This window comes from Vicia villosa, linkage group LG1 (assembly GCF_029867415.1).
Source record: "Vicia villosa cultivar HV-30 ecotype Madison, WI linkage group LG1, Vvil1.0, whole genome shotgun sequence".
NCBI classification, from domain to species: Eukaryota; Viridiplantae; Streptophyta; class Magnoliopsida; order Fabales; family Fabaceae; genus Vicia; species Vicia villosa.
Window position 1 is genome coordinate 61,247,751 of NC_081180.1, and position 72,089 is coordinate 61,319,839.

At 36.0% G+C, this 72,089-nt stretch overlaps 4 protein-coding genes and 1 long non-coding RNA gene across 7 annotated transcripts; 3 read left to right on the top strand and 2 right to left on the bottom strand.

Moving 5' to 3' along the window:
• Nucleotides 1-4,454: 4,454 nt before the first annotated feature.
• On the top strand, nucleotides 4,455-6,386 carry LOC131639286 (probable WRKY transcription factor 15). Of its 2 annotated transcripts, none has more exons than XM_058909796.1 (3): nucleotides 4,455-5,268; nucleotides 5,410-5,535; nucleotides 6,037-6,386. In XM_058909796.1, the coding sequence occupies exons 1-3, from the start codon at nucleotides 4,568-4,570 to the stop codon at nucleotides 6,194-6,196; spliced, it is 987 nt and encodes a 328-aa protein (XP_058765779.1). In that variant the 5' UTR covers nucleotides 4,455-4,567; the 3' UTR covers nucleotides 6,197-6,386. The 2 variants fall into 2 exon arrangements, with proteins under 2 accessions (XP_058765779.1, XP_058765773.1); XM_058909790.1 differs by having other exon boundaries at nucleotides 4,459-5,268; nucleotides 5,407-5,535.
• Nucleotides 6,387-15,224: 8,838 nt separating this feature from the next.
• LOC131607472 (uncharacterized) lies at nucleotides 15,225-17,521 on the bottom strand. The gene is made up of 4 exons (XR_009285316.1): nucleotides 17,045-17,521; nucleotides 16,497-16,532; nucleotides 16,264-16,338; nucleotides 15,225-16,032 (listed from the first exon to the last, which is right to left on the bottom strand). It is a non-coding gene; the product is annotated as an uncharacterized LOC131607472 (long non-coding RNA).
• A 1,672-nt stretch (nucleotides 17,522-19,193) lies between these two features.
• Nucleotides 19,194-22,118, top strand: LOC131639300 (uncharacterized). The gene is made up of 3 exons (XM_058909804.1): nucleotides 19,194-19,681; nucleotides 19,766-19,872; nucleotides 21,055-22,118. Exons 1-3 carry the CDS (start codon nucleotides 19,319-19,321, stop codon nucleotides 21,788-21,790), a joined length of 1,206 nt encoding a protein of 401 aa, XP_058765787.1. The 5' UTR covers nucleotides 19,194-19,318; the 3' UTR covers nucleotides 21,791-22,118.
• A 251-nt stretch (nucleotides 22,119-22,369) lies between these two features.
• Nucleotides 22,370-25,046, bottom strand: LOC131639305 (probable 2-oxoglutarate-dependent dioxygenase At3g50210). Of its 2 annotated transcripts, XM_058909815.1 has the most exons (12): nucleotides 24,815-25,044; nucleotides 24,605-24,720; nucleotides 24,126-24,244; nucleotides 23,953-24,016; nucleotides 23,797-23,864; nucleotides 23,657-23,715; nucleotides 23,416-23,560; nucleotides 23,251-23,270; nucleotides 23,114-23,160; nucleotides 22,859-22,939; nucleotides 22,695-22,784; nucleotides 22,370-22,616 (listed from the first exon to the last, which is right to left on the bottom strand). In XM_058909815.1, exons 1-12 carry the CDS (start codon nucleotides 24,846-24,848, stop codon nucleotides 22,485-22,487), a joined length of 975 nt encoding a protein of 324 aa, XP_058765798.1. In that variant the 5' UTR covers nucleotides 24,849-25,044; the 3' UTR covers nucleotides 22,370-22,484. The 2 variants fall into 2 exon arrangements, with proteins under 2 accessions (XP_058765798.1, XP_058765792.1); XM_058909809.1 differs by having other exon boundaries at nucleotides 23,416-23,715; nucleotides 24,815-25,046.
• A 34,857-nt stretch (nucleotides 25,047-59,903) lies between these two features.
• Nucleotides 59,904-60,209, top strand: LOC131643896 (uncharacterized). Its single transcript, XM_058914254.1, has one exon. It carries the CDS (start codon nucleotides 59,904-59,906, stop codon nucleotides 60,207-60,209), a length of 306 nt encoding a protein of 101 aa, XP_058770237.1.
• The last annotated feature ends 11,880 nt before the right edge of the window (nucleotides 60,210-72,089 follow it).

Sequence of the window (72,089 nt, forward strand, 5' to 3'; positions counted from 1 at the left end):
ATATGATTTATTTATTTCTCTTCATCTCTTCGTCTTTCTTTCCTTCTTTTATTTCACTGCTCAAACCATTTTTAATAATAAAATTATTCCAATTTTTTTATAAATCGAATTTTTATAATTAGACTGTATTTTTTTATCAACACAATTCACTCTTTCTCGTGTTTGAGTCACTTGGTTAATAGACCTTTCTAATTCTTACGAATAAAGTGATCTGAGATCAAATTTGAAGATCATAAGTGAGAGGTTTTAGGGTTAGGAAAACGTGTACCTGAATGTGAGGTTTTCTCCAGCCTTTTATAATAGGGCTATAGAGTTTTTAGGGACCTAGATCCTCATGCTTTGGACAAGTGTATGAGAGAACATATGTTTGAAGATCCTTTAGGGTACAATTTAATGATTTTGCGTATTCTAACATCTCTGATTAGACGCCATTCTAGATAAGATCCATCTTAGGTTTCACGATTATAAAATCTTCTTTGTAAGTAATAGATATAAAAAGTGATATCATTGGCCTTACGTCTATATGATGACATCAATATTCCTTTATTGTTTGGCCTGCGACCTTTTTTGTTGCCTTTATCCATTTTCTCTTATATGTTGTTAGGGCGAGGTCCTTCTATTTTCCTCTGTCCTTCTAAATCGTTTAGAGTATATATCTTTTTAAGGGATCTTTAGGGGTGTACTTGGGTTGAGTTTGACCGGATTCGGCCTAACTTGTTATCCAACCCGTTTAACTTCAATGAGTTGGATTCGTCATCTAACCCGCAATTTCATTATCAAAACTGACCCGTTCATTTATGGGTTGGGTTCGTGGGTTGTGTTTTAAATTTAAAAAAAAATATTTTTTTAATTTAAAAATATTGTAGCACAATTCAATACATTTATACTCACTTCTAACACATAAAATGGATGAAGCACATCATATAACACTGGATAATATTATAAAATTCCACAAGACACATTATTTTTATAAAATATGTAAGTTGGAAATGATACAAAAGAAAATAGAAAATGACATTTAGTAGAATTACGTAAATTTATTGATCTAGTAGTATTAATGGTGGTGAATAAAGCTTATTTAGAAAAATTATGGTTAGTACTGAGATGACAAATTTATATTTCTATTTAAAATAATAATAATAATAAAATAAGAAATTACTAATGTCACATCAATGTGTTGGGTCAACGGGTCCGCGGGTTGCAAAACTTAAACCCGATACTTAAACCAAAACTATATGGGTTGTTGCTGGTTAAGTTGGATATACCCGTAAATGAACGAATTCGAGTATTTTATGTGTTGGTTCGATTTGAGTTACCGGGTTCGTGAATCGACCCGCACCCATGAACACCACTAGGGATCTTACACGATCCGTAAGATGAATTCGACTATCTATAAACTATCTTAGCCTACCAAATTGAAGTGGATTAAGCCTTGACCCAAATCGAATCACTTCTATTTATCGATCATCCATTAACTACTCATTTATGAGAAAAATAAAAAATAAATAATAGAGGAGTCTTATTAATTTAACATGAAAATTAAATATGACTAAATTAATTTCAAACAAAAAAATCTTATAAAAAACACAATTTTAAAAGGATTTTCCTAACGAGTATCTTAAAGAATTTCAAAATTTCAAAAAATAAAATTATTCTTAAATAAAATTAAACATTTTAATTTCCAATACAATAAAAAAAACCATTCCCATAAAATAAAACCTAGTTTTATTTAAATATTTTAATTTCACGAGCCTTTTATAATAGGCTATAGAATATTTAGGGACCTAGATCCTCTCAAGCTTTGGACAAGTGTATGAGAAAACATATGTTTGAGGATCCTTTAGGATTCGATTTAACGATTTTGCACATTCTAACATCTTTGACTAGACGTCATTCTAGATAAGATCCATCTTAGATTTCACCATACTAAAATCTTCTTTGTAGGTAACAGATATAAAAAAGTGATGTCATTTGTAACATCCCGAAAATTCTTATTTAATTAATTTAATCAAGTTTTAAATTAATTATGGGAAATTAACATTTTGTTGAATTATGGGGAAAAATAATGAAATGTTAAGTCATTGGGCCATGCGGTGGAATTAGTAAAGTGGGGGTGTAATTGTGTAAGAGCCCATTTCTAATTTTATGTTTTTCATAAAATAAAGGAAAACAAGAAGAGAAGGAAAAATTAGAACGTGGAAACCAGAAGCTGTGAGAAGAGGAACTGAAGAGCGTGAATGAGAGCCAAAGAGGAAGAGGAACCAATTCAAGAATTTGGCTAAGGTAAGGGGGGATTCTTCTCATTAACCTCTATTATGGGTTGTATGAATGATTTGATGGAATTTGTATGTTAGGATTTCGAATTGGATTATATGTCGGGTTTGGGGTTTTGGGGTTTATAGAACCTTGATTCAATTTAGGTTGTGAATGATGATTGGTGATGAATAATGATGTTAAACATGATTAGAAGTATGTGTAAACGTGCAATTTATGTCGTATGTGTGGTTTATTTTTCTGAAATTCGTACTGGTATGATTTGAGAGTATTTGGGAGGTATAGAATGCTGTTTTCTGCAGGTTGGGGTTTCTGAAATCACCGGTTCGCGCCGCGTGCACAGGGTGGCGCCACGAACAGGTGGGCTGAATGTCAGGATGTTTTGATACGCACAGGTCGCGCCGCGTACCTGTGTTGGCGCCCGAAGGCGTAACTTTTTCCTCGCTTCGCGCCGCGTGTAGGTGTTGGCGCCGCGAAGGCGTAACTTTTTCCTCGCTTCGCGCCGCGTGTGGATGTTGGCGCCGCGTGCTGTGCTGTTTGGGATTTTTGTTAAAGTTTAACGATGTATAACTTTTTAACTGTTAGTCTGTTTGATGTGCCGTTTCGAACATAGTGAGGCTAATTCAGTGATATATGCAATAAAATAGTGTTTGAGTTGTGACTCGAATTTAATTTAAACACTTGATTTAATTGGTTGTGGTGGTTTATATTGTTATTGCATTGGTTGATGATTATGATTGTTCAGTTGTTTGGTGTTGATGATTAGCATGCGGTATGTGATGCATGCATTTCATAATCATGTTGTGGGCTGTATCCCTTATGGTGGTGGGACAGCGGTAGCTAATTCCCATTGTGTGGAATTGGTGAGAGAAGTAGCCGAATCTTTATGGTGGTGGATCGGTGAGATGGGTTATCCCATGTTTGGTACCACATGCATTTAGTTGCATTGCATTAGGTTGTTGTGTATAATTGTAACATGAATGGAAGTTGTCCAATGTTATAATTTGTGTGTATTTTGGTATGAATGTTGCTATATTATCTGAATATAATTGATTTGGGTGAATAATGTATGGATGAAGTTGTATTGTTTATATACCTATAACATTTGTTAATGCGAATGAAACTCACCCTTATTGTTGTTATTTTTCAGATTGAGGAGTAGCTTGTGTACTTGGTGAGGATTAGCTCGTCAAGTAGTTCGTTAGAGTCAGTTGGGTCTGTGTCATGCTCTGGTCGTGTAACACCGGGAACGTTATTTTAGAATTGGTTGATAAACTTCTGTTTTGTTTATGGTTTATGGTTGAATTATGAGTCTTCGACTCCAGATGTTTGATTATTCAGTTGTTAAGAATATTCCGCTGTGTTAACATGCTACCTGAATAATTTTTGGTTTATCGTTCCTTTATGGCATGACATGAATATTGTTTATTTTGTTGGCGTTGTAATACTCTTCTTCATGTTTTACTCTGATTTTAATGTTAATTTCCGCGGGGTTTAGAAGGGTGTTACATCATTGGCCTTACGTCTGTATAATGACATCAATATTCATTGATTGTTCGGCATGCGACCTTTTTTGTTGCCTTTATCATTTTTTCTCTTATATGTTTCTAGGACGAGGTCCTTCTAAGGTCCTATCTCCTTCTAAATCGTTTAGAGTATATATCTTCTTAACGAATCTTCCACAACCTATAAGACGAACTCGACGATTTATAAACAATGGTTTAAATGACTATCTTAGTCTACCATATCCAAATGGATTAAGACTTAGTTAAAATCAAATCACTTTTATTTATCGATCTCTATCAACTATTCATTTATGAAAAAAAATTAAAAATAAATGATAGACAGGTCTTACTAATTTAACATTAAATGACAAAAATAATTTCAAAAAAATAATCTTATAAAAAACACAAATAATTTTAAAAACAATATATAATTAAAAAAAGATTTTCCTACTGATTTCTTAAAGACTTTTTTTAAAAATTTCAAATATAAAAGTTATTCTTAAATAAAATTAAACATTTTAATTTCCAATACAATAAAAAAATAATTCTTTCCCATAAACCTAGTTTTATTTATCCCTTAAAATATACTCAACATCTAGATATCATTTTTCAAGCAGTACTAATAGTCAAAATCTAATTAATTTTTTAAGGAAAAAAAACATTTCCATGACACAAAGTCATAAACATAACTCCTTTTCTTTTCTTTGTCAACACACTCTCTCCCCTCTTTATTCTCACCCTTTCCTTCTCTCTCCCCCCTTTTCTTTGATGGTTTTGTTGCTCCAGCTATGGCAGTAGAACTCATGACAGGTTACAACACAACCAAAACCTTCACTTCCATAGCCGAACAAAATGCTGTCCAAGAAGCAGCCTCCGGCTTAGAAAGCGTCGAAAAACTCATCCAATTACTCTCCCAAGCACGCCACAAATACCACACCCCTTCATCTTCCTCTTCCTTTTCACCTTCAAACCCCAACACCACCACCACCACCAACGCTTCCATGGAGATTGAAAGAGACTGCAAAGCCGTCGCTGACATCGCTGTCTCCAAATTCAAACGCGTTATTTCACTTCTCGAAAAAACCAGAACCGGTCACGCTCGTTTCAGAAAAGCCCCGTTACCACAACCTTCTGATCAACCAATCTTCAACGCTACCCCTCTTCAACAGATTCCACCGGCGCTACCATCATCAACGACCCTTCACCGTCCTATAATCAAGAGAAACGATTCCTCCAAAACCCTTAATTTTTCGTACTCCTCCGCTGCTAATTCCTTCATTTCTTCACTCACCGGCGAGACAGACATCAAGCAGCAACCGTCGTCTTCTTCGCCGGCCGGGGGTTTTCAGATCACGAATCTGTCTCATGTTTCGTCTGTTGGTAAGCCTCCACTGTCCTCTTCTTCGATGAAAAGAAAGTGTAGCTCTGAAACTTTGGGGTCTGGAAAGTGCGGTAGTTCTTCTAGCCGCTGTCATTGTTCCAAAAAAAGGTGTGTGAATGAAATCTTCAAACTTTCTTCAAATGAATCAAAACCCATATTTTATTTTCTGTGTTGTAAACAAAAAACTATTCTTTTAGATGTTTGTTCTTATATCCTGAATTGGGCTGTTTCTTGTTATTGTTACAGTAGGAAATTAAGATTGAAGAGGGTTGTTAGGGTTCCTGCAATCAGCTTGAAGATGGCTGATATTCCACCAGATGATTATTCCTGGAGAAAATATGGTCAGAAACCTATCAAGGGTTCACCTCATCCAAGGTACTTCAAATTAATTTTGTATCATAAATTTTGATACATTTTTATGAATGGTTGTTACAAAGTTTTAAACGGTCGGCTTCGGCTTTCGCTATTTCAGTTGGTATATATGTTGCGACACTAATTACTGTCATGGTCACGTAAAGACTTTCACGATTTTGGTCTGTACGTACATATGTTGCAACACTAATTACTATCGTGGTGTGGTCATTTAAAAGCTTTCGCGATTTCAGTCAGATACATATGCTGCTACACTAATTAAGGTCGTCGTAGTGTAAATTAACAATAAATTGTTGTTTAAACTAAAAACAATGAATCACTATAATGAATAACGATATCAGTATAAGCATATTCTATTAGAATAGGCATGTGCTGATATTATTTTGTCACGGCTGTTTTTGTGGTGTTGGTTCTTTGTTTAAAACATTGGTTATTAGATTTATTTTTGAATCTAAGAAGTGGTTGATTGATGTTGAATTTTGTTTATGTGCTGAAAATGAACAGAGGATACTACAAGTGCAGTAGTGTGAGAGGATGTCCAGCAAGAAAACATGTAGAGAGAGCACTAGATGATGCATCCATGTTGGTGGTAACCTATGAAGGAGAGCACAACCACTCACTTTCTGCAGCAGATGCAACTAATCTGATTCTAGAGTCATCTTAATGAAAATTGAATGTTGTTACAGCATTTTCAAAATGGAAAATTGATGGTTATGGTTTGTAGAATTAATGCAGATTTAGTGGTTGTTTAATTTCCCCGTACAAAAGAGTCAAAGATGGTGGTGGATTTGGTAAACGGATTTGAAATTGAATCTCAAAGTTAAACAAAAGAAAGTGGGAGTTATTTCTTGTTATGATTTTTGTTTTGCTTTATTTAGTCACTTTATTTATCTTTGGATTCTCATCTACTAGTAGAGTACTTTTCAATAATGCTATCACAACGGGTTTTTATTTTCTTACTTTGAAATTGGAAAAAGAGTAAAGTGAAAAAACAAAAGCAATGAAAAGGACTTAGTCAAAGAATTGAACAGAAGAGGAGGGACATGTCGTGTACTGAACGGTTGACTAAAAAAGATTGAAAGAGAGAGAAAGAGAGGTTGGAAGTTGCTATTTGGGACGGCTAAACGTGTGAATCAAATCATTCAATCAAAGTGGGTGGTGAGTTGAGAAAATCAAAGAGAGGGTTATTATTATTATTAGCTTTTTTTTTCTTTCTAAATGTTGACTCAATTCACACTCTAGATATTAGTTAGATTGGACGTGATTATTGAGGTACTGTATTTAAATTAAGAGCAGTAAACTCTTCATGTAAAACTGACGAACATAATTGAAGGCGCGAGCTTAAAACTGTCATGTAAAACAGACCTGATCTACTAAATATGTTAGTAGATCAAACCTGAAAAGATGAGTATCTGGTCTACTAAATACGGCCAGTAGATCGAATCTAAAACATTGGATATCTGGTCCACTAAACATGTCTAGTAGATCAGATCTAAAACGGTAAATATATTAAATGGTGCAGACTTTAAATTTTAGTTTTTCACTACAAAAATATAGATAAAATAGATATATTTAATAGATAGATCTGTTTTATCACTCGTAATTCAACCCTAAATTTTATTGGTGTGCTACAAATTTATAATAGTTATTAACATTTCGTCTTCATGTTTTATTGAACTCTGGCAACATTCAATAATATGAAGAGTTTACACATTCTATTAATTTGACCAGGCTATATAAATAATTGTTGAATGCAAAAAATTTAAAATAATTTTTGTAATGAAAACAGATTTGGTTGTAGCCTTTGGATTTTAGGAAAAGGGTTGGGTATAGGAAATGAGGTGCATTGAAGAGAGGTTGGAAGGTGTTGAATGACTCTAGTGGGAAAACCAATGAGAAAGTCAAAATGGGTGGGTGTGAAATTGATAAGTTTTATCACTGAAAAAATGGGCCCTACATTTGTTTGCAAATTTGTTCTTTTGCTTGCTTTGCCTTTGCCTTAACGTCAACTTTGTTCTACACATAGGTCCCTCTTTCTTGATTCATCATTATCTATTTCATTTCATTATTTACACGCATGTGGTATACCCTCAATCATGCATATAAAATATATCAATCTTCTCTCTTGTTTTTTCTTCACGTTGCTTCTAGCAAACCAATCTAATTATATTATTGCTTCCAAATCTATGCGATTTGATTTAAGTATGAACACAAATACATTTGTAGCAATCATTTGAACAAGTTCAGTGTTCGTGTTTCTAATAGTACGAAATAGTAAGAAGTTAATATAGCGGCGTTTACACTCTGAAGTGTTTTGTTGCTTATTGGTTGAAAAGCTTTAAAGTTGTGCAACTCTTTTGAATTGTAGCAAAACTACATGTTATGCTTTCTAATTGGGCATTGGCAAAAATGTCAATCCAATAATTGGAATTATGAATAGAGTAATAGAAGTAGCCTTTTGAAGCAATCAAGAGTTCTTGGCGTTATCTTGACAGGAAATAATATTACAAATTTAACATAGATGTAAATTAAATTGTATCTCTTTCTTTTGAGTTTGGGTAGGATAGACAATTAAAAATAATTAAAGAACACACTTAATGAGATAATAAAAGATTTTTTTCGGTTTCATTAAAAAATTTGGGTTTAACTTAACTTGATTATTTTTTTAAGGTCAGTTTTGCCGTTGATTATGATCTTTTTTATTTTGAGGATTAATCTTTACAGTTGCATGCAAATGATATTCGATTTTTACAATAAAAAGAAAAGAAAGTTAATGTATTTGGCTCAAAATTATGATCAATTACATCTACTTGAGACTAAGTATACTTTAAGTATGAGTCAATCTGATTAATCTTACGACCCAACTCAGAGTGTTGGTTCCATTTTCTTAGTTTGAGTTTGATAGATAATATGCAGTGATATGTTTTATCATATATTGTTTTTGAAATTTTAATCAGGCGGGTGTCAAGAAAACGGGAATTGTTTTTTTTGTCTCACTCTCTCTCTCTCTCTCTCTCTCTCTCTCCCCTAAAATGATCACCTCCACTTAAGATAAGTGAGACATAAATGAGTTAACATATTTGGCTCTTTCTCTAATAGGAATGGAGTCCAGACTCAACAAATCTCCCCCTCACAACTATGTGGAGGAAATCACAAAGTCGGCGATATCACAACAAGCTTCAAACTTTCTAATTGATAACACTTTATTCATCATATAAGAACCATTATCATAAGTATAAACTTTAGCTAAATCCAACAAATTAGCATCCAAAACGTCATGTATACAATGATACCTCACATTAATGTGTTTGAACCTATTATAAAAAGTCAAATTCTTACCGAGATGAATAACACTTTGAACATTAAGAAATAACATATATTTATCTTGAACAAACCCAAACTCATGCGAAAAAAAATTCAACTATAACAACTATTTGCATGCTTCAGTAATAGAAATGAACTATGCCTCCGTCGTAGACAATGCTACACACTTTTGCAATATAAACTATCAAGCCACATCTCCCCCACTGCAAATTTAATAATGTAGCCTGAAGTGAACTTCTTTGAATCAATGTCTCTAGCCATATTTGAGCTATAATACCCCTATAGAGTATACTTATTTCCTCCAAAATAAAGATTCATACAAGTAGTACTACGAAGATACCTTAAAGCTTAATTTACAACATTCTAATACTCTTTACCTGGATTTTACAAAAATCTACCGACTATACCAACAACATGGATTATATATGGTTCCATATACATCATTGCATACATCAAAGTACCCATAACAGACATATAAGGACACGACTCATATCAAATATTTCATCTTCACTTGAATTTGATTAGAACTCAACTTAAAATGAGTATTAAGAGGAATGCCTACCGCCTTAGAACTTTCCAAATGAAATCTCTACGACACTCGTTTGATATAATTTTCTTATAGCGTGCAAAAAAAAATTCTCCTTTATGTCACACAAGATTCTAATACTAAGAATATGTTTGGCTACTCCCATATCATTCATGGCTAATGACTCATCCAGCTGTTTCTTTAACTTATCAATGTTATAAATATGTTTCCCTATGTAGTGATATATTTGTAAGGACCCATAAGGGATGACAGGATGATAGTCATCACCTGCGACACGTACCATTTTTCTAAAGTAGGAAAATGTGGGAGGTGATGTGTCATTGTCATAGGTGGTGCGAGGAAGGAGTTAGAGGAGTGACTCACATCTCGCTAGGAAATATGGATTTAACGACCCACTCTCAATATTAGGGCGGGTGGTTGCTATTTCTAAGAAACATTAAATTCAGGCCCATATAAATACCCCAGGCCCATTAAATTCAATCTCATATTCACAGAAAACACCCCTTAAATAGAGCTTTTCACCATGGTGAACTTGCTCTAACCCCACAAAAATAATAAAGCCTTTGGCAATTCTTACTAGCTAAAGATTGTAATGCATATGTATTTTTTTTAGCAAGTGCAATGGCTCCCAATGTAGAGCCCCAATAAAACTAACCTGAACCACACCTTCCATTATTACCATCACTTTCACAACTTAAAAATGTCCAAGAAGGATCCAAGCGTCACAATTAACACCATTGCTAGTTGTCGATAGGGGAAATTCCAACTCCTCATAGAGAAAATATGTCAGGAAGGTGTTGGCTACAAACATAACACCCCATGACCTCTCTAAAGCCACGCTGAGACGTCAGACAGGTGTTGGCTACAAACATAATATCCCATGACCTCTCAAAAGCCACGGAAGGTCCAAAATCCTTTTCTCTAGTAGATACGCCATCGACATCTATGCTAACGATAACTATCCCATGGTCATCACGGTGTAATACGATAATTGAGAAATAAAACGAGTCTTGATAGATTTTGGAAGTTCGGTAAACATCTTATTCGGGAGCACCTTCCAAAAGCTCCAACTCGATCATGGCAGCATTAAGTCATTCTAGGGCTCACTGATGGGCTTGTCAAGTGAGCATGTACAAGTAAGTGGTTACAAAACCCTTGAAATAACCTGTGATACAAAAGAAGACTCCAAAGCAATTAAAGTAAATTACCTCATGGTGGACGCCTTATCGCCTTATAACACCATCCTTGTCAGGTTAGTCACCAATTTTTAGAGGGTGATTATATCCATCAAGTACTTGATCCTAAAATACCTGTTACCTAACAGGAGAGTCGGAGCGGTCCAAGGAGACCGAGAGAGCAACCATGAATGTTATCAAAGTAACCTAACGATAAGGAAGAGGAATATCGCCTATGAGGCTACACCCCTTTTAGAGATGCATGAGACAAATACCATGCATTGGGATCCTAGACTGTGTATGGAGAATGAGAGACTCACACCCACATATAGAGACTACACCTCCATCAAGATCTGAAGGAGGTTCATATAGAGCCTTTGGGTCACCAAGTAACAAATATAAGCACCTTTATTTTGGAAGAAGAAGAGTGTGAACTAGTCGACCATATCAAAAGGAATGTCGACTTATTCGCTTGGGCCCCTTTCAACATGCCAGACATAGATACCAGAGTGGTGTGCCATCACCTCACAGTCGACCCCACTGTGAGATCCGTGTCTCAAAGAAAATAAAATTTTGGAAAGGATAATCGAGCCTACATCGACAAAGAAGTAAATAAGTTAGAAAGCGTCGAATTCATCAGAGAAGTAAAATACCCAACCTGGTTAGTCAATATTGTCCTGGTGAAGAAAGCATCAAACAAGTGGCGTAGGACTCTCCAACTCAATGCAACATGTCCCAAGGACTATTATCCCCTTCCAGATATTGTTCGACTAATCAATAGGTACTCAGGCTACATGACTCTGAGTTTCATGGATGCATACTTTAGTGTACAACCAGATTAAGATGGATCCCCTATATGTGTCCAAGACAACATTCATGTCAAACCATGACAACTACTATTATAACTTCATGCCCTTTGGCCTAAAGAATGAAGGTGCCACTTATCAACAACTCATGGATTTAGTGTTCTCTTAACAAATACGGTGAAACTTGAAAGTCTATGTTGACGACATGATATCGTAAGGGCAGAGTCATGCAACGGACTTAGAGGACATCATAGGATTAGTCAGGTAAGTTTCTTGGCTTCATATCAACCATCATTGGGGTGCATATAGGAAATTTTATTGGCTTCATATTAACCAAGAGAGGCATTGAAGCAAACACAGATAAGTGACAAGAATAAAAACCTCCATCACATCACCGCTTATCCTCACTCGCCCAAGAGTTGGGTCGCTATTGCTTCTCTACCTTTCACTCATAGATCAGGCGACGAGTTCAGTACTCGTCCAAGAGGCAAAAAAGAATAACCTATATATTTTGTAAGTAAAGTATTTAAAGGCGACAAGGCCCTTTATCATAAGATTGAGAATATAACTTTGACAATGATAACTACGGTAAAGAAGCTTTGACCCTATTTACAAGGCCATAAAGTAATCTTAAAAACCAACTACCATGTCTTCATAAGTCTTTTTAGCAAACAATCGCGTGTTTAGTTCACTTGTGATATTAACTCAAAAAATATTGAAAGCAATCTGTTCAAAATAAATAATATAAGAAAAAGTGTTCGCAATTTGATTGTAGATGTTTATATAAAGACAAAGTAGACATAAACTTTAATAACTGAAATGATTAAATAAAAGTAATGAACAAAAAGTGCAATAAATGAATTTAAAGAGAAAATGCAGTAAATGACATTAAAGCAAACTGATTCAATTAAGGAAACAAAAAGATAATGAAAGAAAAGGGCACAGACTCATACATCTTCCTCACAAATTGTTTCGCTCTCTGACTCAGGTACTCCAGTTCTATAGAAAATATATGAATTTTGCAACCTTGATTATAATGCATGAGTATGCTATTTATACTAATCTGAAGATATCCATTTCCGACAGTTTATTCCTAGAAAATGGACATGTATTATGAGATGTACTTCAGTTCTTTGAAGCGCCTTCACGTTGTTAGAGTTGCAAACTGCTGAAAAACCATTATCCCATATTCGTAATTGCTCCAAGCAGATAACTACATCCTTATCGAAGGTGTTTTGTGAAAATATCTAGTGTTGAGACAACTTCTTGCAAGTCTTTGGATCCCAAAATATCCTAAGTCCCTGGCGTGTGCCAGACATGCTGACTTCGACATCATATCGAAGGTTTGCCTTATGTATCCCTTTTCGAGATTTTGGACATGATTTAACGAGAGAATAATCTTAATCTTGTGGATCTGCTCTTGAGATTCCAAACCATGTTTTCCCCATTAGTCGAACTACTTTAGCTGACGAGGTTAGTCTGTCGAAGCTTTTCTGTCAAAATTCTTTGACACTTAGCATTTCCCAAGTAGCTATTAGCATTCTTCATTGACCTTAATCCAACTAGAATTTCTAGGCTAACAGATGTCCCCAAAAAATGCCACTTTCGATCATATGTGTCAAATGAAAGAAATGTGGCGTTTTTTGTAACCCTTTAACACTACTTAAATATCCTGTACATGTCACATCAATTATCCATTTTTGTCATCGTGATTACTTTATACCAAATCGTCACGTCATAGACGTACGTACGACTGATCATCATCATCATCTCCAATTTCCTAGGAGATTAATGAGCCACTAACTTAAATGAAATTAAAACGAAATCATTTAATTTAAATATTTATCTTTTGCCATAACTCTTAATGTCATATGTTGACTCGAACGTGCAACTTGTCCAATTTTTGGAGGGAAAACTGAAACATTACCTTTCCCTTTTTGGCTATTTAAACGCTTCTTCCTTAACTCTCTTCTCTTTCACCATTTCCTTCCCTGAAAAAATCAACTAATAATATAGTATTTCAAAATATTATTTTAATTTTATAAATAAATATTAGAAACATAACTAATACATTTTGCCCGTGTTTGGATTCATACATTATTTAAAATATATTTGCTTTTATTTTTTTAATTGTACAAAAAATGTAATATTCCATGGATTTGCATGGATTCTGGTATGAATACTTGTGCGTTCATGCGGGTACTGGTGCGTTACGCGCATATGTTTCTAAAATATAATAAGAATAAAAAACAGAAAGACAATATTATTTAACCAAGAAAGTTTATTATTTATAAAAGAAAAACATATTTTTAATAATATTTGGAAGCATAAATATAGTTTAATTTTTCCATATATACAAATATTTGGATTAACCGTATTTTTATCCGTATGTAAATATTAAATTTATTTTGACATTATTTATAAAAATATCTATGCAATCATTTAGTTTTATAAATATCAACTAAAAACTTAGTATTTTAAAATATTATTTTAATTATATAAATAAATATTAGTAACATAAAGAAATACATTTTCCATTATTTAAAATATATTTACTTTTTTTTATTGTATAAAAAATGTAATAATCATTAGGTTCGCATGGATTCTGGTATGGATACATGTGCGTTCGTATTAGTACCGCTGTATTATCCGCATTTGTTTTTAAAATATAATAAAAATAAAATATATTTTCAATCTCTCTAAAATATTATAATTTTTATTTTTAATCTACCTAAACTTATAAAAATTATAAACTAAACCTGTAATAAATCTTTATTAATGATATATCATAAAAAAGTCATTAAAAATATTTAACATAAAATTTTATAAAAAGTTTGAGATTAAATTAATAGCAGAAGAATTTAAAAAAAAATAAAGTTTGAATTTTTTCAAAATAAAAAAATATTCTAAAAAAGAAAAATGTATTAACAAATATAAACTAAAATATAAATTTTAGCAAAAATATTTTCTTTATACCATATTAATTATATATTATTAATTTTTAAAATAAATAAAAGAATTAAATTTTAAATTAATTGAGTTTGATTTAAAATTTGTTATAAAATTTATTATTCAATCTAAATAATCCATTCAATGTTATTATTAGACTGCAAAGATAAAAAGCACAGCTGTCAAAAAATGTAATCATATAATTTGGGGATGTAATTATGGTAAAAAAGATTTTATTTTTATTAAAAATAAATTGTAATATTGATAAAAAAATAAATTACCTTATGTAAAAACCTATAAAATGAGACGATATATTAATTAAAATTACTATAAATAAAAATAGAATAAATAATTTCTTTAATTCTCATAAATAATTAAAATTGTATAAAAATACTATAAAGTGTAATTATTTAATGAATAATTTTTTATTTGCAATATAAAAATAATAATTATAAATATGCAATATCCAATGTTTGAATTGCTCAATAAATGTTTGCACTATCCAATGTCTAATGCTTGAACTATTCAAGATGATATTGTATTAGGTAAATTGATTTTTGGAAGGTTTTACTATAATTATACCAATAATATCAATAATAATTATAATAACAGAAATGATAAGATTACATTTATATTGACATCAACACCGTATAATACTTTCTATTATTTTAACAATTTGTGCTGTCTTGATTTGTGTGCAATAACATATGACTTTGTTAATATTTACGGTGTACATACCGGATGTAGAAAAAGGGGTGTAAGCATAGCAAGGCTCTTATAATAACAATGATAAAATACATTAAATTAAAATAAACAATAGAATATTTTTCTTAAAAAACACAACATTACATCTCATTGTATTCTTTCTCTCTAAATATTTCTCCTCGCAATCTCAATGTTTATAAACATTAGAAAAATAGTTACACTTCTTCATAATTATAAAACTTCAAAAAAGTATATAACAAATTCTGAAATCACTATATATCAACAAATCCACCTTTCTTAAAATCACTAATCCACCTTTACTAAATCAACTTAACTATAAACTTTAAGCATCAACAATATCCTCTAATTCAACAAAAACCAAAATAAGTTGTAGTTCTACTCTACCAGATTCACATGTTCTATTAATTGCATTATTATTCCCCAAAGCCTTTAATGCCAAATGTGCAGTTTTCGGTCCAGATATCATCATTGCCCCCAAATGTTGGACCATGCAAAAATCACCAACAAAATCCTCACCACATCTAACACAAAGCTAAGTGATTGGATTTGTAGATCTTATATTCATCTATCCAAGCTTCATTCATAGATCTGTAGCATATATTCGTTCAACTGTGTATGGATCACCCAGTTACATTCAAAGGAAATTGTTGACAACCAAATATGCAAAGCAGACAAATTACATTTTATCTAAACTTTTCATGAACTCAAATAAAGAGGTATTAACTATAACACGGTCGACACATTATCTAGTTTTCCCTGTCGGCATAGTCTTAAAAAGGCAAAGAGGCTGTATTTAATCTAAATATTTTTTACATATTTGAGGAGCTCACAATATAAGTGGCTTATTCTTAAAAAGAGGGAGAAACTCACAACATAAATTGATTATTATTAAAAAGAGGGACCCTTGGCACCATTTCTTAGTGATGAATACAAAAAACTGTAGTACCATGAATTTTACTTTCTTGAGATATTTCTGCAGCAACAACATAAGAAATTGTGGCAATAACTTAATCAGAAGAAAAACATCAATTCAAAGTCCACAATAGTCAAAATCTTGCAAAATGCATTAATAAAATCCTTGTAGTTTATATCAAAACATCCATAAGAATCACATCAATGTTTAACAAAGGTAATTAACAAATTATATATAATATAAATCTATTAATCATTCAAATTATATTCAAATAAACATGTTTGTACTTACAAAATCGTCAATTTATCTGTTAGTGAAAACTTCCAATTGCTCATCCAACGGAAAACACATAAATGTCATTTTCACCTGCATGATTAAAAGAAAACAAACATGAAATCTTAAAAAAAAAAAGATAAAACCAAACCTTATAAGTAGTGCCTATCACAATTTTTGTTGTATTCACCTGAAACTCAAAGCAATATTAAAATATGATATATTATACATACACACAAAAATTAATTCACCTTTTAATATCTCTCCCAACCTCCAAAAGCATTGCTCTGATGAAAAAAAAAAGGATCAAAATTAAAAAATTAAAATGAAATTACATAAACACAACAAATATCTTTTATTGCATTTTTTTTTATTCTCGAGTTAAGAATGATTGGTGTAAGAAATATAAACTTTGCATTTTTAGTTGGTTGAAGGAACAAAAACTGAAACATATACAACTTCTTTAAAGGCACATCGCAAATCTTGCCAACATTTTGGTTAGGTTTCATCACCTGCTCACATGTATTAACCAAATCTTGCCAACATTTAGTAATCAATTAAAAGTTGAAACCCTCAAATGTTGTTGTGATATAAAATAATTCATCAGAAAATATGTTCCAAAGATGAATAACATATCTGGTTGTTAGTAATGCGATCTTCTTAGCGTTCTTGAGTTACACAACCAGAGGAAACCATTTTAAATTTAAAACTAAACAAAAACATTTTAAAGTAGGTCTACCACAAAAAATCAAAATTAAGTGGCATGAAAAAACAAATATCTAAAAGAACAATGCCATACCATCATCACCAACATTGGTATATCTTAAATCACCAGGACGTCTATGTATACCAGGTCATGTCTTCTTCTTAATCTATGAAAATAAAGCTTTCCTGCATAACAATGAAAGAAAACATAATATTTCCAGATCCAATAAAATTGAAAGAAAGTGCCTTTCGAATCCCGACCATCTCAGGAATCCATCACCGCCGATGGAGCACGATTTCGTCATCTGCTATCCTGTTCGCGCCCACGCCACCATCGCCGGCGATTTTTCAGTAGTTGAGATATGAATTTTAGTTTACTTGAAAAATGAAAAGACAATCAATTTATGTTTTTTCAGAGGAGGTTTTGCATAGAGGGAGAGGAAGAGAAAAGAAAGAATAAGATGACAAAAGTGAGAGAAGAGGGAAGTGAAAAGTGAAATGTGAGAAGTTAGAGAAAAGAGAAAAAAGAACAAAAATTTAAAATCGATTTGACATTGGGAAAAGAAGAAGGAAGAAGGGACATGGTTTTTGAACCTCACACATAGCATTGATTAGCCATACAACAAATTTATTTAGTTGTCCAACATTTTAGTGGACATGATTTATTCCTAAAAAATTGTGATTGACCATTCAGAATTAAGAAAAAATGACATTGTTGTCTTAACCAAAACCTATTTCTTTCTTGTGGAGTGCTAGCAACACTCTCTTTTCAACACTCTCTCTAACACTCACTTTCTTATTGGTTGAAACATGTGCGGGTCCCTCACTTTGGAAATAGATCCCACATAAAGTGGTAGGACCCACACATGTTTCAACCAATAAGAAAGTGAGTGTTAGAGAGAGTGTTGAAAAGAGAGTGTTGCTAGCATTTCTCTTCTTTCTTATATAATAGATTTTCTTATATAATAGATTTTCGTTGTACTAATCTTATTATTATTATTATTATTATTATTATTATATATTTTTTTTGACAGAAACTAATCTTATTTTACTATCTATATAATTATTACTCGCCTTAAAAAAAGTTTGAGCTTCAAAATAATCTAACCAAATTGATTCTTTAGTTTAAGAGTGAAGGTCCATTTTAGTCCCTCATAAAAACTGCAGAGATCAGATTAGTCCCTAAGAAAAAAAAATCCGTATTAAATCCCTTACAAAATTTAACCGAGTCATGTTAGTCCCTCTACTAATATTTTTTTCAAATCGGTTTTTTTCTTCTTTTGAACCGTGACTGGACTGCCAATGAAGACCCATTTTAGTCCCTCACAAAAAAAAAAAGTCCAAATTAGTCTATAAAAAAAGTCTCTATTTAATCCCCTACATAATTTAACCTAGTCATGTTAGTCTCTCTTTTAATACTTTTTCAAATGATTTTTTTCCAATTTTTAAATCGTGACTGGACTAGACAAGGTAGACCTGCTTTCAAAAATCGAGTACGGGTCAAAGGTTAAGTTCCTTTGCACATGATCTTCAGAGTCTGAGTTTTCACCAGAAGCTGGGTTACCTAGTATACATAATTGTTCATTAAATACTTTGTTATCATCAAAACCTAAGGAATATAGTATAAACCAATTTTTTTCCAACATATCATGTGTATTATTTTCGCCACAAATATTATTTACAAAAGTAAGAAATTAGCCTAAATTAGCCTAAAAGATCATTAACAACAGAAACAATAACAACACCTAATACACAAGAATACATAACAAGAGAAATTGTAGTCACCCACCCATAAGCCTGATAATAAACCCAACAAAAAAAAGAACATGGTGGTATTGCGATGATTTATCTACAATCCCTTCACAAATAATTTCAAATCAATAGTCGTAAAATAGGAATCCAGTCACAGTTTAACATGACTCAGTTAAATTTTGTAATGAATTAAATAGAGACTTTTTTTCTCAGGGACTAATTTGGACTCTCTTTTTTGTGAGGGACTAAAATGAGTCTTTGCTGACAGTCCAATCACGGTTCAAAAGTAAGAAAAAAACCGATTTGAAAAAAAAAATTAGTAGAGAGACTAATATGACTCGCTTAAATTTAGTAAGAGGTTTAGCAGAGATTTTTTTTCTCAGGAATTAATCTGACCTCTGCTATTTTTGCGATGGACTAAAATAGACCTTCGAGTTTAAAAAACCCCTCTTAAAAAATCACTTTCTTTACTAGCACAAAACGACGCGTTTCCAAAACTACAACAACACAAGTAAATATCCCAACATCAAATCCCACGACTTGTGTGGTTTCTGAGTTAACGTTATTATCATCTGGCGGCGATGGGTAACCAACCAAAACCCATCGTTGTTCGCTCATGAAACAACCAAAACCCTTCTCCTCTTTCCTCTCTCACTCTCGTACCAGATATTTTATCACTCAACCATATCCACTTCTCATGGCCCAAACCCGAACTTCCCCGGATTCAATCCAACCCGAAGAACACCCTGCCCGTAACCTAACCCTCACCGGAGACACACACGTTGAACGCGCGTGGGCTCATTGGACCAACTTAGGTCGACCGAAGTTGATAGTTGCTCCGATGGTGGATAATTCGGAGCTTCCGTTCCGGTTGTTGTGTAAGAAGTATGGTGCTCAGGCTGCGTATACTCCAATGTTGCATTCTCGGATATTCTCCGAAACTGAAAAGTATAGAAAAGAAGAATTCACCACTTGCAAGGTTGGTACTTAACGTTTCTATAACTATGACTATTATTATTGTTATTGTAGTATTATTGTATTGTGACTTTGGGATATTTTTTAGGAGGATCGACCCCTTTTTGTTCAATTTTGTGCTAATGATCCTGATGTGTTGTTGGAAGCTGCACGTAGAGTGGAGCCTTATTGTGATTATGTTGATATTAATCTTGGGTAATTTTTTGTTTGCATTTTGCATTGTCTTTTACTATTTGACTTTTTGATTATAACTAAATTTGTTTCAATTTGTGGTTTCTGTTGCATTGAGTAGTGGTTAAAATGCAATTCAAAACATATGTGAATACATGATTTTGGAGTATTGGATGTCTTTGTTTGATACACTAGTTGGTATTTGTATCAATGAAGCAATCTTACATACATTTGGCACGACTTTGACAGTAACATGTTGACACTAGTATTAGTTTTATAAAATGAAAGTGATTGAATGTAACACATGTGTCACTCTCAGTGTCATGTTGGACATCAAACATACTTTTAATTTGAAGTGTCGTAATACGTAGATTTCTATACTTCAAATTCTTTGATACTTATGGAGTGAAATTTTTAAAGCTCTATTTTATGCGTATCGTAGCATTTTGATGTGTATTGTGGGAGGTGATGAATGATCCATGCAATAAAAGTGACATGGTTGACAGATAGCCTAATTCCCTAAGCATGTGGTCAAGGGTTTGATTGTAAACTGATGTGTGTAGAAGAACATCTGTATATATTAGATATTGTAGAGAGCAGTGTAGTCAAGATCAAGCTGGATCTTAACATCGTAAGATCTTACGTGTCAATGAGGTCTGAGAGTGCTATGATCAAAAAAAGATTGTTTTTGTCACCGGTGTGGTCAAGATCAAGCTTTTAGAAGCAAGATCGTAAAAAAAAAGTGAGTCTTTTTTTGGGCCTGAATTATAATTTTCATGTTTGTGTAACAATATATATGAAATAACAATTTTTTCCTTCAGTAGGATCTTATGTGCCATGCTAACGATCCGAGTTTTACAATCTTTCACAAGCTCCTAATTAAGATCTCATTCTTGACTACATTGGTAGAGAGATCTCAGCCCCTTAAATTGGTTTTTGTACATTGAGGGATTAGTTCCGATTAGAGGATACCTTGAATGTGCTAGAAAAGTGTTACACTCCATTTCATTTAAGGTGTCTACACAAATACTTAGAAAAGCAATAAATTGGCGGATAGGCGTAGTATAAGTATGACTTTTTAAAACAAATTCACGAGTATTCTGGTATTGCTTGACAATGTGAATGATTTAGCTGTTTGGATGTTACCTTTTTATTACTGTAATTAAAATTTTGGTGGATTTAATTTCATATTTTGTGATTGTATAGGTGCCCTCAGCGCATTGCAAAGCGAGGAAACTATGGTGCTTTCTTGATGGATAACCTTCCTCTTGTGAAATCTCTAGTGGAAAAACTAGCTCTCAACCTCCAAGTTCCCGTTTCATGCAAGATTAGGCTCTTTCCAAAATTAGACGACACATTGAAGTATGCTAGGATGCTCGAGGAGGCTGGTTGTTTTCTCTTGGCTGTTCATGGAAGGACGAGGGATGAGAAGGACGGAAGTAAATTTCGAGCAGACTGGAAAGCCATCAAGGCTGTGAAGGACGCACTCAGAATCCCAGTCCTTGCCAATGGGAACATAAGGCATATGGATGATGTTAAAGACTGTATAGAAGCGACTGGTGTTGAAGGGGTACTTTCTGCTGAGACTCTACTTGAAAATCCAGCCCTCTTTGCCGGATTTCGTACGGCCGAATGGGTTTCCGGATGTGAAGGAGACTTTGTAGATGGGAAGTTGGATCAAGCAGATCTGTTAATAGAGTATTTGAATCTCTGTGAAAAGTACCCTGTACCATGGAGAATAATACGCTCTCATGTTCATAAATTGTTGGGAGACTGGTTTAGCCTTCAGCCACACATCAGGGAAGATTTTAATAAACAATATAAAATTACATTTGAGTATCTTTATGACATGGTTGATCAACTTAGGGATACAGGTACTAGAATTCCACTTTATCTCAAACGCACTGAAACGGAACCTACAGACACAGATCAACACAGCTAGCTTCAAACGACATATCCGAGGGTTCAAAGTTAAATCAGAACCATCAAAGTTAAACCAGAACCATAGTGAAATATGGTCTGCGAGTGGTGATTCTTCCAAGCCAAGCAAGCATGTCCACACACTTATTTACAATTTTGTAACAATTAGAAGTTAGATTCGTTCAAATAACTTATGCCTGTTTATTTAAGTGTTTTCTGTTTTCATTTTCATAAAATACACTTAAAAGTATTTTTTGTGTTGTATTTGACTTCATTCTTATGGCAATTGCCTATTCACAGCGGTGTTGCACACAACTGTTAAAATGTGGATTCTTTTTCTGAGCTGACAAGTTTATATGTCAATCTTTAACATTTCATAGGTCAAATTGGTGTATGTTTCTGTCCAATTTAACAAATTGATAATACGACCGAACCATATATTTCTCTATTACACCTTGTGATACATTAAAGCAGGGGCAAGCTTAATAATAATATATTTGGATGATATCATACAACAGAGTGAAATAAGAATGTCCCAGGTTTAGTCTTGGAACTGAAATTGTTCTTAGGGCATAAATTTTTAAGAGCAGAGACATTGATATAATCAAATGCTTGATTTTGACTTAGCATTATTCTTAGTAGATATGGACATGAAAGAAGCTAGTTCAACAACCAGATACTTAACTTATTATTCATTAGAAAAGAGAAAAAAAAAGTCACTCCTCCACAAAGTTTGTGAGGACCTTCCTGACTAGATGCTCTCCGTAGACGGCTCTTTCAAACCTCTTGTCGCCATTTGTCCTTGTTTTATATGTATCCAATGGCTCTACCGCAGTATCAAAGTTTGTCTGTGCATGCAGGAGTGAAAAAATATATCAGCAACTTAAAAGACCGAGTAAACATGAATGATACGAATTGGGGCTAACCTCGTAAAAATATACTACGCTGACTCTATATTTTGAGGAGTTGTTTATCACCCTATGCAAAGTTGACTCGTACAAACCGTTGGAGTATATCTGCAGTTATATATCTTCCAAACTTAATCAACTGATCACCAAATCTCAGGTAGTAATATTTAAGTGTAACATACCTTGAGCATGTCACCAATGTTGCACACAAATGTCCCTGGAACTGGAGGTGCGGATATCCATTCGCCAGATAAGTTTTTTACCTTCAACAATTTGACAACATAAACACGGTAACGAAAAAGGTATCGAAAAAGAAAGTAAAAAAAAAAAAAGAAGATAACAAAATATCATAAAGAAAGGAAGAACTGTTGCATGCAATGTAACAAATAACTGAGTAAGGGTATACGTTAAACATAAAGGACCAGCATATTGCAAACCTGAAGTGCATTTATGTCGTCATCTTGGTTCAACAATGTCAATAAACCTGTTAACAGAACAGCATCTAAAATCATTGCCAAGGACTAAAACAATATTCTAGAGTTATCATAGTATAAAGTTTAAGATTTTTATGTACCATAATCTGTGTGAGCTCCACTGGATTTGTTTTGATTGAAGGAAACGGAGAAGAAAAAGGAGCAAAAAGGAAAAGACAGCATCAATAATAATGTAAGGTCTAACAAAAGAGAAAAAAAAATGCAAAAACATATGTGAGCTTCAGGTTCTGGATCGATTTTATTACCATCCAATGTCATTTACAGTGGATACACCAGGGTAACCGATTATACGCATTACCCAAAATGGATCACCAGCTCTATCACCTTCAAATTCATACGGTGATCCACCTAATGCTAAAGCAATCCCACGCATAATTTTCCTCGCAAGATCTGCTCCAACCAAAAGAACAACATATAAGAAAAACAACTTCAATCGGAGGAACTTACTTGACCGGAAAAAGCTAAATAGGCTAGGAGAAACCATGCCTTTGCAGAGACTAATATATTCCTCCATAAGAACTTTGAACTTTGGAGGATTTTGTGGCCTGCATAAAGAATATTCTTAGTTAATCAGACCTATTGGATCAGAAGCATACTACAATTCAGAGAATCCTATATCATCATACCACTGGTTGTATCCTTCCATAACTTTGCCAAGATCTCCATACATGCCTTTAGTCACTTCCCTATAGCACTTTTAAGTGATAACAAAAATATGATTTATAAGAACACAGTAGAAACAAAGACACCTAATTTTTTGTGAAGCAACAACTGAGGCTTACATCAATAGCTTCATGCATATCCGGTGTACCTTCAGTTATATTTTCTCCAATCTTTTCGTATCCTCTGCATCATCAGAAGTCAGGCTGGTATTAGTATAAATTGATGGAAACAAGTACTCAAGTGATGCTTATATACAAAGTTTAGATGTAAGGATCAATTCAAACTAGAAAACCTGAACCCGTTTGCTGGAGTCATTTTGATCTTTGCCTTTTCTTCATACGGAAGTTCAAAGAATCTACGCGTTATATCTCTAACTCCTTTGAGAAGTGTATTAGGAATACCATGGCCTTTCTGTCAAGCAGAAGCCACAGAATTAAAATTAATCTTAAAACACAAATTGATGTCAGTAATCGATAAAGATGAAACTCTTTAATATAATGCAGATACATGGCCTGTCTTTATAGGCGCGCAAGACAGACTACCGCACATAACCTCAAATTTGTCACGATTAAACCGTGGTTAAATAAGACCGTATAATTTTTTCAAGGTTGAACTGTGACTAACATATATAGGGCTCCAAAAACTTAATACGGCCTTGTGCAGATACATACCAATTTTATCTCATAATTCTAAAACTAACGCCCGTTTTGTATCCCTCATTTAGAGGGAAAAAACTAGCTAATAAAGTTAAAAGATGGAAGAAATAGTTACCACATAAAAGAAGCCAGCTTCAGTACAAGCTTTATCCAATTGTGCAACAACATCACGTACTCCAGGGTCTTGAGCCATTTTGGGGTCATCTGATTTGGCTAAAAGAGGACTAATATCTGCATCAGGGTGTTAAGCATGTGAGATATGTGATGACATACACAAAAAGGATGTGAAATTAAGCAGAATTGTGATAAGAAAGAGTTGAATTACCAATTATGGGGATGTAGCTAAAGTCCACGGCCATCGGTGATGGTGATTTGAATTGGATTATGTATTGAGAATTATGATAAGTTGTTGTTGTGTTTGCTACTCTATCTTATTCAGGAGGAGACGGCGCGTGACTCAATTCTGCTGTGTTGTTTTGTTTTTTTCATTATTCATCACTATTGATGGATGGATGGAGGGATGGATGAACGTAAATAATGTTGTTGTCTTTAAGGAAAGCCTCTTCACTGCATGGGACCTCACTCCATTAAATATAATTATTGTATCACTGTAAAAACAAATATTTTAATTATTTACTCCTTCACTCACTTTTTAAACATATATAGATAATCAATAAATTTTGTGAACTTTGATACCATTATTGTTTTTTCAACATTACTCTTCATTATTTTTTATGTTATTAACAAGTTAATGAATAATGTTACATTAAATTTTAAAACCAAAAGTTAAATAAAAATATATTTGTACATAAAAAATGTTGTTGAAAAGAAATGGAGAGAATGATATTAATAATACGGAGTGTTTGTTTGATCGATACAAATTGTATTTTTATAAATGTGAGGTTGGAAATCCTATATTTCAATTTTTGCTTTTAGTTTTCACAAATTATGCTCATGAATCTTTTATTTCAAAGAATATTAATTATACATGAAAGTTCAAATATTTATTCTCATTTAAAGGGTGTGAATATTTTTTCCTATGGGAATAAATAATAACCAACCATAACTACCTACTTTTATACTATTTTAACATATTTAATTATATTTTTAAAATTTTAAAATTATAAATAAAATAAAATTTAAAAATATTCCTACAAATCTTAATAACTTACCAAACAAATACATGGAAATAAAGTTCCTGGTATTAACATTCCTAGGAATAAAATTTCTGGGACTATAATTTTAATCCCTCAAACAAACACACCCTAAATGTTAGTAATTAGGGTGCTCACTATGCATTGGTTTGATTTGATTTGAACAACAACAATTATTCAATCTAAAAGAGTAGGAAGGTCAATCATATTGTAATTTTCAAACATCGAGAGAGTGTTTGAGTGAAAGTGAGAGGGGTATCTTATTCAGAGTGAATGTGAACAAATTTCCACGGGTAGTATTAGGAAAGTGGTCTTGAGTTGGGAGAGTTTAGAGTAAGCCAATTTGTCCTTTTGACTATTGAGAGTGAAGTCTTTCTATAGGGAGACCTGAATAAAAATTCACGGGTAGTATTAGGAAGAGAGGCATTAAACAAGATTTGTTCGTCTAAGAATATTTATACTTGTACTTTTGAGAGTGGATTTTCTTTCTTGGGTTGAATGCCTCTAGACGTATGTGATATTCCACCGAACTAAATTAACAATTCCTATGTTGTTTTTATTTTGCCTTTGTTCTATTTATTACGCACTTAACTTGTCATACACATTGTCCCACACATTGTGTTTGATATCTGTCTGTCTGAAGAACAAAATTTTACTTCATCAAACTCAATGTTGGTAGTAAGGAGTGGGTCTTATATGAAGAAAGATAATGAAATCGTCTTGAGATGTTGGAAATGTGAAGAGTTTGGGAATGTAAATTATAAGTGTCTTGATGAAGCAACGTGGAAGTATGCTTCAAAATCTCAAGTGATTTAACGAATTTTCCAATTTTTAAGTCTGGCCTATAAATCAAGTTTCTCGAGTTCCAAGTCTTTATAAGTACAGTTCACTGTCACTTTTATCGCGTATGGTGAAATTTTAGTGTAAGTAAATAAACAAAGGGAAAGATTCTATGAAATTGTTTTGGGAGTTGAAGGACATTTGAGGATAACTAGAGGGATTGAGAAACACTTCTAAACACCTTGAGTTTATGTAATTTATATATTGAGAGAAAGATAGATTGAGAAACACTTGGTTAGAAAACATGAGCTATTCTAGTGAACTTAGAGAAATATTTGATTATAACTCATTTTTTAATCTCTTGTAGTAACTTTTGAAATATAACAGATAAAAGAGCCTATCTCTCCCTCATAATAGACCAGTTAGATCAAACTTGATAAATAAATTTAGGTTTTTTTTTTCACTGCTTCGCTGATTAATTTGACTTTAGGTTATTTATGTTGGTTACCATTGTTCTTTGTCCCACACATCAACATTCTTAGTGTAATTCATTATTCTAATTTTCACAATAAGTGGTATCCATCATAGAAAAATTGTTTAAAGATTACAAGTGAGCACAATGAGTTTCAAATGGGACATTGAGAAATTTTTCGTAGACAATGATTTTAAGTTATGGAAAATGAACATGTAACACAAGTGAGCACCATGGTCCGGTTAGATATAATAAGCAGGTGGCGTGCAAATGGGATACACATGAAGAGGTTCCTTCTTTTCCTTCTTGTGAGGAGTATGATGCTTTTTCTAATTGGCCTTGGGTCAGGCCATTTTTTTCATGGGGGAGGCAACGCCCATGGATCAAGATGGTGATGGTGATGATGGTCATGACGATGGAGTAGATGCAACAGATAGTGATTGAGGGTTTGATGTATTTTTTTTATGTTTTTAGTTATGTTTTAGTACTTTGTTGATCATGTAGTTTTAATGTTCTACACTTTACTTTTGTCCCATCCTTTCAAGGATGATGATGTGTTGTACTTTGGTAGTATTTCATGTCACTTAGACTTATTTTGAGAACCTTTTGTGGTGTTTTAAGCTTATGTTTTAATGGTTTAATTAATTACTTTGTTTAATGTTGTGTTTGTACAAAGAATTTTTGTTGTTTATCCTTGTTTTTTGGTTTAAGATGCTCAAAGAAACAAAGGTTGATTGATTTCAAAGTATGCAGTCAACACAAAAGTGTGGTGGTGATGATATAGATATTAGCGAGATGTGCATAAATGGTACATTGTATTTGCTTTGTAGAATGTTAACATGTTTATGAACTTTGGGCTTTATGCAAAAATTATATCATGTATCATTGTGCAAAATTTTGTTCATGTTTGAATCAATTAGGACAAAACCACAAAAAGTGAGTAACTTCCATTGTTCACTAAATAGAGTAATTTTCTAGTAATTATTGTTGAACTCATGTGATTCATGTTTAATTTGAAGGATAGAAAAACACTTAGAAAGGGGGGGGGGGGGGTTTGAATAAGTGTAGTCTAAAAACTTGAACGATAAAAACAATATGCACAGTTATTTTTATCCTGGTTCGTTGTTAACTAAACTACTCCAGTCCACCCCCACTGAGTGATTTACCTCACCTGAGGATTTAATCCACTAATCGCAACAGATTACAATGGTTTTCCACTTAGTCCGCGACTAAGTCTTCTAGAGTATCCTGATCACAACCTGATCACTCCAGGAACAAATACTTAGACACAAGCTAAGGCTTTCTTAGAGTATCCTGACCACCACGTGATCACTCTAATTACAACTGCTTAGACACAAGCTAAGACTTCCTAGAGTATCCTGATCAACACTTGATCACTCTAGTTACTTACAAATTAATGTAATCAATTCTAAGAGTATTACAAATGCTTCTGAAAATCTATAATCACAACAATGATATTTCTCTTAACGTTTAAGCTTAATCTCACTAATATATTACAACAGCAATGTAGTGAGCTTTGATGAAGATGAAGTTTCTGAGCTTTGAATTTGAACAGCGTTTCAGCAAGCTTTTTAGAATAATTTAGTTCAGAGTTGGCAACCTTGCTTCTCATCAGAACTTCATATTTATAGGCGTTTGAGAAGATGACCGTTGGGCGCATTTAATGCTTTGCGTATTCCGTACAACTTTGCATTTAATGTTTCACGCTTTTGTCAACTACCTCGAGCCTTGTTCACGCTGTGTCTACTGACGTTGCCTTTAATAGCTTCCAACGTTCCTTTTGTCAGTCAGCGTAGCCTGCCACCTGTACTTTCTTCTGATCTGATGTTTGTGAATAAAATATTTGAATATCATCAGAGTCAAACAGCTTGGTGCATAGCATCTTCTTGTCTTCTGACCTTGAAGTGCTTCTGAGCGTGATACCATGAGAACTTCAGTGCTTCTGCTTCTGATCTCAAGTTCTTCTGATGCTTCCATAGACCCATGTTCTGATTCTGTCTTGACCATCTTCTGATGTCTTGCCAGACCATGTTCTGATGTTGCATGCTGAACCTTCTGAGATAAAGCTTCTGAGCGCTGATTTGTGCATACTCTTTATATATTTCCTGAAAGGGAAATTGCAATGTATTAGAGTACCACATTATCTCACACAAAATTCATATCCTTGTTATCATCAAAACTAAGAATATTGATCAGAACAAATCTTGTTCTAACAATCTCCCCCTTTTTGATGATGACAAAAACATATATAAATGATATGAATTTGCGATCAGAAAGAGCAGACGGCTAAAGACAAATTACACAGCTATAGCATAAGCATGTGAATATGTCTCCCCCTGAGATTAACAATCTCCCCCTGAGATGAATAATCTCCCCTGGAAATTAATACTAGAAGAATTTTAATAATGAAAGACTTCCCTGATTATTTCGGTAGAGACGTTCACAGTGCTTGATCTTCAGAACATTCATTACTTCTGATTTCTGCTTCCATAGGACAGCTTCAGAACATTGAATTTCTTTAGATCCTCAGAACATTCACAACTTCTGACTTTTGCTTCCATCGGACAGCTTCAGAACTTGAATTTCTTTGATCTTCAGAACATTCACAGCTTCTGACTTTTGCTTCCATTGGACAGCTTCAGAACTTGAATTTCTTTGATCTTCAGAACATTCACAGCTTCTGACTTTTGCTTCCATTGGACAGCTTCAGAACTTGAATTTCTTTGATCTTCAGAACATTCACAGCTTCTGATTCTTGCTTCCATTGGGACAACATCAGAGCTTGAATTTCTTCTTACATCACTTCATGCTAGATTGTATCAGAACATTGTTGAATGTACCAGAGCTTCATCAGAGCATCTCTACATCCTGAAATGTTACAGAACAAAACTAAACGACAAAAGTCAGCATGAATGAATCAGAACATAAAATATGTTTCAGAACACATAATATGTATCAGAGCCATATAAGCCATATAGAATGTATCAGAACAAATAGACATTCAGAATCATATCATATTCTATCATCAGAATATCTGAACATTCTTCCTTCTTGCTTCTGATTCTGAAGCTTCATAGCACTCAGCTTGCTTCAAGAATCCAAGGGCTTGATTCATCTTGTTGCTTCTTATGTTGATCTTGAATCTTCGATTCCTGCAACAACACAACTTAAAGCATAGAACTTTGCAAGTTCTGTTAGTAAAGCAACTGATTAAATAAAATCATTTATCACATATTTCTCCCCCTTTTTTGTCATATCATCAAAAACATAAAAGATTCAGATAAAAACAAAAAGATACACACAGAAGAAAAAGGGTGATTTCCATTGAAGTTCAAACAGACAAGTACAGAAGTACACGAAGAGAAGGAAGACAAGATGCACAAAATAGATGCAGTAAAAGCAAAAACAAAACAACAAAGACTCAATCTAAGACGACCCTAGCCTTGACAAGATCTTGGCCAGCATCTCTTGAACCCCATTGTTGTGCTCATTCTGCTTCTCTATGAAGGCTCTAAACTCAGCATTGATTGAGCTTTGCTCATCCTGGTTCTTCTGAAGAACTTCCAGAGTCCTTGCAAGACGGGAGGGTTCATCAGAAGAAGCTTCACAGCTTCTATCCACAGGGATGGCATTCTGATCCGCGGCTTCCATAGTCAGATCATTTACAAGATTTTCCTCAACAGGAATTGTTTCATCAACATGATCTTCTACATCTGCTTCTTGCATAGAAGCATCTCCATAATCTGCAACTGGAATCTCAGAATCTCCATTCTCAAGTGCCTGAAGAATGGCAGCTAGATTCCTGGGGGCAGAAGGAGCTTCAACTTCTGGTGGGTCAACAACTTCTGGAATGACCAAGCTTGGGTCTTTCTTAGAAGGGTTTTCCCTCAGAAAGTCAAAGAGTGTCTTGAAATCCCCGAGCAGAACTGGATATTGAGGTATCCAGACCACAATCTCCCTGCAAGGGTTGGCTTCCAATGCAGCAGCCAATCTTGCTACTTCCAACTCATCCACAAAGGGCTTTTCTTCCAAGGTATGTCTTCCTCTGAGACGGGCAAACCAGAAGTCTTCATAGCTTCTCAGAATTCCACGAGGCCGTGGAACAGCTTCTACACAGGCTTCCTGAAGTTCTATAAATAGAGCATCTGATTCTCTGCGTAAGATCCTCTAGAACTTCCTCATAGCGACGTCATTCAAGCCAGAACTTTCAGCAATTCTGAGGGTGTCAAAGATACTTCTGAGATTCCTCTTTAGTTTTTCAAAAATTACACCAATAGGGTAGACAAGGCGGGATTTTATTTTGGTTTTTGAAAAGGCAGGATTGGGGATGAAATAAGGTTGAGGTTCTCTATCCAATCTATAAGAAGATCCTGCTTCAGTATCAGAATCTAACACTACCACTTCAGCTTCAGGACGAGGCTTGGGAGTGTAGTTGCAATCACGGAGTAGCTGTTCAAATGATGCAGAGGTTGGAAGATCAGAACCACTATGGTTGTTTTGAGAGGTAGAAGGAAGGGGTTCAAAGTTGGCATGGGGAGGAGGTTGAGAGATGGAGATATTTGTGTGAGGTGGAAAGAGAGTTTGAAGGGGTGGTATATCCAGAACAGGATTGATGGTGGGTGGAGGAGAAGGAATGGTTACAGGAGAAGATGGAGGTGTAAGAACATGGACAGTTATAGGTGATTCTGATGTGTCTTTTTCTGGTTCAGGGATAGGGGCAACCGCTATTGGTGCAACTTCTGAAATACCAGCAGGAGTAGAATCAGGTTCAGAAATACATATACCTTTGGATGCTTTCTGAAGGGCTTTGACCACAGCCTCAGTCTTCTTCTGCTTCTTACTCTTCGGCTCTTCAACAATTTTTGTTTTGCCACTAGAGATCTCTTTCCTTCTGACGCTCGCCAGAACTTCCTGTTGATTCACAGCCTCTTGAACAACATTTTCTTCATCAGATTCTTGAAGAATCAACTTTCTTTTTCTGGTTTTCTTCTTCTCAACAACTTCAACAATCTCAGCATTGTTATTTGACTTCTTCTTCTTTTTCTCAGCTTCCTTCTTATTCTTCTCAAAATCAACAGAAATAGCCTTAACAACCTTTGCAATGACTTCTTCTGGGACCACTTCTTTCTCAGTGGTAGCAGCAGGATGATCAAACTTTCTTTTGGTCCTTTCTTCCTTCTTGCGATTTACTATAATTGGAGCACCTTTCTCTTGATCTTTAAGACTTTTATCCTCTTTTTGTGACTTCAGATACCTAGTTCTGACTTCTGGTACCTCACTATTGAAGAAGGTTTCAAATTCAGCTAGAACTGGTTCTCTTCTGATTCTTGTTCCAGCAAGAGGTTGGGGAGTCTTAATGATAGCCTTAATCACTTTCATCTTCTTTAAAGTGAAGGCATTCAGACAGGCCCCAGTTGTGACAGCAAGGTCTTTGATAATTCCTTCAGATTCCAGGTTCTCAACAATCTTGGAATGAACCAGAAGATTTGAGATAATTCTACCAAACGGAATGATGGTACAACTTTTTTCTCTGAAGGCATTTCTGGACTCCTTCACAGCCTTCCACATATGGTTGAAGATAATGTAGATAGCATCAACCTTCTTCTTAGTGGCAATGCAGTACAGAATGTATTTTTGCTCATTGTTGATGAAGTCAGAAGCATGTGTCCCTTTCCTGTGATAGAAACACCCAAGAAGAATCTTGGTCCAGATTTTGTAGAGATCTCTCAAGTCCTTGACATTCTTTGTTTCATTTATGTCTGGGTAGAGAGTAGATAAAACATCTTCCCAATTTACCCTTTTATCGATTTCAAAAGCTCCTTCAGCGTTTCTCAGATCAAACATCATCCTTAGGATGTTCTCAGTCACTACCACAAACTTTCCATGGATGAAGGACAAGATTGATTTAGGGGCGACAACTGCATGTACCCATAATTCCTTGACAAGATCTGGGTAGACTGGTCCACAGAACTCAGCAAACAACGAAGTCCATCCTTGAAAAATTATATCTTCTTTGAGATGAAATTCGTTTTCTTCAATGTTATCAAAATCAACCATGAGTTCACATAGAACTTCTAATTTATCCTTAGGAATGAAGCACGCAACAACTGGAGTGAGTTCCTGATTAACTTCATCTTGAATATGGAGAAGAGTAGATGAACCAACATTTTGAGATGAAGAAGCAGCCATTGAAATAGAATGAACAGCTAGGAAGAACAAATTCTGGGTTTTCGGTTAGGGTTTTAGAAGCGACTAAGAGGATTTCAAAAGAAAGTATGCAAGAAGAAAGAGAGATGATCGCGACTTTGCGTGTCTATTAGTCGGGATAACTGCAAGTGCACAGTCGTGTCGTGTAGTTTTAAAAGATATCGAATCCACAGGGACTATAAATCGACCTACCGTTATCTAAAGTTACTATGTAAAGCTAAGGCTAATGATTTTTGGGTTTTTTTATAAATGGGGAAACTAAAATCTTAAATCTAGGTAAAATATAATAACAAACGGATATCAGTATGTATTTCATCTAACTTAGGTGATCCGAAGTTCCATTGGCCAGATTCTAATTAAATCAAAGATCTTTACTAACTATGTTATTTAAAAGTCCTCCTCTCAAACTCTCGCTCTATTGATTCAGACTACGATCCTAACTCTTAATGTACGCTTTCGCCATCCCACCAGATTTAGAAACGCTTTTGGGAAACAACGTAATTAATAAAATGCTTGTTTTATGAAGTCGTTATCTACTTAAATCTCCTAATCTCAAACTCTCGCTCTATTGACTCGGAACATGCTAATATCCCTAACGTACGCTTTCGCCATCCCGCGCGGGTGTAAAAACACTTTTTGAAAATAAATAAGTTCTAATTAGTTTTAATACGCTTTCGCCATCCTTAAAACTAATGTCCTATGTCTACTATCCAGTTAAAGATCTCAAACTTTCGCTCTATTGATTTTAACCTTTGACCGTCTTAAGACCTCAAACTTTCGCTCTATTGATTTTAAGACTTACTAATTAAATTAGACATACAAACCAAAAACAAGTGATATTTAATAAAATATAATTAAGCCAATTTATTTCGGATCCCACGGTTAACTTACTTTACATACCGATATCTAAATAAATTAGCCAGACATACTTAAAGAAACAAACATGAAATTATAATTATTAAACATGGAGTTATAATTATTAAACATGAAATTATAATTACTAACCATGAACATATGCGTATTTAGATTTATAATGATAAAACAATATTATAAGAACAAGAAACTAAAATAATTGCAAATAAATAAACCTGGAAGTAAAGCGGACAAAGCGAACTTGAATTAAATTACGAACAAAACAAATCTTGAAACTTGAATGAAGCTTTGAAATAATGTCGGCAAGATTGTGATCCAAGAGTACATAAATTGTAGGCCTAAAACTAATGGTGTGGTAGTTCCTCAATGTGAGAAACTACCACTTTTACAAAGTGATAATTTATGCCTAAAACTATGAACAGCGCTTCCGCGCCTAAAACTTGGATACTCTCAAATGAATGCTCAGCCTCTATTTATAGTGAATGGAAATGGAAGTTCCTTTCAGCATCATGTGAGAAGTAGTGGAGATCATGCGTGGGAAGTTGAGAAAATATAGGAAGACTTGGAATTGCCCACTAAATTAATGGAGAAAGTGGCGGGGTCCACGTACTTTTGGAGACGGGCGTCTCTTAGTGGGCTTGGAGCTTGGAGACGTGGCAGTGGACTGGAGACGGGCGTCTCCACTTTTTGGGGAGAGCCTTTGAACGACTTGAGATGTGCGTCTCAAGTGGAGAAGATCTAGGAGGCAGCTGGAGACGTGCGTCTCCTTTTGGTGAGGTGGCATAGAGACGTTGGAGACGTGCGTCTCCACGTGCTGGAATGACTTGGGCCACGCGCAATTGGCTTCTTCGTGGGCTGGACTTGTAGTTTGCTCAATTGGGCCTTCTTTGCACCCCTTTATTGCTTCAGCACCCCTTTTCCATCTTTTAGGCACAAATAGTAGTGATTTTAGCTCCATTTCTTTCCTTTTCACAAATATCCCTCAAAACGAACATAAAACCTAAAACAATGAAAATACCAGCATAATACCAACATAAAGCAACATAATTAAGATAAAATAGGGAAATAATATATGTAAATCAAGCCAAATATGTGATACATTTTCGTGTTATCAAATACCCCCACACTTAAACCATTGCTTGTCCTCAAGCAATCAACCACACGGTAAAAGAAAATGATTAAGCAAGATTTGAAACAAGGGCATGACACGACTCCTAATCATATTTATGTTAGGCAAATGTTTCATTGATAGGAAATAGATATCAACACCAAGGATACCGTAACGACACAATGTTCAAAAACTCCCTCCTTATACAAACCAATTCGAATTATGTCATTATAACTCAACCTGTATCTCTCATTTTCTTTTCACTCTTTTCATTCAAGCGCAATCACATTAAGCCCGTTATCCGTACACGCACATAGTAGGGAAATCGGTTAGCGATTATGATCCTTTTCTTTTCTTTAGCACGGGGTTCTGGTTTTTTAAATGGCGAAGCCCCATCTTTCCCAACTGCGGTTGCGGGGGATCGGACCGTAATCCACCCTACCAAGCCCAGTACCAGTGACCTCTAAGCCAACCAATAGTGGGTGCTAATTATTAAATCTTTATATGCGTAACAACCGTTTGGCTAAATGACCGGGTGAGGGTCACCTAACTTAGAGGGTTATTTTTCAATCAAATCATTTATTTATTAAAAACAGGATCATTCACTTATATTCATCGACTCCCTACGTAGTTTGTGCTTAAGATGGTGCCGACTGCTAATATAAACTACTTAAGAGCTACTTTGAAAACTTGAGCCTAAGGTCTCGACATAATGGGCATCCAAATTGATATCACATAATGAGGGGGTTTAGGGTGTCAGGACGGTATCGATGTTGTTGAAACATCTCCAAGTCTTTCTAACAATGCCTAAAGTGTGAAAACCTCTATACTTTCAGAGTGTGTATGCCATGCGTCAAAATTCAAATTTTTGTTGGAGATTAAAATTTTCAAATTTTGGGGAAATTTGATAACAACAGAAAATCATATATAAAGACTTGACAACATAACTAGAAAACAATAAAGCAACAAATTAAAGCGGTAAAGCTTCTCCCCCACACTTAAACCAAACATTGTCCTCAATGTTTCGATCCAAGGTGGAGAAGAAAAGACAGAACCTATATGGATGCTACCGGCGGGCTATCACGACCAAATCCGCTCCGCGTCCGGAGGAAATACCTTCTCTTATCATGCTCATCAACTGTGTCACCACCAGCAGCAACACTCGTAGGAATGTGCGTGGAGACCCATTCATCTTTGAGATGATCGTCTATAGATTTTTCGCCTAGATATGGCCGAGACGTGACAAGCGATCCATATCTTTATTATCTGCAAGTTCAAACGATAAAAGGAAAACAGTAAACTGAAAAATCGTGGGTTGCTTCCCACGCAGCGCTTTGTTTAATGTCGATAGCTCGACGGCTTAAGAGTGCAAGAACTCAAGGTGGTTCTCTCGAGAATGACTCCTCGGTTGAACTTTTAGAAAACCTCATTTTCCATGGCCACTTATCGAGCCATCTCACATATCCCTCACCTTTTCTTTTCTTTCTTCTGTGGGGTGGTTCATTCTTTTGAAATCGTGGTGGCGGTTCTGAATCTATCCTAAGTACCAGCTTTTCGAGTTCGGGCTTAGTGATATTATCCACCACCTCAAAGGTTAACCTTACCCTCCTATCACTAATGATATACTTAGTTTCATGGTCGTCTAAATTTCTCTTTTTATGCAAGACTTCAAATAAGGGTGCATTAGTGTGGATATTTTCCAATATCTTCACATACATTATGGATTTGGAGTCTACCTTAGCTTCCACAAAACTTTGTGGGAAAGAAATCGGTGGGGTATAGGGAAGAGGAATAACAATAGGTGTTTCCCTCTCCACCTCTTCTACAACCTCCCTTTCAAATGGTGTTGGTGGATTTTTCTCAATCTCCACTCTTCTCTCACTAGAAATATCTTCAACCACATTATCACTCTCCTCAATCTCATAATCACTCTCCTCAATCTCATTATTACTCTCCTCAGGAATTTCAATTTGTTCTTCACTAATGGTTGTTTCCATATACTCCTCAAGTAAGTGTCCTAGCGACTTTTGTTCAAGTTGGGAGATTTGAGTTTCTAATGCCATGTTATGAGTCGCGAGGGACTCAACTATAGTGGTCAGTTGCCTAAGGGTTTCATTGTTCTGAAGACTTTGTTTGATGAACTCTTGGTTTTGGACGGTTTGTGTCTCTACAAAGTGCTCCATCATGGCTTCTAATCTAGAGTGAGTTAGCGTCTCGTCGGGATCCTCCATTGATGTTTCGAAGTTAAAATTATGGGATTCTTGAGGTTCTTCAAAGGGAGTTAGTGTTGCGTTTTGCGTTTCCTCAAAGTGCTTCGTCATCATAGATTCTAGCCTAGAGAGAGTTTGTGCTTCAATGAATTCCTCCATTAAGATTTCGAGGTTGGATTTATGATAATCTTGCGACTCCTCAAAATGTTGGGCGTGGTGATCGTAGAGGAAATTTGGTTGATGATAAGTTGGCGTTGCATTGAAATCCTCTATTAATGCTTCGAGGTTAGAATTATAGGATTCTTGTGGTTCCTCAAAATATTGGTTGTGGTGATCGTAGAGGAAATTCGGTTGAGGATAGGTCTGGTTGGAATTATAAAATTCTTGTGGTTCCTCAAAATGTTGGGATTGGTGATTGTAGAGGGAATTCGGTTGAGGATAAGCTAGTGTCGAATTGTAGTCCCCAATTAATGTTTTGAGGTTTGGATTGTAGGTTTCTTGTGGTTCCTCGAAATGTTGAGATTGGGAGTTGCAGAGGTAATTTAGGTGAGAATGAATTGGTGGCGCAGCATTGAAATTCTCCAATAGTATTTCGAGATCGGATTTATAGGATCCAGGTGATTCCTCGAAATACTAGGAGTGGGGGTTATAGAAAAAGTTTGGGTGATACATAGTAGTAAATGAAAAGAAAGAAAGAAAAAAAATTGCCTTAGTCTCTACGGTGTAACAGTGAGTTACGATATCGACTTGAATAGTCCCCGGCAACGGCGCCAAAAACTTGATCGCGACTTTGCGTGTCTATTAGTCGGGATAAATGCAAGTGCACAGTCGTGTCGTGTAGTTTTAAAAGATATCGAATCCACAGGGACTATAAATCGACCTACCGTTATCTAAAGTTACTATGTAAAGCTAAGGCTAATGATTTTTGGGATTTTTATAAATGGGGAAACTAAAATCTTAAATCTAGGTAAAATATAATAACAAACGGATATCAGTATGTATTTCATCTAACTTAGGTGATCCGAAGTTCCATTGGCCAGATTCTAATTAAATCAAAGTTCTTTACTAACTATGTTATTTAAAAGTCCTCCTCTCAAACTCTCGCTCTATTGATTCAGACTACGATCCTAACTCTTAATGTACGCTTTCGCCATCCCACCAGATTTAGAAACGCTTTTTGGAAACAACGTAATTAATAAAATGCTTGTTTTATGAAGTCGTTATCTACTTAAATCTCCTAATCTCAAACTCTCGCTCTGTTGACTCGGAACATGCTAATATCCCTAACGTACGCTTTCGCCATCCCGCGCGGGTGTAAAAACACTTTTTGAAAATAAATAAGTTCTAATTAGTTTTAATACGCTTTCGCCATCCTTAAAACTAATGTCCTATGTCTACTATCCAGTTAAAGATCTCAAACTTTCGCTCTATTGATTTTAACCTTTGACCGTCTTAAGACCTCAAACTTTCGCTCTATTGATTTTAAGACTTACTAATTAAATTAGACATACAAACCAAAAACAAGTGATATTTAATAAAATATAATTAAGCCAATTTATTTCGGATCCCACGGTTAACTTACTTTACATACCGATATCTAAATAAATTAGCCAGACATACTTAAAGAAACAAACATGAAATTATAATTATTAAACATGGAGTTATAATTATTAAACATGAAATTATAATTACTAACCATGAACATATGCGTATTTAGATTTATAATGATAAAACAATATTATAAGAACAAGAAACTAAAATAATTGCAAATAAATAAACCTGGAAGTAAAGCGGACAAAGCGAACTTGAATTAAATTACGAACAAAACAAATCTTGAAACTTGAATGAAGCTTTGAAATAATGTCGGCAAGATTGTGATCCAAGAGTACATAAATTGTAGGCCTAAAACTAATGGTGTTGTAGTTCCTCAATGTAAGAAACTACCACTTTTACAAAGTGATAATTTATGCCTAAAACTATGAACAGCGCTTCCGCGCCTAAAACTTGGATACTCTCAAATGAATGCTCAACCTCTATTTATAGTGAATGGAAATGGAAGTTCCTTTCAGCATCATGTGAGAAGTAGTGGAGATCATGCGTGGGAAGTTGAGAAAATATAGGAAGACTTGGAATTGCCCACTAAATTAATGGAGAAAGTGGCGGGGTCCACGTACTTTTGGAGACGGGCGTCTCTTAGTGGGCTTGGAGCTTGGAGACATGGCAGTGGACTGGAGACGGGCGTCTCCACTTTTTGGGGAGAGCCTTTGAACGACTTGAGACGTGCGTCTCAAGTGGAGAAGATCTAGGAGGCAGCTGGAGACGTGCGTCTCCTTTTGGTGAGGTGGCATAGAGACGTTGGAGACGTGCGTCTCCACGTGCGGGAATGACTTGGGCCACGCGCAATTGGCTTCTTCGTGGGTTGGACTTGTAGTTTGCTCAATTGGGCCTTCTTTGCACCCCTTTATTGCTTCAGCACCCCTTTTCCATCTTTTAGGCACAAATAGTAGTGATTTTAGCTCCATTTCTTTCCTTTTCACAAATATCCCTCAAAACGAACATAAAACCTAAAACAATGAAAATACCAGCATAATACCAACATAAAGCAACATAATTAAGATAAAATAGGGAAATAATATATGTAAATCAAGCCAAATATGTGATACATTTTCGTGTTATCAAGAGACACGGAGCGAAAAAGATATATGAGATGGTTTGAAAAGAATATATAGAGATGGATTTAAAAAAAATAATGCAATAAGATTAGAAAAATAACAGTTACAGAATCAAGAGAAATCAATTTTCATTAATTGATAAGTGACGTTAGGTGAGAGAACGTGGTAAATGAAATGATTTAACACAGTTACCTAGGTCGGCGTCTTTTCAACTGCACGCTTTGTACTAACCTTGCAGACACGTGTTCACCATCTGATAATAGATGACAGCTGTAATTTTCCTGAATAGACTTTACGCCTTCTGATTCTGATCACTGCTTCTGATTGTCATTCTTTAGAAATGATCTTGTTCTGATAGGATCATCTTTCTTCCCAAGGATCACATCTTCTGAATGAGCTGAGGCAAGTCTAGGTGATCTTCTGACTGTTGGTTCTTCAGAAATCCTAAGATTCTCTAAAGATGCAGCAACTTGATCTTCTGATTCATTGCTTCTGAGACTGCCAGCTTCTGCAGCTTTGCTACTTGGTTCTACTGCTTCTGATATATCAATATCAAAATCTGCAAAATTCTCAAACTGCTTTGGTTTTTCAAGACCAAGCTTATCATCAAACCTGATATTGATTGATTCTTCTACAATCAATGTTTCAGTATTGTATACTCTGTAGCCTTTAGAGCGTTCAGAATATCCAAGAAGGAAACACTTTTGTACTTTAGAATCAAACTTACCAAGATGATCTTTAGTGTTCAGAATAAAACATACACATCCAAAAGGATGGAAATATGAAATATTGGGCTTTCTGTTCTTCCACAAATCATAAGGAGTCTTATTTAGAATAGGTCTGATAGAGATTCTATTATGAATATAACATGCAGTGTTTATTGCTTCTGCCCTGAAATGCTTAGCCATATTGGTTTCATTGATCATGGTTCTGGCCATTTCTTGTAGAGTCCTATTCTTTCGCTCTACAACTCCATTTTGCTGTGGAGTTCTAGGACAAGAGAAATCATGGGCAATACCATTTTCTTTGAAGAACTCCTCAAAGAATTTGTTCTCAAATTCACCACCATGATCACTTCTGACCTTAATGATCTTGCACTCCTTCTCATATTGGATCTGAGTGCAGAATTCAAAGAACACTGAATGAGACTCATCCTTGTGTTTCAAGAATTTTACCCATGTCCGGCGGCTATAATCATCAACGATGACTAATCCATATTTCTTCCCTCTGACAGATGCTGTTTTGACTGGGCCAAACAGATCAATGTGCAAGAGTTCTAACGGCCTTGAGGTAGAAACAACATTCTTAGACTTGAATGCAGGTCTGGAGAACTTGCCCTTCTGACATGCTTCACAAAGAGCATCTGATTTGAATTTCAGATTTGGGAGTCCTCTGACCAGATTTAGTTTGTTAATCTGAGAAATCTTTCTGAAGCTCGAGTCATATTCTTTCAGAATATGATTCATGCTGGGAATGGATTTTTCTGTTTCAGAAGGAGATCCACTATCTTTGGATAGATTTAAAACTTTTTCCTTCAGTTCAGAATTTTCCAGTTCCAGCTTCTTAGTTTCAAATTCAAACTGCTTTTTCAGCTTTTTGTATTTGATACTAAGATGAGCCTTGAGTTCCAGAAGTTTTGTTAAACTGGAAACTAACTCTTCTCTAGATAGTTCAGAAAATACCTCTTCAGAATCTGATTCTGATGTAGATTCTGATCCATCATCTTCTGTAGCCATCAGCGCAAAGTTGGCTTGCTCTCCTTCAGAGTCTGATTCTGATTCTGATTCAGAATCATCCCATGTTGCCATAAGACCTTTCTTCTTATGAAACTTCTTCTTGGGATTCTCCTTCTGAAGTTTTGGACACTCGTTCTTGTAATGTCCAGGCTCATTGCACTCATAGCAGACAACCTTCTTGTCAGATCTTCTGTCACCAGAAGATTCTCCTCGTTCAAATCTCTTTGAACTTCTGAAGCCTCTGAATTTCCTTTGCTTGCTCTTCCAGAGTTGATTCACCCTTCTGGAGATCATGGACAGTTCATCTTCTTCTTCAAATTCTGATTCTTCAGGATCTTCTTCTCTAGCCTGAAAAGCGTTAGTGCATTTTTTAACATTAGATTTTAATGCAATAGACTTACCTTTCTTCTGAGGCTCGTTTGCGTCCAGCTCTATTTCATGGCTTCTCAAGGCACTGATAAGCTCTTCCAAAGAAACTTCATTCAGATTCTTGGCAATCTTGAATGCAGTCACCATTGGACCCCATCTTCTGGGTAAGCTTCTGATAATCTTATTTACATGATCAGCCTTGGTGTAGCCTTTATCCAGAACTCTCAATCCAGCAGTTAGAGTTTGAAATCTTGAGAACATCTTCTCAATGTCTTCATCATCCTCCATCTTGAAGGCTTCATATTTCTGGATTAGAGCAAGAGCTTTAGTCTCCTTGACTTGAGCATTTCCTTCATGAGTCATTTTCAAGGACTCATATATGTCATGGGCCGTTTCCCTGTTAGATATCTTCTCATACTCAGCATGAGAGATAGCATTCAGCAAAACAGTCCTGCATTTGTGATGATTTTTGAATTCTTTCTTTTGATCATCAGTCATTTCACTTCTTGTGAGCCTTACACCAGTAGCTTTAACAGGATGTTTGTAACCATCTGTAACACGGTGAACTGACTTTTTATTGATCGAAATGTCGCGGTAAGCAAGAGTCGCCACCGACTTTTATTTTATCCAAACAATATTCGGAAAGGCAAAAAGAAACAGAAAAAAAAACCTTTTAAAAAAATCTAAGTTCGGAGGGTAATTTATGCAAAGGGAAGGTGTAAGGCACCCTTTGCATCCATGGTTTTCCATGGGCTCTTAATTGCTTTGCTTGCTCGTTTGTTTAGAAAAAGTAGATGAAAGAGATAGGGACTTTAGCTTGTGAATAAGCGTTGCCCTTTTGAAAAATTATGAGAAAGAATATAATAAAAAGGTTTGAGCATTGCAAGGCAATTAGGGGCAATTACCTTAAACTCAGATGATAGGTCTCTTTTTGCCTTTCGGAATGAAAGGGTCTATCCTTGCCATAAGAGGGCAGGAAGCCTTTCGTTTGGAGGTTGAAGGGTCATCGAAGCATCCTTTGCCATAAGACTGTCCCATGCCATAGAGGGGCAGGTAGTCTAAGGTAAGGATCAGAATAAGCCTTTATTCGTAGGCAACCAGAGGATACCTCAGCCTTTTTTCGTAGGCAACATCCGAGGGTCGAGGTCATTTGTGTATCGAAGGCAGCATCATTAGGGTCGTGACCTTTTTATCGAGGCAACATGGCTGAGGTATCCTCGAATTCGAGGGACGTGGCTTATTCTGCAAAAACACAAAGGCAACAGGCAACAGGCAACAGAGAGGGTTACCTCAAAAAGCGTGCGTGTGTGCACCAATCACGTGATTCAATTCAGATATTTATCTTTTAATTAGTTATTCTAATTCAATTAACGAGTTGCACTCCCTAAATTACTAACCACGCAGTATATAAAGCAATAAAGGGAAGGGGGAAAATGAAACCAGCGGAGGAGAGGGGATTTGTAACCAGCGGATCCCTTAATAGGGTTTGATACAAGTAATAATAAAACAGAAAAATATTAAAGTCAGGGTTTAGGGTTACCAAACATTCGTAGCTTTGGCAATCATCGAATCCTGAAAAGGCAAACAAAATAAAAATAGGGTGAGTGTATGACTAATTCGGAGGCGAAAATCTCTAACCCTAAAAATAAGAAGGTTGAGACAATAAATTGAAATGAGCAAATAAATGAAAGGTACTTAGCTTTTTGCATTTGATCTGATATGGTTAATAGGCGCTTTTAGGGTTGACCCTGAAAGGCAAGGCAACAAAGAAGGTGAACGCAAGGCAAACCCTAAAATAAAATCATCAAAATAGAAAATTAAATTAAATTAAATAGAATACTTAACTTCGGGTTTTTTTGAATCAAGCGCGTATTCGGAGGGTATCTGGAAAGACAATCCTGAAAAGGCACAGAAAAAATAAATATATTCAGTGTAGGGCTAATCTCCGTAAACCCTAATTTAAAATTCAAATTGAATATAATTTTAAATTGATTTAACTAATTATTGGTCTTACGACCTAATTAATTAAATCGGGTTAAGAAAACTAAATCGAGTGCAAGAATAATTTTTTAGGAATTTTTGGAATTAAAATAATACATATATGAATTTTTGAAAGTATTTAGATAAATAAATAAATAATATATACATATATTAAATCAATCAGGAAAAGAAAAAAAATAAAATTAAATATTAAATATTATAAAAAATAATATATTTTTTGTTATTATAAAGTTTTTATAAAGTTTTATGTAAATAAAAGAGAGAGAAAAAAAAAACAAATAAAATAAGTATATATATAAAATAAAATAAAGTGGCTGTGTAATAAAAAATAAAAAAAATTAGAAATTACTTAACTTTTTATCCGGTGCTGCGCGCGCGTGAGAACATGGTACACCCTCAGCTTGGCTTGCGTTGGATTGAGTGAGACAAGGATCCAATGGCCCAGATCAGGAAGGCGCATGGTAAGGTGTGTTTCTTAACGCATACGATCCGTCTGGCCATCCCACCCAAAAGCGCGCGAAGAAGAATTTGAATGGGCCAATCTGATGACGCCACGAGGTCATCTTCTTCACTCAATTTCTGCAATTAGCTTTTTTACAGCGCTTATTTCATACACGCTATAAAAGCTTCACTTTTAACACCTGTGGAAAATAACGAACAGGACCAAAACAACAAGAAAATTGTTCGCGAATACATGGAACGAATCGTTTAAGCCTTGCGAATTTGACCATGGCATTGGCTGGCTTTAATTTTACCTGTACTGAAAAACCCCAAATTGGAGCTTCAAGCCCTAACATGGCACTATGTTCATAACAACATCAAATCATGCCAAACTTTCCAGAATCGATCAATAGGAGATACTAAACAGATATATGCAATTATTTTTGAGTATGGATGCATGAACGGGCATAATCGATTCCAAAAGAAAAAGAGACTTACCTTGCTTAATCGGAGATGTTTCTGGGGTTGCTGAAGCCGTTTAATGATCCACACACCTTCAATGGATGTTCAGGAACGTGTTGAAGTGCTTCAAATTGTCTGAACTAGGCTGCAACCGAAAATTGACTTTTGAAATTCTCTCCACTTTTTCAATTCGGTTTTAGGGTTACTCACAGCAAAAATCGTGTCCCCTAGCATCTGGCTTTGATCAGTATATATATGAGATTGATTAGGGTTGATAAAACTGAAGGAAATCCTTTTGAATCTTGAATTGAAAGTTTTGGAAATTTGATTGAAATTATATACAATCTTTCTAATTATGGACAAGTTTTTGATCCAATTTTTCCATAAATTTCCACGTAGAATATGCACGAAATTTGATTGGTTTTTTGAGTTAAATGTAAATTGGATTTGATTGGAATTGGACTTTTGGTTGAATATTTGATCTTTACTTAATTTTTATGAATTAAAATCACTTTTAAATGATTAAAAATGCATATAAAATTAAATAAATATTTCAAAATTCGTGGCATTCAGATTTAAGGCCATGGATATCTTGGAGATCAAGTTTGGGCCATGGGAAGTTGGGCTTCTTTGCAAAAAATCTCAATTTGTAGCCTTTTGTTTCACATTTCCTCTCACAAATTTGTCCAACTTTGACAAGGCGTATCTCCCTCAATTTTTGAGGTATGGAAGTGTTATAAGACTTTTTAGAAACCTTAGAGAGTCCTCTAACCAATGTCTTTGGACTCGTATCAAAATCACTTTTCATTCTTATTTTATGAGCTTTTGAAAAAAGTGTCTTTTTGTTGACTTTTGAAAAGGACCTATAATGTACGAGGCCATAATTCTTAAACCATTGACCTGTGGGCTCTAATTCTTGGACAATTGGATAGAGGAATGAATTCTCTTCAAAATGAGCTTTGGTGGGAATTTTTCTGATGAAGTATGAATATTTGGTGAATTTTCAAAGTTTGGTTGACTTTTTCAGTTCATGCCCAAAATAGTAACTCTTGACTTTTGACTTCTCTGATCTTTCCTTGCATCATCATGATCAACCCTTGATCAAATGATGATTTTAGGGATATGAGAATGTTGTTGACCAAATATCTTGAGTTTTGACTGTATAATGACTGTTTTGCCCTTGGGAGTCGACTGTTGACCTAATCAGGATTTGAGGGACTAAATTTGCTCTGTTTGACTTGAAACTTTATATGGAGATACTTTGGGATGTTAGTGACCCGATGGAACCACCTTGAACCATTGATTTAATGGTTTTCCTCTGAATTATTCAAACCCTAGTTTAGAACTTCTGTGTGGGAGACTGTGTTTTGGAGCTTTGTCTTTTGATTTGGTTTTGTGTATGAAAAATAGCATGGGCAAATTTTGGGGTATGACAGCTGCCCCTGTTCAATTATCTTAAACCTGAAGATGTAGAGTGGTTTGCGCGCCAGTCGGTATCTGAAGGTGGAAGATGATTGAACATAAGAATACCAAGAAATTTGCCCTATTTGAAGTAGGGACTTTTGTCGGAGATGGGCTTTAAAGATGCCATCCGGTAGTTGAAGTTTGAGAAATGTCGTTTGCGCGTTGATCGTGTCATTACCGTTCGTAGTAAATGAATTAGATCTTTTGGAGAGATAATCGTGTCTACATCGTTCGTGATGATAGAATTAGACTCTCTTGTCGTGTCAGCACCGTTCGTAGTAACTGAATTAGACCGTGGACGTCAGTGATCGTGTCTACACCGTTCGTGATGATAGAATTAGACCTCTGAAATTTGACCGTGTCAGTACCGTTCGTAGTATCTGAATTAGATCTTCTGTCGTGTCAGTACCGTTCGTAGTAGCTGAATTAGACTGAGAAGGTCAGTGATCGTGTCTACACCGTTCGTGATGATAGAATTAGATCTCTGAGAGTTGACCGTGTCAGTACCGTTCGTAGTATCTGAATTAGATCTTCTGTCGTGTCAGTACCGTTCGTAGTAGCTGAATTAGACTTTGAAGGTCAGTGATCGTGTCTACACCGTTCGTGATGATAGAATTAGATCTCTGAGAGTTGACCGTGTCAGTACCGTTCGTAGTATCTGAATTAGATCTTCTGTCGTGTCAGTACCGTTCGTAGTAGCTGAATTAGACTTTGAAAGTGATCGTGTCATTACCGTTCGTGGTAGATGAATTAGACCTTGGAGCATTGACCGTGTCAGTACCGTTCGTGGTAGCTGAATTAGATCTTGAAAATGATCGTGTCATTACCGTTCGTGGTAGATGAATTAGACCTTGGAAAGTTGGAGTTTTCGTTCGTTTGTCTGTACCTGTATTCTGCAAAAGGTAAGATTAAATTTATGCAATGTCATGATGCATGGATTACATAATGAGTCTCTCAAAATAAATGAGAAGCTTTGCATGTTATGTATGAATTTTTATGAGGTAATGCATGCAATGTATGAATATGTTTATGACATATGATATGTGAATAAGATTTATGTTGTCTTGATTGAGAAAATAAATCTCTATGTCTTCGTGATTTTGATGTTTGATCTTATTTGGAGATGCTCAGCTGGGAATTTATGATTTCTGCTTGGAGATGATCAGTGACTTGATGTTCCCTGATTGGTGATAAAGATATTGATAGACAGTGTTGAAGATGTAAACTCTGTTGGGCCGCCATGTCTTTGTCAGGGCAAGAGTATTTGAAGATATCTTCTTAGTGATTACTCTGTGGGGATATGATCTCGTGAACCTGGCTCTGTGAGGAGACATGGATGAAAGTTGCCCCCAGTATTATAGTAACCACTACTCGATTTAGAACACGTCACTTAAAATGTCAAACTGGACTTGTATAGATTTGCCCCAGTTAGTAGGAACTTTGAAGAGATTCACCTCACGAGGACTTTATGAGATGTGCACTTTAGGAGACATGCCCCTAGTAATCATATGCCCAATATGATGTCCTATGTTGGTTGAGAAGTAGCTTCAGATCTTCTTGGATGCGTGCCCCTGATTATTTTGGCATCCTTGAGAGATTCTCGGAATCTTGACTTGATTGCCCCAGATTGTTTGGACAAATAGTTTGAAACCCACTTGAGGTGTATGCCTTTGATTGTTTGGCTTTTGAGAGATTCTTATAATCTTGACTGGGTTGCCCCAGATTGATTGGGCAAAGCATGCCATGCCCCTTGTATACGTACGAGACATTGCTTCTCAGAGTAATCTTGTCTGTTGGGATAACTTTTAGCCATTAGTTGTGCCATGTGCAAGTTCTTTCTGATGCTAGCTTTTGAAATTATGTAGCAGAATATGTTTAATAATGAATTCATGAGATGCAATGCATACGTTTGTCTTGAGTTTTTGAAAAACATTAAAGCAAGAGATGTAAAAGCGTGATATTTGTAAAACATGCTATTTTTTGTAGAAGCGAAATATCCACTCAGCATTTTAGTAAACCTTAAGGAGTCGGGATACCTTTTTGGTGACAGTATGCTTTCGAACTAACCATGCTTCAATTAGGACTTTCAAGGGTTGTAACGTGGCTTGGTTCACGGTTTTAAGAAACAAAGGATAATGGCTCAAAGTTTATTGTACCCACCCCTCTTCGTGATGATCTTCAGTCCTAAGCTCAGCTAAATCAAACTTATGCATTCAGGTTCCAAGAGACTTTTGGATTTACACCTTTGATAATGATGATGGTTCACCAACAAAGATAACTTTTGAGATGGCAGTCACTTCTTCCTTTTGGTAGTCACAACGTTGTGTTGCTCAGGAATTTATTGACTTCTCTTTTTTCATTTTTTTTTTTTTTTTTATATCCCTAACTTTTGCCTGAACTGTCTTTTTTGAGCTTACAGTCAGCGGGATGCCTTGATTTTGCCTAAGTCACCTTTTTGATTTTTGACTTAGCAGGCTTTTCTTTGTATATGTTTTTTCCATCATTTTTTGAAAGATATTGGCTGCCTTGTTTTAATGATTGATGAACCATCATTGGCTTTTGATTGGTGTCTCCAACACTTCTTTGATGTGTGCGGATGAACGCTTGTAATTGAAACCTTTGTTGAAAGGTGTACTAAATGATTCCCTTGAAATAGAATGTATAGCCAAAATAACTGAGAACTACCCTGCCCCAGGTTATGATCAAGGATTTTAATTTGTTCAAGAAATAAAACTTCTACTCCTTAGGCTCAAAGGGGTTGACGAGGGATTAACATCCTTATATCTCCACTGTTTAGGAATTGAAACAATGCCTGTACATCGTCAGCATAGTCTGTTCGAAAGCATATTGTTATGAGATTGCGGTATCATTTTCGTCATCCTCCCTCAAGAGGCTTACACCTTAGCAGGAGTTGAATATCACAAAAACATATGCAAGGTAAAGACATAATTTAAAATGAGTGATAGCGAAATAATTTATTCAAGACAAACATATGCAGTGTACTGATGATGATTATTAAAACAAATAATGTCTATCATAATTGGAGTGTTTAAACAAACAGAAAAGAAATTGCAAATGAAAGTAAATCTAATGATCTAAAAAGTTCATCCTTCTAGGTATTAATCGATCTTTTTGTGATTAGGCATAGGAGTAGTGATCACCACAGGGGTCTTGGGATGATAGAATTCAATTTCACCAGCATCGATCATGTCTTGAATCTTGTTCTTCAATGGCCAACAATCATTCGTATCATGCCCAGGGCTATTGGAGTGATATGCGCACCTCGCACTGGGCTTGTAGCTAGGGGCGGAGGTGTTGGGCTTTACAGGAGGATCTCTTAAAGTAATCAAGTTCTCTCTCAGCAAATGTTGTAATGCCTGAGCCAGTGACATATTGATCTTTGTAAACTGACGTTTAGATGTATCTGACCTGCGTCTTTGTTGCGGAGCTAATGTAGAGGTCAGAATTGTCTCCACAGGTTGTTTGGGTTCATCGTGATCTTTCTGGTCGTACACAACGTGAGGTTCCTCAGGAGAGTGGCAGTCAATGATCTTGTCATCGATTAAGTCTTGGATCTTATTCTTCAATGTCCAACAGTTATTAGTGTCATGTCCAGGACTATCAGAGTGATACGCACACCTTGCATTAGGATTATAACGAGAAGAGGAAGTACTAGGGTTCCTCGGAGGGTCCTTCAAAGTGATTAGCCCCTTTTTTAGCAATTGTTGCAACGCTTCGGCCAGAGTCATATTGATCTTTGCGAATTGGCGCTTAGGTGTATCTGACTTGTGTCTTTGTTGTGGAACTGGTGTAAAGGTCAGAATTGTCCCCACAGATTGGTTGGGTTCATTGTGACTTTTCCGATCGTACCCAGTATTGACCATATGAGGTTTCTCAGGTGAAATGACGTCAATGATCTTGCAATCAATGAGGTCTTGGATCATGTGCTTCAATGGTCCACAATCCTCTGTATCGTGACCAGGACTGTTTGAATGATAAGCACATCTTGCATGGTACTTGTACCCAGGAGTGGGATTAGCAGGAAGTGAATATGGAGGCAATAGAGTTATCAAGTTCTGATTGAGCAGTTGTTGCAGAGCTTGAGACAGCGGCATATGTAATGGAGTAAATGACCGCTTAGGCTTGGATCTCTGATTATCTTGACCACCTTGATACTTGTATTGATTCTTCTCCTTCTCGATCAGAAGTGCCTTCAATTCTTCTTGCCCCTTGGCCAAGTTAAGGATCATTTCTTGGAATTGGTTGTTCTGAGTTTGGAGATTCTTCACAGATTGTTCGAGATTCATCTTTGTTACTGAAATAAACAGCACAAAGATGAGGCATTTATTTTACGAAACCTGTGATGCGATGTTTATGAATGATATGATTTATGCATATGCAATGTTTCGAGGACCTTGGAATTCAAATTTGTTTAAAACAAAACAAAAGGAACTTTATTAATAATACTTAAGGGAAATAATTTTGCAATTTGTTTTATTTGTATCTTTTACAATAAAGAAAATATAAACTAGGAATAAAATAATAATAAAAATAAAAGTCTTCAAGTCTCCCATGGACGCTTCCTTTTTGAACCGATGAAGTTGTTGATGCCTTGCTCCGCTTGAAGTAGCCTTGTGAGCTCTAATACTTTCTTTTCTTTAGCACGAAACTGAGCTTCAAAAGTGTCTCTTTCTTCCTTTAATTGAATCCAAGATCTCTTTAATTCTTCGATGTCAGTTGGCATGTCTGGATGAGCAATAACTTGAGGAACTTTTTCCTCGCAATCGGGCTCTACTATCACAGGTAGGACATATGGATAAGGCATGACGAGACGTTGAGCACGAGTGCGCACCCATCTAAGATAAGGCCCCAAAGGAATGGAGTTTCTTTGTCCCAAGCTTTTGTTATCAACTCTATTTACCATATCCCAAGCTCGTATGAACTTCCGGCGGTGATTCTGAGTATCATCTTCATAATCAAACACAATCCCTTGTATAAGCATATGGTGAGGGCCATCTCTTCGAGCGTAACCAAATTGTCGTAAAGCCAAGCAAGGATTATAAGTGATACCCCCTCGTATGCCAAGTAAAGGCACATTAGGATATTGTCCACAACGGTCGATCATGGTGAAACTCTCCTTGGATAAAGACAGCCAACGGATATCAGAATGTGAAAGTGACATTATTCTCTTGTGCCATTTCAACCTTTGGTCGTTCCTCATTACTGAGCGAGGCAAGTGCGAAATAAACCACTTAGATAGCAAAGGTATGCAACACATAAGAGTCCCTCGTTTCTTCATAGTACGAGTGTGAAGAGAGTGTAGGATATCTCCAAGCAAGGTAGGAACTGGATTGCGTGTCAGAAATATCTTTATGGCGTGCACATCAATGAACTGATCAGGATTAGGGAATAATACCAAACCATAAATGAGTAAAGCTAATATGTCTTCGAAGGCTTGATAACTCATGGACTTCAAAAACATGCGAGCTTTTCCGAATAAGAACTTAGCGAGGAATCCCTTGACTCCACTTCTGGTTTCCCAATGACCATCAATATCAGACTTCTTAAGATGTAAAGCGGGAGCGATAACTTCTAATTTTGGAATTTCTTCCAAACCAGTGAACGGAATCTGATCTCGGATGGGGAGTCCAAGTATGTCAGCAAACTCTTCCATAGTAGGTACCAACTGATAATCCGGGAAAGTAAAACAATGATGCTCGGGATCGAAGAATTGAAATAGTACACTCATCATTTCTTCGTCAAAACCTGAAGTAACTAAACTGGGCAAGAGACCATGTCTTTCAGAGAATCGGGAACCTCCAGGAATCTCTAATACCAATTCTTTCAGTTCGGAAGGTATCTTTACAAAGTTAACTCGAATGGTGTTTCTAGTCTCCATGACCTACAAAACAGAACAAAGATGAATTCCTTGGTCCTCGAATGGTTAGTCATGATGTTATGATGCTTATGATGTTTATGATGTCATGATGTCAAGTAGATAACAAACACAAACAAGTCACACAATTTTGCCTTAAGGTTAGGCTTGCATGTAGTCCAGAGGTGCGTACCCTCCCCCTGAAGTTTAGTCGGTTCAAACCTGTCCTATATAAAGATCGGGTTCTAGGGAGCTCATATCATTGACCTTTCTCGAAGGCGCTTATCTCAGTTCAGCAATCGAATCGCCAACCGAAAAGGTCCTGAAAGTCCAGTCCATATGAGTGTAGCTTCGAGTATCAACCAACTTCAGTCGGAACCAAAGCCAGCCATCTCGCTACTTTCTAAAAGGCCAAAGTCAAGTTCGACTAAGGTTCTAAGGGCGAATTAGTGCTTAATGACACCACGCGGCAGCCAAGCATTTCCTCAGGTCGGATCCCAAGGAACACCAGGACAAACCAATGTGTCACACTAACGATGGCCATCAGATCAACCACATCAGTATACGCTGTGCAGTCTCCTTGATCTCATGCCATATACCTAAGGTACTCAGATCCGGGTTAGGATCTTTCACACAACAGAATACCCAAAACAGCCCTGCAAAATTAAAGCAAACAAAGCAAACAATAGAAAACATTTAAGGTGAATCCTAAACTTTTAAGGTAACCCCTCTTTTATCGAAATTAATCCCCAGCAGAGTCGCCAGTTCTGTAACACGGTGAACTGACTTTTTATTGATCGAAATGTCGCGGTAAGCAAGAGTCGCCACCGACTTTTATTTTATCCAAACAATATTCGGAAAGGCAAAAAGAAACAGAAAAAAAAACCTTTTAAAAAAATCTAAGTTCGGAGGGTAATTTATGCAAAGGGAAGGTGTAAGGCACCCTTTGCATCCATGGTTTTCCATGGGCTCTTAATTGCTTTGCTTGCTCGTTTGTTTAGAAAAAGTAGATGAAAGAGATAGGGACTTTAGCTTGTGAATAAGCGTTGCCCTTTTGAAAAATTATGAGAAAGAATATAATAAAAAGGTTTGAGCATTGCAAGGCAATTAGGGGCAATTACCTTAAACTCAGATGATAGGTCTCTTTTTGCCTTTCGGAATGAAAGGGTCTATCCTTGCCATAAGAGGGCAGGAAGCCTTTCGTTTGGAGGTTGAAGGGTCATCGAAGCATCCTTTGCCATAAGACTGTCCCATGCCATAGAGGGGCAGGTAGTCTAAGGTAAGGATCAGAATAAGCCTTTATTCGTAGGCAACCAGAGGATACCTCAGCCTTTTTTCGTAGGCAACATCCGAGGGTCGAGGTCATTTGTGTATCGAAGGCAGCATCATTAGGGTCGTGACCTTTTTATCGAGGCAACATGGCTGAGGTATCCTCGAATTCGAGGGACGTGGCTTATTCTGCAAAAACACAAAGGCAACAGGCAACAGGCAACAGAGAGGGTTACCTCAAAAAGCGTGCGTGTGTGCACCAATCACGTGATTCAATTCAGATATTTATCTTTTAATTAGTTATTCTAATTCAATTAACGAGTTGCACTCCCTAAATTACTAACCACGCAGTATATAAAGCAATAAAGGGAAGGGGGAAAATGAAACCAGCGGAGGAGAGGGGATTTGTAACCAGCGGATCCCTTAATAGGGTTTGATACAAGTAATAATAAAACAGAAAAATATTAAAGTCAGGGTTTAGGGTTACCAAACATTCGTAGCTTTGGCAATCATCGAATCCTGAAAAGGCAAACAAAATAAAAATAGGGTGAGTGTATGACTAATTCGGAGGCGAAAATCTCTAACCCTAAAAATAAGAAGGTTGAGACAATAAATTGAAATGAGCAAATAAATGAAAGGTACTTAGCTTTTTGCATTTGATCTGATATGGTTAATAGGCGCTTTTAGGGTTGACCCTGAAAGGCAAGGCAACAAAGAAGGTGAACGCAAGGCAAACCCTAAAATAAAATCATCAAAATAGAAAATTAAATTAAATTAAATAGAATACTTAACTTCGGGTTTTTTTGAATCAAGCGCGTATTCGGAGGATATCTGGAAAGACAATCCTGAAAAGGCACAGAAAAAATAAATATATTCAGTGTAGGGCTAATCTCCGTAAACCCTAATTTAAAATTCAAATTGAATATAATTTTAAATTGATTTAACTAATTATTGGTCTTACGACCTAATTAATTAAATCGGGTTAAGAAAACTAAATCGAGTGCAAGAATAATTTTTTAGGAATTTTTGGAATTAAAATAATACATATATGAATTTTTGAAAGTATTTAGATAAATAAATAAATAATATATACATATATTAAATCAATCAGGAAAAGAAAAAAAATAAAATTAAATATTAAATATTATAAAAAATAATATATTTTTTGTTATTATAAAGTTTTTATAAAGTTTTATGTAAATAAAAGAGAGAGAAAAAAAAAACAAATAAAATAAGTATATATATAAAATAAAATAAAGTGGCTGTGTAATAAAAAATAAAAAAAATTAGAAATTACTTAACTTTTTATCCGGTGCTGCGCGCGCGTGAGAACATGGTACACCCTCAGCTTGGCTTGCGTTGGATTGAGTGAGACAAGGATCCAATGGCCCAGATCAGGAAGGCGCATGGTAAGGTGTGTTTCTTAACGCATACGATCCGTCTGGCCATCCCACCCAAAAGCGCGCGAAGAAGAATTTGAATGGGCCAATCTGATGACGCCACGAGGTCATCTTCTTCACTCAATTTCTGCAATTAGCTTTTTTACAGCGCTTATTTCATACACGCTATAAAAGCTTCACTTTTAACACCTGTGGAAAATAACGAACAGGACCAAAACAACAAGAAAATTGTTCGCGAATACATGGAACGAATCGTTTAAGCCTTGCGAATTTGACCATGGCATTGGCTGGCTTTAATTTTACCTGTACTGAAAAACCCCAAATTGGAGCTTCAAGCCCTAACATGGCACTATGTTCATAACAACATCAAATCATGCCAAACTTTCCAGAATCGATCAATAGGAGATACTAAACAGATATATGCAATTATTTTTGAGTATGGATGCATGAACGGGCATAATCGATTCCAAAAGAAAAAGAGACTTACCTTGCTTAATCGGAGATGTTTCTGGGGTTGCTGAAGCCGTTTAATGATCCACACACCTTCAATGGATGTTCAGGAACGTGTTGAAGTGCTTCAAATTGTCTGAACTAGGCTGCAACCGAAAATTGACTTTTGAAATTCTCTCCACTTTTTCAATTCGGTTTTAGGGTTACTCACAGCAAAAATCGTGTCCCCTAGCATCTGGCTTTGATCAGTATATATATGAGATTGATTAGGGTTGATAAAACTGAAGGAAATCCTTTTGAATCTTGAATTGAAAGTTTTGGAAATTTGATTGAAATTATATACAATCTTTCTAATTATGGACAAGTTTTTGATCCAATTTTTCCATAAATTTCCACGTAGAATATGCACGAAATTTGATTGGTTTTTTGAGTTAAATGTAAATTGGATTTGATTGGAATTGGACTTTTGGTTGAATATTTGATCTTTACTTAATTTTTATGAATTAAAATCACTTTTAAATGATTAAAAATGCATATAAAATTAAATAAATATTTCAAAATTCGTGGCATTCAGATTTAAGGCCATGGATATCTTGGAGATCAAGTTTGGGCCATGGGAAGTTGGGCTTCTTTGCAAAAAATCTCAATTTGTAGCCTTTTGTTTCACATTTCCTCTCACAAATTTGTCCAACTTTGACAAGGCGTATCTCCCTCAATTTTTGAGGTATGGAAGTGTTATAAGACTTTTTAGAAACCTTAGAGAGTCCTCTAACCAATGTCTTTGGACTCGTATCAAAATCACTTTTCATTCTTATTTTATGAGCTTTTGAAAAAAGTGTCTTTTTGTTGACTTTTGAAAAGGACCTATAATGTACGAGGCCATAATTCTTAAACCATTGACCTGTGGGCTCTAATTCTTGGACAATTGGATAGAGGAATGAATTCTCTTCAAAATGAGCTTTGGTGGGAATTTTTCTGATGAAGTATGAATATTTGGTGAATTTTCAAAGTTTGGTTGACTTTTTCAGTTCATGCCCAAAATAGTAACTCTTGACTTTTGACTTCTCTGATCTTTCCTTGCATCATCATGATCAACCCTTGATCAAATGATGATTTTAGGGATATGAGAATGTTGTTGACCAAATATCTTGAGTTTTGACTGTATAATGACTGTTTTGCCCTTGGGAGTCGACTGTTGACCTAATCAGGATTTGAGGGACTAAATTTGCTCTGTTTGACTTGAAACTTTATATGGAGATACTTTGGGATGTTAGTGACCCGATGGAACCACCTTGAACCATTGATTTAATGGTTTTCCTCTGAATTATTCAAACCCTAGTTTAGAACTTCTGTGTGGGAGACTGTGTTTTGGAGCTTTGTCTTTTGATTTGGTTTTGTGTATGAAAAATAGCATGGGCAAATTTTGGGGTATGACACCATCCAACAGAAGATCCCATAGATCAGCATCTAGACCAAGAAAGTAACTTTCCAGTTTATCTTTCCAGTATTCAAAGTTTTCACCATCGAATACTGGTGGTCTAGTATAACCATTGTTACCATTGTATTGCTCAGCAGAGCCAGATGTAGATGCAGTTGGATTTGTTTGAGTTTCACCAGCCATCTTTTACTGAAGCGTTTTTCTTTTCCTGAATCTTTTCTAAACACGGTTAAGTGCTTGCACCTTAGAACCGGCGCTCTGATGCCAATTGAAGGATAGAAAAACACTTAGAAAGGGGGGGTTTGAATAAGTGTAGTCTAAAAACTTGAACGATGAAAACAATATGCACAGTTATTTTTATCCTGGTTCGTTGTTAACTAAACTACTCCAGTCCACCCCCACGGAGTGATTTACCTCACCTGAGGATTTAATCCACTAATCGCAACAGATTACAATGGTTTTCCACTTAGTCCGCGACTAAGTCTTCTAGAGTATCCTGATCACAACCTGATCACTCCAGGAACAAATTCTTAGACACAAGCTAAGACTTTCTTAGAGTATCCTGACCACCACGTGATCACTCTAATGACAACTGCTTAGACACAAGCTAAGACTTCCTAGAGTATCCTGATCAACACTTGATCACTCTAGTTACTTACAAATTAATGTAATCAATTCTAAGAGTATTACAAATGCTTCTGAAAAGCTATAATCACAACAGTGATATTTCTCTTAACGTTTAAGTTTAATCTCACTAATATATTACAACAGCAATGTAGTGAGCTTTGATGAAGATGAAGTTTCTGAGCTTTGAATTTGAACAGCGTTTCAGCAAGCGTTTTAGAATAATTTAGTTCAGAGTTGGTAACCTTGCTTCTCATCAAAACTTCATATTTATAGGCGTTTGAGAAGATGACCGTTGGGCGCATTTAATGCTTTGCGTATTCCGTACAGCTTTGCATTTAATGTTTCACGCTTTTGTCAACTACCTCGAGCCTTGTTCACGCTGTGTCTACTGACGTTGCCTTTAATAGCTTCCAACGTTCCTTTTGTCAGTCAGCGTAGCCTGCCACCTGTACTTTCTTCTGATATGATGTTTGTGAATAAAATATTTGAATATCATCAGAGTCAAACAGCTTGGTGCATAGCATCTTCTTCTCTTCTGACCTTGAAGTGCTTCTGAGCGTGATACCATGAGAACTTCAGTGCTTCTGCTTCTGATCTCAAGTTCTTCTGATGCTTCCATAGACCCATGTTCTGATTCTGCCTTGACCATCTTCTGATGTCTTGCCAGACCATGTTCTGATGTTGCATGCTGAACCTTCTGAGACAAAGCTTCTGAGCGCTGATTTGTGCATACTCTTTATATATTTCCTGAAAGGGAAATTTCAATGTATTAGAGTACCACATTATCTCACACAAAATTCATATCCTTGTTATCATCAAAACTAAGAATATTGATCAGAATAAATCTTGTTCTAACATAAATTGCATGCTTGTGGAAATTGTGAAAACTTAGAAATGATCAAGGCATTCTTTTCCCATTATGAGAAGGGTTAAATATGTTTTTAGTCCCTATAAATATGACAACATTCAATTTTAGTCCTTATAAATTTTTTCTTCAAACAGTAGTCCTCGCAATATTTATCGTCCCTATTTTTAGTCCCTCCCGCTAGATTCCACTAAAGGAGGCTTACGTGGCACGTCACATGTCACTCACGTCAGTTAAAGTCAATACTAAAGAAAAATAGCAGATTTCGGGGGTTTTAAACCCCCTTTAAATAACTTATAAAATAACAAATTTTCACAATTATCTTTTCATCTTATATATATATATATATATATATATATATATATATATATATATATATATATATATATATATATATATATATATATATATATATATATATATATATATATATATATATATATATATTTTCCTTCCCCATTTGTGCATGACTAATCAAGCCGTTTCTCTACAAAGTGTAACCATCACAAATGAACACTCTCACCACATTCATCTTTCATGGCTCCTCCATGGGTTCAAGAACTCCAACTCAATTCCTTAACTATACCATCACTACCGTTTATTTTTATCAATCATACAAAACCACCAAGCAAGTAACTTTAGACAAAATGTCCATTCAAAAACACCAAACATAGAAGGAGAAAGAAATAATGGAGTTCCTTTTCCTTCAAATAAACGATTGGGTGCTTCTAACAGTTTTCCAAGCATGTTCATGGTGTGTGTTTTATAGTAATGTTTTCGCGTTGGCTGAATCTTGTATAACTTTTTAATGCATGCATATGCATATACATCGAGCATGAATTTTGTTAGTCAAAATTAGTTATTTATTTTATTCACGTCATCAATAAAATTCCTAGTCTTATGGGCTTCCTATTTTCTAGGATTAGTTGCTTTTTGAATTTCCTTGTAGTTTGCCATAAAAATTGGCTTTTCTGTTTTGCCTCAGTATGTGTAAAAGGCTATAAAATGCCTAAGGTTCATTTCAATAAACAGACAATTCACTTCCCTTCAAATTTTAGGGTTATTTCATTTTAGTCTCTACATTTGGTATCAGAGCTCCGCAAGGGGCCTGATTGGGAGTGAAAAGTGTGTGTGAGTCTACAAACAAAATGTCAGAAAAGTTCGTGCAACCAGCTATTCCAAAATTTGACGGTCATTATGATCATTGGTCAATGATGATGGAAAACTTTTTGAGAAGCAGAGAGATGTGGAGTCTTGTAGACGAAGGAATACCGGCGCCAACAATTGGAACCGCTGCAGCGAGTGAAGCACAAAAAAAAAGCGTGGAGGAAGCCAAGCTCAAGGATCTGAAGGTTAAGAATTTTTTATTCCAGGCTATTGATAGAGAAATTCTGGAAACAATTCTTGACAAAGGGACATCAAAGGCAATCTGGATGTCAATGCGATAAAAGTACCAAGGTTCCACAAAGGTAAAGAGGGCACAACTTCAGGCTCTCAGAAGAGAGTTTGAGTTGCTTGCTATGAAAGAAGGAGAGAAGCTGGATAGCTTTCTAGGAAGAACCCTCAGTGTGGTGAACAAGATGAAATCAAATGGTGAAAACATGGAGCAAAGCACGGTGGTCAGTAAGATACTTAGATCATTGACTTCTAAATTCAATTATGTTGTATGTTCGATAGAGGAGTCAAATGATTTAAGCATCTTAACCATTGATGAACTCCATGGAAGTCTTCTTGTTCATGAACAAAGGATGCAGGAACATCAAGTGGAGGAACATGTGTTGAAAGTTGCTCATGATGACAGATTTGGAAGAGGAAGAGGAGGATGAGCCTTTGTTAGAGGTGGAAGAGGAAGAGGACGTGAAAGACGGGCCCTAAACAAAGCAATTATTGAATGCTTCAAGTGTCATAAGCTTGGACATTTTCAATTATGCAGAGGTGGAAGAAGAAGAGGAACTTTTGTTGATGTCACACATGGATCTGCACCAAACAGGGTAAGAGGAGGTCTGGTTCTTGGATTCAGGATGTAGCAACCACGTGACAGGAAATAAAGGTTGGTTCTCTAATTTAGAAGAAGGTATTTGTCAAACTGTGAAATTGGGGAATGACATGACAATGGATGTGGTAGCAAAAGGAAATGTAAGAATGCAAGTTAATGGTGTCACTCAAGTAATCTCAGATGTCTACTTTGTTCCCGAGCTTAAGTGTCATACCCCAAAATTTGCCCATACCATTTCCCATATGCAATTTCAAAATCAAGACATAAAGCTCCAAAACACACTCTCCTATACAAAGGCTCTGAGTTAGGGTTTGATTCATTCAAAGGAAAATCACTGAATCAATGGCTCAAGATGATTCCATAGGGTCACCAACATCCCAAAGAATCTCCATATAAAGTTTCAAGTCAAACAGAGCAAATTTAGTCCCTCAAATCCTGATTAGGTCAATAGTCGACTCTCAAGGGCAAAACAGTCATTTCAAGTCAATATATAGTCAAAACTCAAGATATTTGGTCAACAACATCCTCATAACCCTAAAATCATCATTTGATCAAGGGTTGATCATGATGATGCAAGGAAAGGTCAGAGAAGTCAAAAGTCAAGAGTTACTATTTTGGGCATGAACTAAAAAAGTCAACCAAACTTTGAAAATTCACCAAATATTCATACTTCATAAGAAAAATTCCCCCTCAAGCTCATTTTAAAGGGAATTCATTCCTCTATCCAATGGTCCAAGAATCAAAGCTCATAGGTCAATGGTTTAAGAGATATGGCTTCATATATTATAAGTCCTTTTCAAAAGTCAACAAAAAGACATTTTTTCAAAAGGACATAAAATGAGAATGGAGAAGAATTTTGATATGAGGTCAAAGACACTGGTTAGGGGACTCTCTGAGGATTCTAAAAAGTCCTAGAACTCATCCATACCTCAAAACTTGAGGGAGATACACCTTGTCAAAGTTGGACTATTTTGGAGGGAAAAATATGAAAGAATTTGAATATTTTTGCAAATGGGCCCAAGTTTTTTTATCCAATCTTGATCCTCAGGTCTTCTAGAGCCCATAAACAATTTTCCACGAAATTATGATGATTATTTGATTTTTTATTGAATTATTAATAATTAAAATAAGATTTAAATCAAGTAAATCAAAGAAATTTGAAAAGATTTGATTTAGTCATATTTTTATCAAATTCAATTATCAATCAACATAAATAATTGATTCAATTTTGTGGAAAAGAGATTGGCAAGAGATTGGACTATATTGGCAAAATTTGACAAATTAAGAAAGATATTCAAATCAAATTTTCCAAAACTTGCATCTAAGGATTCAACAAGATTTTATTCAGTTTAGCCAACCCTAATCAGTCTCTATAAGTACACAAACAAACCAAAGGGAAGGGTTCACGTTTTGGCAGCCTCAAAGAGAACAAGATCCGAGCATAAAAACTCAAGAAATTTTCAAGTACCAATTCTTGGTTGCAGGACGATTCACGGTCTTCTAGTGCTCTCAATACGTTCCTTAGGCGTCACTGAAGCAATTCCAATTGTCACACGCGATCAACAAGCCAAGAACAGAGCCCTATTACTCACGGTTTGCACTCTTTGAAATTCTTTCGATCTCTCCATATCATGATGCATAAACATTATTTGAACTCATATTATTACTTGTGATCATGTGTGGATTGTTTCTGGGTGGTTAATTGATGATATACGCTCGTATATCACGTTATGCCATAATTAGGTTTTTTGAATGATATTTGGGGTTTTACGATTGGGGTAAAATCAGGGGAAAACGATGCTATTTCTGAATTCAGGGAGTCTGGACGATGATTCCTATGGGTTTGCGAAAAGTTTTCGTGTTCGTTTTGTGGTGCTAACGTTTTTGCAGGTGTAGAAAGCAAGGACTTATTACAGCTCATGCACAAAAGCGGTGTAAAAGGGGTTCGTTGCAGGTTTGGTTGAAGAAGACGATGAGGTGGCCACATGTGATTGGCCGGTTTGAATCCCAAAAGCGCGCGAACGGAATTGGGAGGTCTTGTGATCCCGTGCGTTATGAAACACGCGTTACCATGTTCCCTCTCAATCTGGATCATCTGATCATCATCTCTTTCAATCCAACGCGCGCCAGAACGAGGGCGTACCATACACCACGCGCGTGAACCACACTGGATAAAAGCTAAGTTTTTTTTTAATTTTTTTTATATTTAATTGCATAAAATCCATTTAACTATATATTAACATATATATTTCTTTTATTTGTTTTTTTTTTCTTTTCTTTTTTTATTTATATGTAAATTATATATTGATTTAATTAAAAACTTTTTTTTTAATTTTATTTTAATTATTTTCTTTTAACATATTATTAGTTAATATTTATCTTTTTCTTTTATTTGTTTAAGTATATGTATTATTTAAATTCTTTTATCTAAATTATTTAATATATATTTATATATTTATTTTGTTATGTTTTTATTATTTATTTTGTTTTATATTATTTAGTTTGTTTATTTTCTTAATATATTTTTATTGACTTTAATTAGATAGTTTGTTCATATATTTTCCATAATTCGTAAATATTTTATTTTGATTCACAAAAATTCCTAAAAAATATATTTCACACTCGTTTTCATTTTTTATCCCGATTTAATTAATTAGGTCGAGAGACCAATAATTAATTAAATCAACTATTTTACGCTAATTCAATTTTCGCCCTAATCAGGGTTTACGAGATCATTCCTACACTGAAAAAATATTTCTCTTATGCCTTTTAAGGGTTATCAACATGGTTCCTTCCGACTATGCGCCCGATCAAAAACCCAGAGTTAAGTAATTTTATTTAATTCAATTTAAATTTCATTTAGTTTATCTTAAATATTAGGGTTTGTTTTGCATTCATCCCTTCTGCCTTGCCTTTTTCAGGCTCAACCCCGTCAGGCAAATGCCAAGCTAAGTACCTTCTCCCTATTCTATTTTTTAATTTATTATCCTATTTTCTTTTGTAGTTAATGGGGTTTGCCCTCGAATTTGATAATGCACTCACTATATGTTTTCTGTCTTGTCTTTTTCCTTTTTCAGGGTTTATCCATTGCCAAAGCTACGTTGTTGGTAACCCTAAACCTCATTTTATTTTATGCCTCTTATTATTATTACTTGTGTCAAACCCTGATAAAGGATCCGTGTTAGTTACCAATTTGTGTAAATATCTTAGGTAATTTTTGGTAACTCTCAAGTCTTTTTGTGGTTAATAAGTAGTATTTTATTGTCATTTGGTATATATTTATTCTTATATTTATATTATTGTTGAATAGTTCTTATCTTTGCAATCTATGTTGGATTTTGTAGTTTTTATAGATAATTGGAAGCTGGGACCATGGAAAAAGCATTTTGAAGATGTTCCAAGACCAAAGCCAAGGATTGCTGAAAAGAGGTAGAGCGCTAAGCGAGGTTGAGCCCGCTAAGCGCGCTTTTGAAGAAAAGAAGGAAGTTCTGGCAGAGAGTTCCGCGCTAAGCGAGGTCTGGAGCCCGCTTAGCGCGGTTGGGCGGTTTAAGCAATTAGTGATAGCGCGCTTAGCGGGCTGCACCGCGCTAAGCGCGGTCTGCGAAACTTTGTTTATTTGTTTATGGGCCAGATCACTTTTGAAAGTAGTTGGAGATATTTTAGAGAGAAACAAGAGCAATATACACTGTAGCAAATATAGAGTTGAAGATTGGAAGCCTTGATCGTCGATTAATCGCCATTTGATGCTTGTTGATCTTCATCCTTACCTTCTTGTGCAAGCTACCATTCTCATGGATAGCTAAACCACTTTTGTATCAAGTTAAGATGTAATCTTCCTAGCCTTTTGTATGTTTTTCTTGTGAATATATGTGTATGAACAAGTGATGATCAATATAGATGGTTTAGTTTGTTTATTAAAGCTTTTCCTTTGGTATAAATGTTTGAGACATCAATGTTTGTATCTAGACCTAACTAATCATCTTTCAAACTATAAGTTGCAGACATGGATTTAGAGTTTGATGTTTACTAAGTATCGGTTCTTAAAACGTTATTTGTATTGTTTAAACGGTGGAGAAATCGTCGGTTAAACAATACGGTAAATCTAACTATATCGTTGCGGACACGGACGATATAGGTGTCGATACGTAATTATATTGATCGTTAGCAAGTTCATAAGCATCTATTTATAAGGAAACATACAAATTTAGGTCGATGAAATCGAATCTTGATACATTTTCTTTAACTTAGAACTTTCATTAATTTACTCTTTGCTACTAAAAGAATTGAATGATCTTTTGCAAACCTAAAACTAAAGTAACATTAACTCAAGACAAAATAGGCTATAGAACGGCGGTGATATCGCAATAATCCCTGTGGATACGATATAAACGAAAAGTACACCACAATATTCTTTCAACAAAATGGCGCCGTTGCCGGGGATTGTTGTTTAGATATTGCAAGCATTGCAATAGTTTGTTTTGTATTGAGTCTTATAATTAATGTCTTGTTTCTAAATTTATTTTCCTTGTGTTTGTTAATTTGCTTGGTTAGTTTTTCAGATTACAGTTTATGCGAGGACGTGTACCTGCAGATCAACTCCTTTTTGATCCTGAGATTGAGAGGACTGCTCGTAGAGAGAATAGCAAAACTCGTAGGAGGAGACAACTAGCTAGGGAAAGAAGACAGCAACAAGAGGCATCTTCTTCTTCAACTCCGGTTGAAAACTTAGTTGAGGAAGAAATGGCAGGAGAGATCCCTAATGTTCCAGCTCGAGGGCCTTGTGTTAATAGCCCTCGACTCAATGCACAATTTGCTCGTGATCAGGCCAATGGAAGAAACTCCGAGATGAAGACGGGGTTACTTCAATTATTATACCAAAATCCGTTCACAGGGGCAGATCACGAGGATCCATTTACTCATCTAACAAAGTTCTACGAGATCGCCGGAACAATTGGTGCTCCGGAAGACCAAGAAGAACAGGTGTTCAGGAGACTTTTTCCTCATTCCTTAATTGGAAAAGCTAAGGAATGGTACCTTGATCAACCTAATAATGTCATGACAAATTGGAATGAGTTAGAAGAGAAGTTCTTGGATCGGTTCTTTCCTCACAATAGGTTCATGGAAGCGAAAACTTCTATTGCGGTGTTCTCTCAAGGGTCGAATGAATCTCTCAATGAAGCATGGGAGAGGTTCAAGTCCATGGTTAGAAAGTGCAAAGGTCATGGGTTTGATGAATTGTCTCAAATCCATATCTTTAGAAATGGACTCCAACCTCAACCAAAAACTCTTTTAGATGCTACCGCGGGTGGTTCGTTGATGTCAAAAACTGCTGCAGAAGCGATTGCTATCATTGATAGAATGGCTTTAAACGATCATCAAGGGCAACACAACCGTAGTGCATTGCAAAGAAAACCGGGAGTTCTTGAATTGAATACTAGTGATACAATACTTGCTCAAAACAAGTTATTGACACAACAAGTAGAATTGCTCACTCAACAAATGTCAAAACTCCCTCAACAAATCAAAGAGATAAATGGGAGCCCTTCTAAAAATCAACATGTGATGTGTTGTGAATTGTGTAGGGGTGACCATCAAACAGGTTTTTGTCCTCCACCGGGTGAAGAGGTGAATTATGTGTCTAATCCTAATCAAGGATATGGTGGAAGACAACAACAACCTTACAACAATAACCAAGGTTACCAACAAAGAGGTAATCAAGGTTATCAACAAGGATGGAGGCCGGAAGCGGGCCCATCGAATCGTCAAAATCCTTATCAAGGCGGTTACAATCAACAACCTCAACAAACAAAGCTTTCTATCGAGGACACTCTTAGCCAATTCATGCAATTGCAAATTGCAAGCCAAAAGAGTACGGATGCCGCAATTAAGAACCTTGAAACTCAAGTCGGGCAATTGTCAAAGCAACTTGCCGATCAAAACAAAGGTCCTTTTCCGGCTACTACACAAGAAAATCCTCGTGAGCATTGTAAGTCAATTCTAACTCGTAGCGGTAGAAAAATTGATATGGGTGTAGGAGAAATAGTTGAGGAGGAAATTGTTGAGAAAGAAAAAGATAGGGTGATTGAAGTAGAAAAAAATGTTGAGGGTGATTTAGTTGAAAATGAGAAAGAGAAAGAATTAGTGCAAAAAGAAACTCTTGAGAAAGTTGTAGAAAAAGAGAGAAAAAAATTGAGTGTGAGTGAAAAGGGAAAGAAGAAGGTGGATGATTCTATACAAGTGAAGAAATTACCTTACCCTCCCGGTCCGTCAAAGAAAGAAGATGCAAAGCACTATGCTCGGTTCTTGGACATTTTTAGCAAGTTGCAAATCAATGTCCCTTTTTCCGAAGCATTAGAGCAAATGCCGATGTATGCAAAATTCATCAAAGACATCATCACTAAGAAGAGAAGATTCTTGGATCCGGAGGTAGTAACGGTGAGCTCTTGTTGTAATGCGTTAATTCAACGCACTACTCCGATAAAATCAAATGATCCTGGGCGGGTAACCTTACCGGTGTCTATTGGAAATGTTCACATAGGCAAAGGTTTGGTAGATACCGGTTCTAGCATTAATTTGATCCCATTGTCTATGGTGAGAAGATTAGGAATCAATGATTTGAAGCCGACAAGAATGACGTTATCATTAGCAGATAAATCCACAGCTCATCCTCATGGAGTTGCGGAAGACTTGCTTGTCAAGGTTGACAAATTTTGGTATCCTGTTGATTTTATTGTCATAGACATGGAAGAAGATCCTGAGATTCCATTGATCTTAGGAAGGCCTTTTATGAAGACGGCCCGAATGATGATCGATATTGATGATGGCTTAATGAAATTAAGGTACCAAGATGAAGAATTATGTCTTGATCTCTTTGAAGCCATCAAGCATCCTAATGATGAGGATGATTGTTTTAGAATCGATGCTACCGAAAGGGCTATTATGAAAGTGGAGAATCAAATGCACTTGTCGAATCCTCTTGAGAAGACTTTAATGGAAGCTCTCGAAGTTCTCACCAAAGATCAAGAGAAGGAAATTGAAGATTGCTTGAGAAATTTAGAGGCTTGTGAGGAGATGAATCCATTTGAAACTCAAATTGAAGAGTTGAAGGATGAACCTAAAGTTGAAGAGCAAAAGGTGGAGTTGAATGTGTTACCATCTCACTTGAAATACGTGTTTCTCGGTGACAATTCTACTAAGCCGGTTATCATTAATAGTGGTTTGTCTAACAAGGAAGAGCATCGATTGAAGGAAGTGTTGACAAAGAATCAAGAAGCAATAGGATGGGTTTTATCCGACTTGAAGGGTATTAGTCCGGCCTATTGTATGCATAAGATTATGTTAGAAGATGATTTTCGGCCCGTGGCACAACCTCAAAGGCGATTGAATCCAACCATGAAAGAAGTTGTTAGAAAAGAGGTTGTGAAGTTATTAGAGTCGGGGATGATTTATCCCATCTCCGATAGCGAATGGGTGAGCCCGGTGCACGTGGTTCCTAAGAAGGGTGGATTGACAGTTGTGAGAAATGAGAAGAACGAGTTGATTCCTTCGAGAGCGGTGACCGGGTGGCGAATGTGTATTGATTATAGGAGGTTGAACCAAGCAACAAGAAAAGATCACTTTCCATTACCTTTTATGGATCAAATGTTAGAGAGGTTAGCCGGAAGAAATTTCTATTGTTTCTTGGATGGTTATTCGGGATACAATCAAATATCAGTGAATCCGGCGGACCACGAGAAAACTGCTTTTACATGTCCTTTTGGTGTTTTTGCATACCGAAGAATGCCATTTGGACTATGTAATGCTCCTGCAACATTTCAAAGGTGCATGCAAGCTATTTTCTCAGATTTGATCGAAAAAAGCATTGAGGTGTTCATGGATGATTTTTCTGTGTACGGGTCATCATTTGACTTGTGCTTGAAGAACCTTGATGTGGTGATGGAGAGATGCATTGAGACAAATTTGGTTCTCAACTGGGAGAAATGCACTTTCATGGTGACGGATGGGATTGTTCTTGGCCACAAGGTTTCTTCAAAGGGGCTTGAGGTCGATCCGGCAAAAATTGAAGTTATTGAAAAGCTTCCCCCTCCGGTGAATGTGAAAGGCATAAGGAGCTTCTTGGGACATGCTGGGTTCTATAGAAGATTCATCAAGGATTTCTCCAAGGTCGCAAAGCCTTTGAGTAATTTGCTCAACAAAGGTATGGAATTTAATTTTGATGAATCATGTCTAAAAGCTTTCCTAGAACTTAAAGCAAATTTGACCACCACACCCATAATTGTCGCTCCTAATTGGTCGCTTGAGTTTGAACTCATGTGCGATGCGAGTGACTATGCGGTTGGTGCGGTCTTAGGCCAAAGGAAGAACAAACAATTCCATGCTATACATTATGCGAGCAAAGTTTTAAATGAGGCACAGGTTAACTATGCCACTACCGAAAAAGAATTGCTCGCAATTGTATTTGCATTGGAAAAGTTTCGCTCTTACCTCATTGGTTCTAAAGTGGTGTGTTATACTGATCATGCCGCAATCAAATATCTTCTCACCAAGCCTGATTCAAAACAGAGGCTTATTCGGTGGATTCTTTTGCTTCAAGAGTTTGATCTTGAAGTGAAAGATAAGAAAGGTACAGAAAATTTGATTGCGGATCATTTGTCTCGGTTAGTGAATACCGAGGTGACAAACAAAGAAAAAGAAGTGAGGGAAGAATTCCCCGATGAAAAACTGTACATGGTACAAGAAGTTAGACCCTGGTTCGCAGATATGGCTAATCACAAAGCATCTGGCTGGATACCGGAGGATCTAACTTGGAATCAAAGAAAAAAGTTTTTAAACGATGCTAATTTTTATGTTTGGGACGATCCTCACTTGTTTAAGTTGAGTAGTGACAATCTCTTGAGAAGATGTGTCGCGGATGAGGAGACAAAAAGCATTTTGTGGCATTGCCACAATTCGCCTTATGGTGGTCATTTTAATGGTTTGCGTACGGCCACGAAAGTCCTTCAATCGGGATTTTGGTGGCATACTTTGTTCAAAGATGCTTACCACCGTGTTGCCTCATGCGACAGTTGTCAAAGAACTGGTGGAATAGGGAAAAGAGAGGAAATGCCCCTCCAAAGTATTGTAGAAGTTGAGGTATTTGATTGTTGGGGTATTGACTTTGTTGGACCATTCCCTTCCTCAATGTCAAATGAATACATCTTGGTAGCTGTGGATTACGTGTCTAAGTGGGTGGAAGCGATTGCTTCACCCAAAGCGGATGGTAAGACCGTGATAAAGTTTTTGAAGAAAAATATATTTTCGCGGTTTGGCTCGCCAAGAGTATTAATTAGTGATGGTGGATCTCATTTCTGTAATGCTTCGCTTGAAAAAGTGTTGGAGCAATATGGAGTAAAGCACAAGGTAGCTACTCCATATCATCCACAAACTAATGGGCAAGTTTAGAGGACCAATCGAGAGATTAAGAGAATTCTTGAGAAAACTGTGTCTAGTTCTAGGAAGGATTGGTCAATGAAGCTTGATGAAACCTTGTGGGCGTATCGGACCGCTTTTAAAGCACCGATCGGTCTTACACCATTCCAAATGGTGTATGGTAAAAGTTGCCACCTTCCCGTAGAATTAGAACATAAGGCATATTGGGCCTTGAAGCTTTTGAATTTTGACCACAAGTTGTGTGGAGAGAGAAGAAAAATCCAACTTAATGAGTTGGAAGAGATGAGATTGCATGCCTATAAGTCTAATTCGATTTACAAGGAAAAGACCAAATTCTATCATGATTGTAAGGTTAGAATGAAGGACTTTAAGGTAGGGCAATTAGTTTTACTTTTCAATTCCCGGTTAAGACTTTTTCCGGGAAAGTTGAAGTCTAAATGGTCCGGACCGTTTTTGGTCAAAGAGGTTAGAAGCCATGGGGCTATTGTGATAGAGGACCAAAAATCAAAGCAAGAATGGGTAGTTAATGGTCAGAGGTTGAAGGTTTATCGAGGATGTGATTTTAATCGTGAAACTTGTGTTTTATCGTTTGGTGATCCTTGATTGCCTTTGACCGTCGAGCTGACCGACGTTAAACAAAGCGCTTATTGGGAGGCACCCCAATTTGTATATATTCAGCTTGTTTTATGTGTTTTTTACCGTTTATGTTTTTTGCGTTCTGGTCGAGCCAAAATCAGTCTACCGGTAAAGTTTCACATGCTGGTAGAAAGAAAAATTTTTCTGTGTTCTGTCAAGGGCGCTTAGCGCGCTCCTAGCCCGCTTAGCGCGCTTTTGAAATTTTGGAACCCTTCGTTCCAGAGACTTGCGCGCTTAGCGCGCTTCATACCCCGCTTAGCGCGGGTTGGTTTTCAGAAAAAAAAAATATTTTTGATTTTGGGCCCTGTGACTTTGACCCGGCCCAGCGCGTTTTCTGAAGGGAAAATAGGGTTTTGAGGTCTTTGTGCCTCATTTTCCCCATTTTTGCTCTTCTAAGCTTGCTTTCTCTTTGCTTCTCCATTTTAGTCTTTGCTCTTTCTTCATCTTCATCATCACCAAGGTAAGCAGCTTCTTCTCCATTTCCTTTTCTATTTCGTTATGCTTGTTTTATATCTTAGGGTTTAATTGTAGATTAGGAATAGAAATTTTGTGGTTAGGGTTTGTGTTTTGAAAACTTAGTGATATAATCTGATTTCCAGTGCCTTGTACATGTTTAGAATAGAATTTGGGTGCTGGAAATGTTTGGTTGCAACCCTGGTTCGCAGGGAATTTTTCTGCAAATCGCAGAGCCCGCTTAGCGCGGTAGGCGCGCTTAGCGCGGTCTGGGGATTTCAGAAAAATTCCCTCTTCTGCCTGTTTTTGTTTGATGCAGGGGGAGTGTTCTATTGCTTTGATTCTGATTGTAGCTGTTTATTTTTGTTATTTTTATGTTAACATGTTGGTTCTGTGTTGCCATTTCTGTAATTATTTCAGATGGGACCGAAATTCTTAGGCTCTAAGAAGCGAAAGACCGGAACCGAAGGTGGCAGTTCTTCTCAAGCACCTAGGGCTATTCCGTTTAATCAAAACCGGTTCAAGAGTCATGTCCAAGAGGAGAGGTACAAGAAGTTAGAGGTTAGGACATGGTGGCCAGAGCGAATTGTGAGAATCAATCCTGAGGGAACCTATGGGTGGTGTTATAACACCATTGAGGAGTATGGTTGGCTTAAACTTTGTGAGCCTGCACCTAAGTTTCATTTGGAGATTGTAAGAGAGTTTTATGCTAATGCCGTGCCAAATGAGGAATTTCCGGTTGAAGGTGTGGCCTATGAGTTCAAAACTTGGGTGCGTGGTAAGGAAATCGATTTTTCTCGTCAGGCTATCCGTGAATTTCTTGGAACTCAATTACCTTTTGAGGATGGTGAGCTGTGTGGTTATCATGTACAATTGGCACGGGGGAATTTTGATTGGGAGCATCTGAGGGAAGTTTTGTGTATGAGGGGGCAGTCTTATGATCTTAATCCTTCGCTGCAGCCCCAGAAGTTCTCTAGAAAGGCGTTGACTACTAATGCCCAGATTCTCATGTCAGTGGTCCTTCATAATCTGAGGCCTAGGAGTCACACTTCCTCTTTACCTGCTGAGTCTGCTGCACTGGTTGCTCGTATGATTGAGCGTGAGCCGATTGATATTACTCGCATTATTGCGAATGAGCTGAAGAGGGTTGCTTTGAGTGGAACTCACCATGGTGATCGTGCTCCCTGCAAGT

What these genes read in the sequence shown, in the direction of transcription:
- LOC131639286 (XM_058909790.1), top strand. Translation starts at nt 4,568, where the DNA reads ATGGCAGTAGAACTCATGACAGGTTACAACACAACCAAAACCTTCACT. An exon ending in TGTCATTGTTCCAAAAAAAG is followed by an intron (nt 5,269 to 5,406) that starts GTGTGTGAATGA and finishes TTATTGTTACAG; the next exon opens with TAGGAAATTAAGATTGAAGA. An exon ending in AAGGGTTCACCTCATCCAAG is followed by an intron (nt 5,536 to 6,036) that starts GTACTTCAAATT and finishes GAAAATGAACAG; the next exon opens with AGGATACTACAAGTGCAGTA.
- LOC131643896 (XM_058914254.1), top strand. Translation starts at nt 59,904, where the DNA reads ATGAAAGAAGGAGAGAAGCTGGATAGCTTTCTAGGAAGAACCCTCAGT.
- LOC131639305 (XM_058909809.1), bottom strand. Translation starts at nt 24,848, where the DNA reads ATGGCCGTGGACTTTAGCTACATCCCCATAATTG. An exon ending in ACTGTAAATGACATTGGATG is followed by an intron (nt 23,271 to 23,415) that starts GTAATAAAATCG and finishes AAACAAATCCAG; the next exon opens with TGGAGCTCACACAGATTATG. An exon ending in GCGTAGTATATTTTTACGAG is followed by an intron (nt 22,617 to 22,694) that starts GTTAGCCCCAAT and finishes CTGCATGCACAG; the next exon opens with ACAAACTTTGATACTGCGGT.
- LOC131639300 (XM_058909804.1), top strand. Translation starts at nt 19,319, where the DNA reads ATGAAACAACCAAAACCCTTCTCCTCTTTCCTCTCTCACTCTCGTACC. An exon ending in AAGAATTCACCACTTGCAAG is followed by an intron (nt 19,682 to 19,765) that starts GTTGGTACTTAA and finishes GATATTTTTTAG; the next exon opens with GAGGATCGACCCCTTTTTGT. An exon ending in TATGTTGATATTAATCTTGG is followed by an intron (nt 19,873 to 21,054) that starts GTAATTTTTTGT and finishes GTGATTGTATAG; the next exon opens with GTGCCCTCAGCGCATTGCAA.